This window comes from Loxodonta africana, chromosome 24, assembly GCF_030014295.1.
Source record: "Loxodonta africana isolate mLoxAfr1 chromosome 24, mLoxAfr1.hap2, whole genome shotgun sequence".
In the NCBI taxonomy this organism is placed as follows: domain Eukaryota; kingdom Metazoa; phylum Chordata; class Mammalia; order Proboscidea; family Elephantidae; genus Loxodonta; species Loxodonta africana.
The window spans coordinates 58,099,585-58,171,125 of NC_087365.1; the positions used below are offsets into that span (position 1 = coordinate 58,099,585).

At 49.7% G+C, this 71,541-nt stretch overlaps 1 protein-coding gene across 1 annotated transcript; it reads left to right on the forward strand.

Annotated features, from left to right (window-relative positions):
* Positions 1-17,027: 17,027 nt before the first annotated feature.
* Positions 17,028-35,298, forward strand: NPEPL1 (aminopeptidase like 1). The gene is made up of 12 exons (XM_064276281.1): positions 17,028-17,177; positions 17,914-18,099; positions 18,579-18,749; positions 20,559-20,648; positions 21,002-21,083; positions 23,507-23,649; positions 28,046-28,123; positions 32,675-32,775; positions 33,542-33,665; positions 33,835-34,011; positions 34,389-34,499; positions 35,056-35,298. The coding sequence occupies exons 1-12, from the start codon at positions 17,028-17,030 to the stop codon at positions 35,212-35,214; spliced, it is 1,572 nt and encodes a 523-aa protein (XP_064132351.1). The 3' UTR covers positions 35,215-35,298.
* The last annotated feature ends 36,243 nt before the right edge of the window (positions 35,299-71,541 follow it).

A 71,541-nucleotide genomic window follows, 5' to 3' on the forward strand; every position in this document is an offset into this window, starting at 1 on the left:
GAAAAACAAGAAGCCATCATTGATGTTAATTAACACATTTAGATGGGCCAGTTAAAACAGCTTCATAAGTTTAAATTAACTTTAAATGGTGTGTTGCTCTTTTAAAATTTCTGCACTGCATTCTTCTACTGTAAACCAAAAGGGGTTACTAAGGAAAACCACCTGAACTTAAAAGTTGGTGATTTGAGCTAGCCTCACATTAAGAGGGAGCTTGACGGTGTCGTAAAAGTCACCAGACCTGGCCACTGTGTCCTGTAGCCGTCCCCTAGCAGTCCTTGCACGACCCATTATTTATACACAGACTCCATAATGACCTGCTCAAACCGGACTCCATTTAATGAACTGTGAATTTACACATAGGCCATTTTAAATGGGTCACCCCATTTAGGGTTAGTGGGTCTCAAATTATTAACCAAACATCACTCTGTTTCAAAGTAAAATATTCCCCCAGAGCTTTGATTTATTGCCTTTGCCATGCCCCCTTGGCAGTGCCCAGAAAATAGGCATGTTTCCCAGGGCCATGAGGGGCTTGACTGGAAAATCCCTCGTTCATATGAGCATGGGCCAGATCACCAGTACTTAACCTATTCTTGACACGGTGCTCTCATACATTCTTGGAGCTGTAGGATAACGTTGGAAACTGAAGTTGTTCCTGTTTTAATTGACCCTGAGGCTGGTGGTTGGAACCCACCAGCTGCTCTGTGGGAGAAAGATGTGGCGGTCTGCTTCCATAAAGATTCCAGCCTTAGAAACACTATAGGGCAGTTCTGTTCTGTCCTGTAGGGTCGCTATGAGTTGGCGTCGACTCGAGGGCAGTGGGTTTTGTTTTCTTAAGACAACAGCGTGGTTTTAAGATCTTGGTGTAATTTTTGATGGCTTTCCACTGTTGTTGCCCCTCTCAGAAAGTTTAAGAAGCGCATGGCCTCGTTACACATGTTACATTTTATTTGGACCTGTCACATAAAGTGTTCTCTGGGATTGACTTTGAAGTTGTTTCCAGAAATTTAAACTCAAGTCCAGAATGTGGTAATATCCCAATTGTCCAAACAGATAATGAACGCGCTTAGCCCCCAGGCCCCTGCCCCAGCCTTCTTTCCCCATGGTGTGTGTCCCATCAGGCAGCCTCTCCCCATGGTACGTGCCCTGTCAGGCAGCCCTCTCTGCATAGTGTGTATCCCGTCAGGCAGCCTCTCCCCATGGTGTATGTCCCGTCAGGCAGCCTCTCTCCATGGTGTGTGTCCCGTCAGGCAGCCCTCTCCCCATAGTGTGTGCCCCATCAGGCAGCCCTCTCTGCATAGTGTGTGTCCCGTCAGGCAGCCTCTCCCCATGGTGTATGTCCCGTCAGGCAGCCTCTCTCCATGGTGTGTGTCCCGTCAGGCAGCCCTCTCCCCATAGTGTATGTCCCGTCAGGCAGCCTCTCTCCATGGTGTGTGTCCCGTCAGGCAGCCCTCTCCCCATAGTGTGTGCCCCATCAGGCAGCCCTCTCTGCATAGTGTGTGTCCCGTCAGGCAGCCCTCTCCCCATGGTGTGTGTCCCGTCAGGCAGCCCTCTCCCCATGGTGCATGCCCCGTCAGGCAGCCCTCTCCCCATAGTGTGTGTCCCGTCAGGCAGCCCTCTCCCCATGGTGTATGTCCGGTCAGGCAACCCATGGTTGTCTTGTCACTGGTGTGGCCATAGAATGATCCAGATGTAGCATTTCAGGAAATAGCATTTTATTGCCTGAGGAACAGTTATTTAGAAAAGGGGTTCAGGGAATAAAAACCCAGCCCTTCCTTGGCGTGCTACAGACCCTCAGAGTAGCTGTAGGTATTCTTTAAAAACTACCCAAACCAGTTGCCATGGAGTCAACCCCAACTCAGTGCAACCCCATGTGTGTCAGAGTAAAACTGCTCTGTAGGGTTTTCAGTGACTGCTTTTTTTGAAGTGGATCTCCAGGTCTTTCTTCCAAGGCACCTCTGGGTGGGTTCGAACCTCCAACCTTTCGGTTAGCAGCTGAGCATGTCTGACTCAGTGGTCAAGACCTTCTGAGTTAGAAAGGCTCTTCATGGAAGTGAGGCCATTCACATTCAGGGATTTTCCTCAGAGATGGGCATGATGGCAATACTGGATGGTCGCTAAAGCTTTTCAAAATGCCGGGCCTTACCCGCTAAGAAAGGTGTGTCATGTATTTGTACTTATTTTCAGTGCATAGGCTTATGAGGGTTAGTTTCTGTGTCTGTCACCCCCCTTGTCCCCACCCCATTTGGGTGAAAAAGGGATCTGATTAGAAATTGTGTTCAGGATGTTGTGTGGGGATGGGGGAAACGTGCCCCTTCTGGCTGAGCCGGTGCAGTGCCAGGCAAAGCCCCATCTAGGCACAGCCCCATCTAGGCACAGCCCCAAGTCAAGTCAGAGGCAGTTACCAGCCAGGCACGCACTTGTTGAGGCCTTCTGAACACTATTTTCCTGTTGAGCCTTCACCAGGGGAAAGATCATTAGCATTTGGGGATGGAAAAGGAAAGGACGGTAATCATGTCCTGGTACCTCAGGGTCCCTCCCTCACCCTGACCAGCTGGGCTCTTTCATCTTCAGCAGCCTTGGCTGAGGGCCTGGGGCCAATTACCTGCCCCTTTGTGTCCTTGGGTGGGGGCAGCTGACCAGCCCAGGGAGGAGAAACGTGAATGTTTACCATCAGCTCCCCATGGCGCCCACTGATCTTTCCTGAGAAGCTGAAAACTACTGTCTATTCTGTTAATTTGTGTGTTGGGGGGTGGGGGGTGCTGGCTGCGTGAAGCAGTGTGTGCGTCGCGGACTTTTAACGGATTGACCGCTTTCTCTGCTAATTGAGAGAGCATTATTTATTTGTTTTGACACAAGTGCTTTCAGTGTTTTATCCTAGCTAATGGCTTCTTAAAGGTAATAAAACCCTTCCAACCTCATTGGTCAGATGAGGCTTTTTTTCTTATATGCTTAAATAAAGCAATTAGTGAAGCGCTTCTATCCAAAGGGACTTTTTTTTTGTCCTTTTTAAAAACTAATTTACTGTCACTGGAAACTTTTTGTATAATAAAGCAATCATGCAGATTAAAGACCATCCTGCAATCCTAGTATTGATTTTAGCAATAAGCTCATGTTTCTTTCAGGCACATTTGTGTTCTGAGAGGGCCTGGCCTGTAATGTTGGGCCAACGGTGGTTTGTGCTGGAGGCCCCTTGCCTCTGTGTCTGGAAGTCTATCTAATGAATGGGCCCTTTCAAGAGGACCAATCAGCTGGGTATCTAGTATACAAAAAGGGAAACTGCCTAAGAGACATAATAATTTTTCTTATGCAAATGTATGCTTTAGATAACATACCAAGAACATGTCTGTGTTCAGCGGTCCTCAAAGGCTGGGTGGGCAGGTCCTTCATCATTAAGCGTTAACGTTCGTGACTATGGCAGGAGACATGGCAGAAGGTCAGATGGAGGCGTGTACAAATATTTTTTAAATTAAACACCAGAGTCTGTACATATAGATAAGAGTTATCTTTCCACGTAGTCACCTTGGCCAGCTTAGTCTTGAGGTGCTGCTGCTCACGGAAGTTCTCCATCTTCAGAGCCTCCAGTGGCCCACGCAGAAGCAGCAAGAGCCTTTCTTAGGCTCTTGCTCACTTCATGCTTTGATTAGAAGTTCCTTCTGTCAAGTTGCCCATTGGTTCTGCCCAAAGAACAGATCTACTCAAAGGGTAGACATTTGCCTTAGGCTTCTGGAACATTCTGACCAGTGGGACTAATACTGCAGTTCCATCCTGATGGGGCTTCCTGGAAAGGCAGCCACCCACATGTAAACACGCAGGCTCCCCAGTGTGTTTAAGAAACCATTTGTATGTCCCAAGCAGTGGTGTTACGAATTGCATTGTATCCCCAAAAATATGTGTGGTAAATCTTAGTTAGCCTCTATGCCTGTGCTATAATCCCATTTGGGACTGGGTTGTCCGTGTCATGTTAATGAGGCAGGATTAGTGTACGGTGTGTTTTAAATCAATCTCTTGAGATACAAAAGAGATTAAATAAGCCAGCAAGCAAAGATAGGGGAAGAGAGATGTCAAGCCTCATGAAGATCTCCCAGGAGCAGAAGCTCAAAGAGACAGGGACCTTCCTCCAGAGCCAACAAAGAGAGAAAACCTTCCCCTAGAGCTGGTGCCCTGAATTCAGACTTCTAGCCTCCTAAACTGTGAGAAAATTAATTTCTGATTGTTAAAGTCATCCACGTGGGGTATTTCTGTGGTAGCAGCACTGGAGAACTAAGACAAGTGGGCTCACGGGTTACGGTCCTAAATGAGGCATTGGCGGCCCACTCTTTCAGGGGTGCTACATGTGTATACAGACACAACCCAAAACACTGCCTGTTCAGCAGGAAGCTACAGATCGGCCGTTGCCCTCAGGCATGCCTGGTCGGCAGCCTGGAAGTGGTGGCCACATCCTTGTCCCCTTTCATTTCTCCCGCTGACCATAAGAGAACAGGCTGTACAGCAGTTCACCGTGCTAAGTTTAGTAAGCGTCATTTAAGAAGCCTGATCATAACCAAGAGTTTGAACAAGATGGACTTCTTCCTGGTCTGTATGTAGTTGCATAGCCACAGTAAAATGACTTATCTAGTATCAGGGATTAAATTGTGTCCCCCAAAAATATGTGTATCAATTTGGCTAGGCCGTGACGCCCAGTATTGTGTGATTGCCCACTATTTTGTCATCTGATGTGATTTTCCTATGTGTTGTAAATCCTGTCTATGATGTTGATGAGATAGAATTAGTGGCAATCATGTTGATGACTCGGGACTCAATCTACAAGATTGGATTGTGTCTCCAGACAATCTATTTTGAGATATAAAAGAGATAAGCAAGCAGAGAGACATGGGGACCTCATGCCACCAAGAAACAAGAGCCAGGAGAATAGCACGTCCTTTGGACCTGGGGTCCCTGTGCCGAGAAGCTCCTTGACCAGGGGAAGATTGATGACACAGACCTTCCTCCAGAGTCAGCAGAGAGAGAAGGCCTTCTCCTGGAGCTGATACCCTGAATTTGGACTTGTAGCCTAATAGACAGTGAAAGAGTAAATTTCTCTTTGTTAAAGCCACCCACTTGTGGTATTTCTGTTACAGCAGCACTAGATGACTAAGACAACTAGCATAGCCTGGATCTCAGTCTAATAGAAGAGCACATTATTCTACGCACTATCTTGTTCTTGATCATCAGGATCCCTCATTCTAGTCAAAACACGTGGGAACCATGTGGAGAGACATAGCTAACATGCCTTTTCAAAGAAACATGCATTAGCTGGGTATAGGGAGAACAAGATGGCACTAAGAATTCCTGCTGCATGGTGGTACTAATTCATTGATTAACTCATAAGTTTCCATTTCTTCTCAGGGTTAGGTGGGCAGACCTGGTTCATTTGGTGCTGACTACATTCGAGAAGTAGGCACCACATCAATGATTAGCCCTTAAACACTTCCTCAAAAATTGTCTTGACCACCCAGGTATTACCTCTAAGCTTGTTACCTGGTGTGTTTTGTTTAATTTTGTTTTGAAATTGAGAAAAAGCAAATCCCTTCAAAGTGATTGAGGGAGCTGTGTTGGCATGCCAAGAGCCGAGCGTCGTATGAAGGGGTTTCAGATTCAAGACTCAGCGGTGTCTGCACTGCTGCATTCAGGTCGTCCCCAACTCCACCCCATCCTTGGGGACATCACCCTACTAAGGTGTGTCTGGGTTCTCTTACAATACAAAGCGACATTCCAGAGAGGTGAATTTTGGAGATGTGTGCACAGTTATCTGGTCAGTCGAGGCCAAGAAAATAATCATTTGTCCAATTGTCCAAATGAGCTCTTCAGGAGTCCTGAATGCTCAGTGTAAGTTCGTGGATCTTTGCCTCAGCTCCATAATCTGGCTAAAATGAACCATTTAAACGAGACCCCATTCAACACAATGTACATTTAATTTGGGCTTGTTTAAAATAGCCCACTGGGACTAGCATTTTCTGTTTGTCAACTATTATTCTATAACTGCTTTTAACGAATCATCCAGATGCCACCATTAGCTAATCATGATTCTTCTCATTTCGTTAATGTGGAAATAGAGGCGAAGAGCCCTGGTTTGCATCCCTTGGCCTCTCAGGGGTTGGGGGCAGGGAGCAGCAGCCCCCCGCAACCCGCCTCTTTTCCAGATGTGGAAACTGAGGTCTACAAGAGGGCTTGTCAAGGTCACATGACAAGTAGAAACACAGGGCTTGAACAAGAATCTTCTGTTTTCTCATTTCCAGGCCACTACTCATTCTGCTTCTGCCATTTTAAATGTTCATTTCTTCCCATAAAATTAAATGACCTTCTTCAAGAAGGATTGAATGGTCAAGGTGTGATTTGGTAAAAAGCTTCCTCAAGGATTTTTTGTTATTACAAAGATTAGACCCGACTGAGGCTAAGAGCGACTTGCAAACAGTGGTATGTCATTACCGTCAGTTCCGTTTGCCACGTAATTGGCGTGCACAGATTTCTGCTGATGGATCGGGCTGCTGCCCGACGGAAAATAATGATTTTGCTGGTGACATGACTCGCATGTCTGTGTATAGTTGCGGTTGTTCATTAAAGGTATAGGTGTACATAAACTGCTTACCAAGAGAGAGAATGTCACTGCAAAGTTGTAAATAATAAATACTCTTCAGCAAAACTGGTTTTACATCTGCCTGAGCGTGGTGCAGCTCTCCATTTCCACTCTAGGCAATGGCTAGAAATTGATTTTTTTTTTTTTTAATCCAATTAAGCCTCAAGGTTGGTTATCCATTTAAAAGGTCGGATGAGTTAAACAATGACAGTACCTTCAGTTCGTGCTAATAATTAAATTTACACAGAACTGCCGTGCTTACACCCACACCTGCTGGGTGGAGGCAGACATCTTGTGGTTGTGCAGGAAAGGGGCCCCCCAAGTCACTGGCAGCTCCTGAACCCTAACTTGGCATTTTAGTTTCCTGGGGCTGCGTGGCACAAATACCACAAGTGGGGGGTTTTAAGGAACAGAAATTTATTTTCTCACAGTTCAGAAGGCTAAAAGTCTGAATTCAGGGCCCCAGCTCTACGGGAAGGCTGTCTCTTTGTGTTGGCTTTAGGGGAACATTCTTGTTTCTTTCAGCTTCTGTAGTCCTGGCATTCCTTGGTTCCTTGGGGATCTTCATGTGGATCTATCTTCCCCCTTTGTGCTTTCTTCTGCGTCTAACCTGCTCCTTATAACTCAGAAGTGATCAGGTTTAGGACACACCCTATACCAATATGGTGCCATTGACATAATAAAGAAAACCCTACCCAAATAGGATTATGTCCCAAGTTAGGATTCCAACACATGTTTTTTGGGGGGACAGAATTCAATCCATAACACTTGGTAAGCACCGACACTGGCCGCCATCTTCATCACCCTCCTTCTCAGATTTCCAGAGTCCTCCCTAGAGAGCCACGCTGCCAACGGACTACAGTTACTGCTATACCGTTCTCCAAGAGGACTGGGAATGGAAAGTAGCCTCTCATTTTAAAAAAAAAGGGAACTCCTTGTACACTTTGACCAAAAAACACGAGGGGACACTTGGTATCAGTGTAGACTCCTTGATTTCATGATCGTGATTTAAGAATGGCACTTAAGAGCACATGTTTACTATGCGTTCCTAACGTGGTAAGAAGACTTCAAAATGTATGTGTTTCTCGTAAGTGATGTTTAAGTATTACTGAATTTATGACGATGTTAGGAAAAGCCACGAACCTGACTGGAATGCTTTTTACGCTCTTTGGGCTGTAATGTCACTCAGGTTTTGTAAATCACTGGGAAGGGACAGGCGATCCTGGTTTCAAGCCTAGCATTTTAACCTGCAGTGGGATGTAAGTGAGGTAGGTTGCCGCATCTCAGTATTTTCCGTCTATAACTATGAACCAGCCTGAAATATGGAACCTTCCAGACTTAATGAGAAGAAAATACTGCATTTTCTTCTCACTGACCTTAAAACTAACAATTCCTGGTTGTTTTTTCCTTCCCCCACCTTTTTCCTCACGTGGCTTAACTGCCAAAATTCTCAGCAATAGATTTATGTTTTTTTTTTCCTACCTCGAAAAAAAAGAAGATCTACATTTAGATGCTACGGATAGACCTGTTACTTTATGTTTCTGGAAAAATGTGACTCGAGTTTTTTAAAGACTGAATCCTTTCAAAAGCACTAGAGAAACCTAGGATTTAAAAGGCTCCTGTAAGTGAAGGCTTTTCTAAAGAACAGGTTCTTGATCAAAATCAACACTGACCTCTCATTTTGCTTTGCTATACGTCTCCATTTCATATGCTGAGTTTGCTTAAAGGAATGTGGAACCCATTTGGTCTGTTAATTATTTCTCTTTCCCTTTTTGCAGCCACCCTCCCCAGCCCAAGGCTCCAGGTCTTCCACATGCCCTTGAAAACTGTTGCAGCTACAAAAATAATTTTGCTGGTGTTCAAACGTAAAGAGGAATTTAGCTCCCAAGACAGGACAGGTTATTACTATCTTACATGGTTCCCTTCCTCAGAGAATAATTTAGTCTGCTGGAGCACCAAGGGACCCCAGAGCAGCTAGTTCAGCCCCCTCATATTATTGAGAAGCCCTAAAATCTGATGTTAGGAAGGAACACTTGTTGTTGTTAATAAATGGTTCTGCTCGTACGTTTGTATTAACACATTCTCTTTCCACTGATACCGAAAAGCAAGGACACCGTACTTCAGATAAGACGTCAAAATGTGTTTTTCATCAAAGCGCAAAGGATTACCTGCAGTGTGCCACGTCTGGCGTAAAATCCATGAATATATAGCATCTTCTTTTTTTAAAAAAAAAAAGAAACATAAACCAAAAATTGAAAAAAAAAACAATGTTACCTCTAAAACCAAACCAAACCCGCTGCCGTTGAGTCGATTCCAACTAATGTTACCTGTGGAGGGAGTGAAAAGGTGTGTGGGGGGCAGAGAAGAGGCAGGTGTCTCTGAGCACACCTTTTTATGTCGTTTTCACTTTTGAACCATATAAATGTTTTACATAATCAAAAAAAATAAAATGGAAAACAAATGAAAAAAGCCAACCCTGACACTGAGCACAAATAAGCAAATGAATCCAAATACCCATCACACCGATGAACCACGCATACGCATGGAGTCAAGAAAACTTTAATAGATCTTTCTGAGAACAAAAAGAAGTCTTAAACTGTATATACTAGGCCTGTTATAGGAGAAGGAGCCCTGGTGGTGCAGTGGTTAAGTGCTCGGCTGCTAACCGAAAGTTTGGCAACTCTAACCCACCAGTTGCTCCTTGGGAGAAAGATGTGGCCGTCTGCTTCTGTAAGGATCACAGCCTTGAAAACCCTATGGAGCAGTTCTACTCTGTCCTATAGGGTCACTGTGTGTCGGAATCGACTTGACGGCAGCAGGTTTGGTTTTGGTAAGAAAGGACAAGCGTGTACGTATCAGGGTGACTGGGAACCAGGTTTCTCATGCAGGAAAAGGAGAGACACAAATACAGAATCGCTGAAGCCAACGCTGAATGTGGGGCTTGAATCACTAAATCGCCATATTCGGGATCGCCACTGGACACTAGAGCCACTGGGGGAAGGTTGTTGGGAATCAGTATGAACTCATGATATAACAAAGAAATTAATAAAAACCCTACCTCTGTCGTCTAAAAGGACCCAGAAGCAATAGCACCCAGGGAGCAAAGAGCTTACCCAGCGCACAGACCTGGGTTTCTAAGCAACCAACCAATCCCCACACAACAAGGAACCAGGATTCCTTGGAAAAATGGCTGACTCCAGCCAGATTTGGAGCAGAGAAGGGGCAAAGCGAGCCTGGGGACAATCTTGCTCCAGAAACCATAGATAGGAACATGTCGAAAGGACTCGGGAGCCATCTGACGGGACCTGCACTGGCCCACTTGGGGACTCGTGGAGTGGGGATTCCGAAAAATGCATGTGTGCACATGTACGTCATGTGTACATATGTGATAACTGGGGGATGGAGCTGGCGTCATGGGCGAGCCACCCAGGAGTTGTCCAGGGCCCTGAGCTCAGAAGGACCCCCGCTTGGTTAAATGTTCTACTGCTGCTGTCTTGAAACCCTTTTTTGGAAAAAGGGGCTTCACGTTTGCATGTTGCACTGGATCCCACATGTTATGTAGCGAGCCCTTGGGGGTGGGGGCAGGGAGCTCTTCTTTGCTGAAGAATCCCAGGTAATAAATGTAGAGGGAGGGATGGAGCTAGCCCGTCACCGCATTGGAATCAATCATTGGTTCAGCTGGGGATTCCCCACTGGACACTCAAGCCACTGGGGGAAGGTTGTTGGAACGTGGAACATTCTAGCAGCCTCAAAGTATCACTTCAGGGATTATAGAGAGGAAATGGATATGAGTTTGTTAATTATAAAAGGTGGAAAGGTACTTTTACCATAGAGATGTCTAGCAGACCCCGTTTAAGCCAAGGCATCAAACTTCATGGATACTGGGAGACACTGGGTTATGTGTTTCCTGACAAGGCACGATGAGAAACGCCAAAACCTTTGACCTGAATCTAATCACCAGAAAACCAAGCAGATGAATCTAGACTGTGGAGCCTTCTACAGAACGTGTCAACGTCAGGAAGGACAAGGCTCCAGATGAAAGGAGCTCAAGGAGACGTCAAAACCAAAGCGATGCCCGATCCTTGTTTGGATCTTGGATTACAAAAGAAAAAGCCATAAAGGACATTTTGGGGGCAGCTATGGAAGTTTCATGGATTGACACAGTGGCTGCAACAATGGTCTCGAACATAGCAATAATTGCAAGGATGGCTCAGGGCTGGGCAACATTTTGTTCTGTTGTACATAAGGTTGCTATGAGTTGAAGCCAACCTGATGACACCTAACAACAATAACAGGAATTATGAGTCAATTCATAGTAGCCCCATGTGACAGAACAGAACTTGTCCCATAGAGTTTTCTAGGCTATAATGTTTACGAGGGCAGATCGCCAGGTCTTTTCTCCTGTGGAGCCACTGGATGGGTTAGAACCACCAACCTTTTGGTTAGCATCCAAGCACTTAACAGTTGTGCCACCGGGGCTCCTTGGACTGCATATTAGATAATATCATTGCTTCAATGTTAAATGTCCATGGGTGTGGTCGTGATAGAATTGTGGCACTGTGGGCTTAATGTTCTTATGCCTATGAGATACACACTCAGGTATTTAGGGCTAAGCGTCTGCCACTTAAGAAGTCCTGGTTCGGCTGCTAACCAAAAAGTCAGTGGTTCGAACCCACCAACCACTCTGCGGGAGAAAGATGTGGCAGTCTGCTTCTGTAAGGATTACAGCCTTGGAAACCCCATGGGGCAGCTTTACTCTTTCCTATAGGATCGCTATGAATCAGAATCAACTCGGCAGCAATGGGTTTGATTTTTATTATTAGAAGTCCCTAGGTGACCCAGTGTGGGAGCTCTGGTGGCGCAGTGGTTAAATGCTTGTCTGCTAACCAGGAGCCTGGTAGTCTGAACCCACCAGTTGCTCCTTGAGAGAAAGGTGTAGCAGTCTGCTTCTGTAAAGATTACAGCCTTGGAAACCCTATGGGGCTGTTCTACTCTATCCTCTAGAGTCGCTATGAGTTGGAATTGACTCGACAGCAGCGGGTTTGCCACTTCCTTTAAATGGTACAGAAAATGAACGAAAAGATCTGTGAATCTAGGTGAAGGGTGTTGTACAAGTTGTCATTGTACTAGCCCTAGTACATAGGCTCATGAATTCTTCAACATAACAGTTTTGAGAGAAATGTGCTTTTCATGGCAATTAGCTTCTTTTTCATTCCTTCAGGGAACCTTTAGTGCAAAGCTTCCAGATGTGGTATAATACTTGCAAGGTGTAACCGAGGCACTCCCGGACAGCCAGGGCTTAGGACATGGGAAAGAAGGGAGGACACAGAGCAGCGTCCTGGGAGGTCGTACATGTGTCCCTGTCTGTGTTGGGGCGGGGGGGGGGGTCGCTTCTAGGCCAGCTGCCCAGGATGATGTCATGGAGGGAGGCTCTGCTTCCTCCAGGCCACGAAGCAGAGTGCTCCTCCTCCCCGCAGGAATGAACCCTCCCTGTTGTTTCACATCACCCTAGTCCTTGCTAAGAAACTTCCATTGGCCTTCAGCTACCCACAAAGGCAAGTTCGAACTCCATGGCCCAGTGTGAATCTTACACACAGGTGCCAGAATGGCTCCTGCCTTTTAATACTGTGTGTCTTCCTTGTCATTCCTTGTCAGGGACCAGACTGCTTGGCATGCTTCTACCCATCCCTCCAAACCCAACCTGAATGGTGCATCCAGTCTCCCATGGGCTGGATTTTACTGCTGTATCTGCCCCCTTGTTCCTTGCGAGTGTACACACACACCATTGTATCCCAGAAGCCTGAGCTCCCTGCACTCACGCACACACAAACACACACCACACACACTTGCACACACCATTGTATCCCATAAGCCTGACCTCCCACACTCATATACACACACACAATTGTATTCTGTAAACCTGACCTCCCTGCACTCACACACACACACACACACAGACACACACACACAGACACCACACCTTTATACCCCGGAAGCCTGACCATGCCTGAGGATATTCAGAAATGGTATTCAATAAATATTTGTCTTATAAATGAATGAAAACACCCGAAAGCATGAAGCAAGTGCTCCCAGGAAATGAGTGTCAGAGATAATGGATCCTGGGAACCTCGTGGAGTCTAAAGGAGCACGAGGAGATTTTTTCCAGGTGAACTCTGGCATGAAATTAACATATAAATGCACATTCCACACACCTAGAGCCATTGTATGTTATAGGCACTCAGAACTGTGTCTTAGAATTTGAACTGTGCCCAAAAACTTCCTAATAAGTCCTGAGAACTTTATTCTGATTTTTTCCAGCAGTTTTCAATCTTTTCTTCAACTCCTAAGTGAAACCTGCACACCTGGTCGAGTGTAGGGTGAGTTTCAAGGCATCCAAACCCTAAGTTATTTCTTGGCTTGCATTACATATCTGGTAAGTTGTCTTAAACTTTGATTTTTTAAAAGAAAATTAAATAGAGGTGAATTTTTCATTGACAGTGAAATATATACTGAGCCGTGGATTAATACCTTCATAAAAACTTATCTAAACAAAGCACTGCCTGTCTTATTTATGTAAAGTCTGCGCAAGAAGGGGAAAGTACTTTCCTGGAATATATTTGTATCTGCCACAAGCTTCATCTTGAGGAAATTGGCAGGCATCTGGAGTGGAATAATTCCTTAGCCTTCTGTTTAGTTTGGATTTCTTAATTCAGGGGTGGCTTAAAACCAGAATCACAAATACCTGCTTCTAAGAAGCACTGAACATTTTCTCTTGCTTCGTGTATAATAAGTGCTCAATAAATGTTGCATGAGTCAAATCATCCTGTTTATCCTTTGTTGGGGGTGTTGTGGTTATTCAGTCTATTGTGAAATATAGATGAAATCTAAGTAGAAGGACCCCCAAATTATCTCTCAATCCCCAGTTTCTCTTCCCTTCCAAGTCGGTGTGCAGAGAACTGCCAGACACAGCTTCCTCAAATGCTTCTGGGGCCCCTCATTTCTGTTACCTAGGGAGTAAATCAGACCCCCAGCCCACCACTGTCACCCATTCCTCACCTCTGTTCTAACTGCACTCGTTTCAGAGCCCCTGGACGTACTCTTGGTTCCCGGGTGACTCAGACAGTTTGGTCTAGGCCACTAACTAAAAGGTTAGTAGTTCAAACCCACTAAGCAATTCTGCAGAAGGAAGGCCCAGCAATCTGCTTCCATAAAGATTACAGCCAAGAAAACCCATGGAGCTCAGTTCGTAACATGTGGGGCTACCATGAATCAGAATTGACTTGATGGCAATGGTTTTTGTCTTTGCTTTTTTGGTTTGGGTAGACACTAGGTCCCTGGGTGGAACAAATGGCTTGCTCTTGGCTACTAACCGAAAGGCTGGCAGTTCAAACCCACCCAGTGATGCAGTGGAAGAAAGGCTTGGGCATGTTTCCATAAAGATCACAGCCAAGAAAACCCTATGGAGCAGTTCTACTCTGTAACACACAGAGTCACCAAGAGTTGGAATCAACTGGACAGCAACAAGTTTGTTTTTGTTTTTTTGACATACAGGTAGTCCACGATTTAAGACGGGGTTCTGTTCCAATGAATCCGTTGTAAGTCAGTTCTGATGTAAGTCGAAGACCTCATTTTTTTTTTTTTAAGGTTTTCATTACTATTGCCTTTTATCATCAGTATCTTTAGAAAGCAGATCTTTGAGGGTTCGAAACATTACATATAAACATCTGTGAATGAACCGCTGAGAAATGTTGTAACATTGTAGCAAATTATACACTGCAACGTTGTACATATTACTAAGATGAGATGTAGAAAAAAAAAAAAAGGATGTCATATGTGTGGTTCTTTGTCATAACTCGAATACATCCTAAGTCTGGGATATTTGTACTCTGCCTGTGTGCGTCCTGCTGTGATTTCTCCCACCTGGGTACCATCCCCTGTCCTCTTTGCCTGTGGAGCCTGTTCTACCCCTCCCGGCACAGCTTAGGACTCTACCCCTCTAGGAAGATCCCCCTGCTGGCTCAGCCCTCTGCTAGGGAACCATGTGCCTGTCTGCACCGTGTTTGCAAACAGAAAAGAGAGTGATAGCTCTTTATGCATGCTTAGTACCCTTTACAAATGTGTGAAAGCATTCAGCTGCTGTAAAATCTTTCGAAGAAAATAAGATCCAATTAACGTTGACATTTATGTCTCGAAAAGCTGAGGGTTTTGAAGGAATCCTTTTCACTCAGTCAACATGTATTTTTTGAGTGCCCGCTCTGTGCCAGGCACTGAGGACAAAAGGGGACAGAAAGGCCTGCCCCCAGGATGCCACAGCTCTAGACTAGCACCATGCTTTTAAAGGTCTACCCTGTGCCAAGGACCATGATGCAATGCTGAGGGGGGAGACGGGAAAGGGCCTGTGTGCAGGCTGCAAGCCAGAAGCAGGGAAGACACACTGGGAAGTCAGTAGTGGAGACCTTGAATGCCAGGCTAGGGAGTTGGTATTGCTATTTTTTAAGGTTCATAATGAAGAAAACCAAAATGAAACCCCTTGCCGTCAAGTCAATTCTGACTCATAGCGACCTTATAAAACAGTAGAACTACCCCGTAGAGTTTCCAAGGAGCAGCTGGCAGATTCAAACTGCCAAATTTTGGTTAGTAACCAAGTTCTTAACCACTGAGCCACCAGGGCTCTGTCATAATGAAAGAGAGACTCAAGAGGAATGGCATGTGGCACTAGCTGGAGGTAACAGAGGGGTGCTAACGAGAGGCCCTTGCCTATCAGGATGTGGGCAGTATGGGCTAACAGAATGTTATTTTTAAATGACTCCCAGCTGCCTTATCTGGGTCATCCATCCCTAAACCTTGTATCTGAGCCTCAGCAGAAGCTGGTACCCTCACCAGCCCACCCTTACATTGGCACTCTCACCACCTGCCAGGTGGGCCCTCTGCCCTCACCCGTGACCCCACCACCGTCCACCACATGTCCCCAAGGCCCTGCGAGGGATTCTCACCATGACCACCCAACAGGTGCCCCTTTCCACCTGGCCTCCATCTCCTCCAAGAGGAGACAGAGGTGACTTAGATGCCGTCTTGTCAGCCACTCCACTGCTCTCATCAAGTCCTCTCTCCCTAAGTGTGGTGGGGGGCAGTTGGGCCAGACTGTGGCCAGATGACCCTTTTTGCAATGGTGTGAGCTGGGGAAGGGCCCTCCCTGGACAAGGCCATGCCTGGATTTGCAATTGGCCAGCCCAGGCGCAGCGGCCTGGACAGAAACCCACATTCCTGTCTGCCTTCTCAAATCAAGGCTAGCGCCCAGCAAATAGTGGGGGACCTACTCAGTGAGGGGGAAGTGACTGTTGACCCTCTGCCCCCCCCCCCCATCAGGCAGTAGGGCAGCTCCTGGCCTCTGTGGAATTCAGGAGCTGACACAAATCCAAGGATCACCAGAAGGATCCCAAACCTAGCTGATGGGAACTGGCGTGTGGTGTGGTTAGGACCCGGCAGGTAGGGCCTGCTCAGAGACTGAAGGGGGTCTGCTTGAGGCTGGGGCAGGGGTCTGTCAGGCCAGGAGCTGTTTCCGTCTGTGCTGAGGTTGGGCTGAGTCTGCTCAGGACCCGCCAGAGGTCAGGGCAGCTAGGGGGTCGCGACTTGGTGTAGGCTGGCATGGAGTCTGATGGGGTCTGGTCAGGGCCAGGCCTGCGTGGGGGTGGGGTGGGGGCCTGTTTGAGGTGGGGCCTACTTGTAGCTGGGCAGGGACCATTCCAGGTGGGAGTTTGTGGGGTTGGGGTGTGCTGGGCGGGGTCCTATTCTCAGCTGGGGTCCGTTCTAGACCAGGGCCTCCTGGAGGCTAGGTAGGGAGTGCATGGGGTTGGGTCTGCTCAGGACTGGGGTCTGGCCAGAGCCGAGGTCTGTTCTAGTTCAAGGCCTAACAGATGGTGGGTGGGGACCGCTTGGAGCTGCTGGGCCCGCTGCCTGGGGTTGGGGTCTGTTTTAAGCCAGGGCCTACTAGAGGATGCGTGGGGACCACTTGGAGCTACTGGGCCGGTTTGCTAGGCCAGGCCCGCTAAAGGCTGGGTCAGGTCCATTCCAGACTGGGGTCTGCTGGGCTGGAACCACTGGAGGCTAGGTGGGGGCCTCTTGGGGTTAGGATCAATTGGGCGGGGCCCACTGGAGACTGGGCGAGGAGCACTCCCGGCTGGGTCTGCTGGGCCCGGCTTCTGGAGGCTGGGTCAGGGCCACTCGGGGTTGGGGTCTGCTGGGCCCCAGCCTCCGCCCCGGCCGGCGCCCCCTCGCGCCCGGGGCAGGCCCTGCACGCCGCGCGGCCCGGCGGGCGGGGAGGCGGGGCGGAGGCCGGGCAGGGCCGGGGCGGCGCCGGCCGGAGCGGAGCCGGGGCGGGAGCGCGGGCCTGGCGGGGGCGCCGGCCGGCGGGAAGATGGCGAACGTGGGGCTGCAGTTCCTGGCGAGCGCGGGGGACGCGGACCCGCAGAGCCGGCCGCTGCTGCTGCTCGGGCAGCTGCCCCACCTGCACCGCGTGCCCTGGAGCCACGTCCGCGGGAAGCTGCAGCCCCGGGTCACCGAGGAGGTGAGCGCCGGCCGCCATGCGCCGCCCCGCGCGGCGGAAGAGGAGGCCCGGCCGCCGGGCGGCGGAGGCCGCGGAGGCCCCGCCTGCGGCCCGGAGGGCGGGGGGCGCCCGGCCTGGCGTCCCGACACCGAGGGGGCGGCCCGCAGCCCCTGCCCCGCGGGGAGGAGCCTGCAGCCCCGGCGGTCTCGGGCCCAGCCCGCCGGGGTCAGCGGCCCAGGCCCGGCCGAACCAGCGCTCAGAGCGCCCAGGGCGCGCCTGCCCAGTCACCCAGAGCCCCCACCCACCGTACCTCTGCCAGCCCTCTGGAGCAAGGCAGGAAATGTGACTAGAGTCCCCTAAAGATCTGCTTTCCCAGGCCTTTGAAGGGCTTCCACTTGCCATCCAGGCCTTCCTGGGGTACTTCTACCTGCCCTTCTTTAGGGGCATCTGGCCTCCTGTTCGGTGCCAACTGGCTACAGCTCATCCAGGTCACTGTGTAAAGTGTGTGAAGCAAAGTGTCCCCAAACTGGCCTTCTGAATTCCCACGGCTTAATCCCACCTGGGTGGAAGGGTGCCAGCAGAGAGACACACAGGCTCATCCCTAGCAGGCGCACGTCTTAATTCCTGTGCAGCGCGTGCTGCCGGGAGCTGCACGGCATCCTTTCAGACACGCAGGCCCGCCTGCAGGGACGCTGCTCCTGGCTCGAGGCCTGTGTGAGCCTCTGTCTGCCTCTTGTCTCTCCCCTTCTGATCCTAGCTCTGGCAGGCTGCTCTCAGCACGCTCAACCCCAACCCCACGGACAGCTGTCCCCTGTACCTCAACTGTGCCACTGTGGCCACCCTGCCCTCCAGGGTGAGTCGGCACAACAGCCCCTCAGCCGCACACTTCGTCACCAGGCTGGTGCGGACCTGCCTGCCCCCGGGGACCCATCGGTGCATTCTGGTGAGTGTCCACTCGGCCTCTGTGTGCCACTGGCCATGGTGATGGAGGCAGCAGTGCTGTGGACATATGTCTTTCTGCACCTCCAAGGCCTGCCTCCTCCGAGGTGGGTGGTATGGCTGCAACCTCAGATACTGTCAGCTCTGCAGGGAAGCTCAGGTCTGGGGAGAGCAGATGATTGATCCCAGGTCCAAGACTCAGACTCAGATTTCCTCAGCCCCCCATCTAGCGTTCATTCCTCCGAGTCCCATCTTTTGGCCTCAGAAGGCAGGAAATACATCTGGGGGGCTGTTTTCTTTGTCATCTGTGAGATGGTGTCCCTGATCCTTCGTGGTTCCAGGCAGGCACTTGAGGGGTGGGATGACTCCATGCTTTTGTGGGGCCCCCTGCCCAGGTCTGACCCATGCTCCCCCACTCGGCTCTGGTGGGTTTGCCTCCCCTCGGGCCCCGGTCACAGCATGGCTTCTGCCCCTGTGCTGCAGTTGGTGTGTGAGAGGTCCGATGTCTTCGCCTTGGCCTGTGCCCTGGCCCGGGCCTTCCCACTGTTCACCCGCCGCTCGGGTGCCGCCCGGCGCACGGAGAAGAAGACCGTCACGGTGGAGTTCTTCCTGGTCGGGCAAGACAACGGGCCTGTGGAGGTGTCCACTCTGCAAGTGGGTGTCCCTGGGGCACTCCCTTCCCTCAGCCCATCCACTGCCAGACCTTCCTCAGGCCTGTGGAGGTGTCCACTCTGCAAGTGGGTGTCCCTGGGCCACTCCCTTCCCTCATCCTGTCCATCGCCAGACCTTCCACAGGCCTGTGGAGGTGTCCACTCTGCAAGTGGGTGTCCCTGGGCTACTCCCTTCCCTCACCCTGTCCACTGCCGGACTTTCCACAGGCCAGTGGAGGTGTCCACTCTGCAAGTGGGTGTCCCTGGGCTACTCCTTTCCCTCACCCCATCCACCGCCAGACCTTCCGCAGGCCTGTGGCCTCTCCTGCCTCCCCTGGTGGCGTGGGGGGATGTCATGCCCGGCTGGAGTCGGCAGATGGCACGGGGCCGAGCGTGCACTGGGCGCACATGCAGCTGTGGACAGGATGGTAAATGAATGACGCTCCTTTGTGATGAGGAAGCTGAGGTGTGGCCAGACGGGGCACCCCCCCCACCCCGCCCACCGAGCTGCCCTCTGCCCTCTCCATACCTGGTTCTGTGTGGCTGCCTCCTGTCTGGGGCTGTGACGGGAAGGCCCCCGGGCCTCCTGGGAGACAGTCTCCTGAGTCAGAGTTGGGCAGTGGGTCTGCAGTCTTGGAGGGAACTTTGCCCCTGTGGGGAGCTGCTGACGGGTGTCGAGGGGCATCTCTGCCCACTGGGGCGCTTGGCACGTTTTATATCTGAGCTGTCAGGTTCCCGTCTCTGCCTTTGAGGATTGCGTATCATTACCTTGGGGCAGGACCAGGGTGTGCAGGGTCCCCAGCCTGAGCCGAGAGGGGCGGTGATGAATTTGGCTCTGTGAGCACTCCCATTGCCCCCACCTTGCTCTCCCCTCAACATTGATCCTTCCTGGGAGCCAGGGGCAGCCAGAGCAGCTGCTTGTCTGGCTCTGACCTTGGGGCGGGCGGTGGGGGTGAGGGGCCAGGGCTCAGACCCAGTAAGAGTGCAGCATGAGGGTGCAGGTGAGGCAGAGCATGGTGAGCGGTGAGGACCCAGGTCAAGGCCTCGGCAGAGGAAGCTTGGGGCTCTCTGGGTGGTGTTTCTGGGGTGCACTGTGATGCCCACCCTCCGGCACAGGCCCCTCTCAGACCTGGCCCTCTGGGTGCTGGCTCCGAAAACCAGCAGGCGCAGAGCTGTCCACGTGTCCAGGTCCTGCTCCCCCTGGACACTGATGTGTCAGCCCCGTGGGTCAGGGGGCTTCCTCTGTGTTCCTCCCTCTGCCCTGGGTGCCCAGAGCAGGGCTCGGCCCAGTGGCAAGGACAGCACAGCCTCCAGGCCCCGTCTCCCTCAAAGAGTCCATTGGCTCACGGGGAACTCACTTGAGAAGGCCACCTCCTCCCCAGAGGACCCAGGTCCCAGGCGCCAGGGCTCAGCATGGTAGGCTTGTGCTCGGTCGGGAGGATCTGGCCTCGGTGGCGCCTTGAAGGATGGCTGGAATCCCTGTGGCTGCAGAGGGAAGATGTGCTCTGGGCAGGCACAAGGGCAGCTCCGTTCAAGCTGGCTGAGATGCAAGGCAGTGGGAAGTGCGGCTTGTCAGTGTTCCCGTGTGACTTGGAGTTGGTGGGCGGCCATCCCAGCTTGTGTTCTGCGATGGGCTGGTGGGTTACAAGCCATGGCGGAGCAGGTGCAGCCCTGAGTCTGGTTCCCTTGCACCGGCCTCTCTCTCCCTGGCCTCCTCGGGCTGCATGGGCCTCTGGTGTGTTGTTGGGTTCCTGGGGCAATGGACAAGGAGGGGACGAGGTCCCAGGAGCCAGCTATGGCCCCGTCTTTCTAGTGCCTAGTGAACGCCACAGAAGGTGTGCGGCTGGCAGCCCGGATCGTGGACACGCCCTGCAATGAGATGAACACAGACACCTTTCTTGAGGTCTGTGGTCTGTCACACGGGGGTGGGGTAGGCTAGGACGCTGTCAGGAGACCCTAAGGAGTGCCAAAAGGAGTGGGGGGAGGGAGAGCTGGGCCCCCACCTGGACCACACTGCACATCTTGCCTGGGGTTGCTTCCAGGGAGGTCCCTCCAGCTCCAGCAGAGGGTTTGTGGGGCAGACTCTTCCCCAGGGCCCTCAGAGACCCCAGAGTGTGGGCAGGAGTTTGCAGAGCATGGAGTGGAATCCTCCTTCCTGGGCTTAGGCACGGGCAGAGCCACAAGAACCGAGGAGCCGGCCTCGGTCCTAGCTGTCTTCACGTGTTTCTGTGTTGACTTTTCCATGACTGTGTCCAGGAGATTAAGAAAGTTGGGAAAGACCTGGGGATCACGCCGGCCATCATCCGGGATGAGGAGCTGAAGACAAGAGGATTTGGAGGTGGGTGATCAGGGTGCTGCAGGGAGTGGCCGGCTGGGGCACCACGTGTCCGTGTTGTCCCCGCTTCAGCCTTGCTGTGCTCTGGAAGAAACCAGCTGCGTCCATCCGCAGCCCATCTCTTGGAGGGGAAGGATGCTGTGACTCAGATTCCTGAAGCTGCTAGATCTGAGCCCTGCCCAGCCCCATGCCCCTAGGCTCCTCATGTGCTGCCCACCCTTGCCCCCGGGCCAGCTCTGCAGGGCCACTCTGTTCCCTGATAAGCAAGCTCATGTCACTCCGGGCCTCTGTGCTTCTGGCTCCCTACACCTGGGCTGCTCCCCCAAGAGACCCCTCTGTGAGCACCATCTGACCCTGTAGGTCTCAGAGACCCCTTCCCCACACAGCCCTGGAGGCACAGGGATAACCACGATGCAGCCTCCCCGAGCTCTTACAGGCTGGTGCAGAGAGGGTCACAGCGTTCGTTACCTTTGCTGCAAAACAAATTACTCAGAACGCAGCAGCTGGAAAGAGGATGTTTATTGTTTCACAGTTTCTGTGAGTCAGGAATTGGCTTGGCTAGTCCGTCAGCCCAGAGTCTCTCAGGAGGCTGGGGCTCTGGTCATCTGAAGGCTCGACTGGGCCGGGGGATCCGCTTCCGGGAAGTATCAGTCTTGGGGCTGCCGGCCAGCAGGTCCTCCCTGGCTGTTGGCAGAGACCTTAGTCCTTGCTGTGGGGGCATCTCAGTGGGGTTACTCCAGCATGGGAGCTGGCCACCCTCAGAGCAAGGCCTCTAAGTGAGAGAGAGAGGGAGAGGAAAAGCAAGCAAGAGAGAAGCCACAGTCCTTTTTGTAACATAACATAAAAGTGACATCTCAGTGCTTGAAAAAAAAAAAATCTATTTCTGTTACAGTTGTTCAGAGTATACACAGCAGAACATACACACCAATTCAATGGTTTCTGCATGTACAATTCAGTGACATTGATTGCATTCTTCGAGTTGTGCAATTATCCTCACCCTCCTTTTCTGAGTTGTTCCTCTCTGATTAACATAAACTCACTCCCCTCTAAATTTCCTATCTAATCTTTTGAGTTGCTGTGGTCAGTTTGATCCCCTATCGATAATTCTTTAAATGCTTAAGGCAGGCGTTCTTTACTAGTTAAGCTGAACTACTGTTTGGTTTACAGAAGACTTCAGGAAATATTTTTGGTTTAAGATTTAAAGATTATCTTAGGGCAATAATTTTGGAGGTTCAACCAGCCTCCATTGCTCCAGAAAATCTGGAGTCCATGAGAATTTAAAATTCTGTTCCACATTCCCTGCCCACCCCTTTTTGATCAGCATTCTTCTATGAAATCTTTGATCAAAACGTTTGGTAGTGGCAGCCAGGCACCATCCAGTCTTCTGGTCTCATGGCAAAGGAGGCAGTTGTTTATGGAGGCAATTAGCCACACGTTCCATATCCTCCTCCTATTCCTCACTTTCCTTCCTCTGTTTCTCCAGAAGAATAGAGACCGGTTATTATACCTTGGGTGGCCTCTTGCAAGCTCTTAAGACCCCAGGCACTACTCAACAAACTAGGAGGTAGAACAGAAGCACTAAACACAATATTAGGCCAGTTATCTGGAGACATCCCATCACTTTTGCTGTGTTCTCTCGGTTAGAAGAGGGTTAGCTGGGAGTCAGTGCAGGTCCAGCTTGTACCCAAGGGTGGGGAATTACACTAGGATGCTGAGTGCCCAGAGGGGTGACCACCAGGGGCCACCTTAGAGGCTGCCTCCCACAGCACCCAAACCAATTCCAAGTGGAGGGAGAGGTCCTTCTGTCAGGGAAGGCCTCATGGAGGAAGTGACCTTCACAGTGGGTCTCGCAGGATGAGTAGGAGTTTGCCAGGCAGCCATTATTGGCTCATGTCATGGTTGCTGTTATTTTCACCTCAGTTATTGGAGGTAAGCCATGGGCTTTGTCCACAAAGAGGTCTCGTTTTTTTGAGAAGACACAAGGTCCGTGAACCCAACAGTGAGACAAGGGTGAAAGGGATGTGGAGCAAGCTTGGGAAAGGATGGTACCTTTCCATGCTCGAAGGGCTCAGGGAAGGAGCTGCGTGTGGGCTGGATGGCCTTGAAGTGTCACCCAAAACTCATTTTATTTTGCAGTCTTATTCTTTTCATTCTGGAAATGATACAGTATACTTTCTCTGTGGTTTTTCTTGCCTAATAGTACTTTGCATAGAATTTGTTCTCAGTCCCAGAGCGATAAAACTAATTTGCATTCCACAGTCCCACACTGGCGGGGGCAGGAGGAGGCAGGGAGCTCCAGGCCCGGGCAGCCAGTTCTCCAGAACAGTCTGTGGGCTGATGCCAGGAGCGGAGTGATCAGGGACTCCCGGGAGCCCTCTGCCCATTCCAGCCTTCACCTGACCAAGCCCCTCTGCCTCTCTTTGTAGGAATCTATGGTGTCGGCAAAGCTGCCCTGCACCCACCCGCTCTGGCTGTCCTCAGCCACACCCCAGAAGGGGCCACCCAGACCATTGCATGGGTTGGCAAAGGCATCGTCTATGACACCGGGGGCCTCAGCATCAAAGGGAAGGTAAGGGCTGGCTGGTGCTGCAGTGGGTCCTGGGAGCAGCTTGGGGTCCTAGGGGTTCACCCAGCTCTCTGAGGAGTCAGGAGAAGGCAGTGAGGTTTCTGGAAGTGCTGAGTCAGGGTGTGCCTCTGGGGTGCACGTTCCAGAAGAGAGTGAGTAGGACGATTCCCACCTGAGAAGTAGACACTTTTGTGTGGGACACCTGGACTTCGTGCCCACACTTCCAACAGGAGTCTGGAAACAAAAACCTGGACAGGATCCAGAGGGAAGCTGCGGAAGTGATTAAAGAATGGAAAACAGGCCCTGGGAGGCGAGGGTCACAGAAACGGGGGTGGTTCTATCTAAAGAGGCAGAGGTAAGGGTGACACTCACGTCCCCACGGCTGTTGAGGCTTCCATGGGGAGAACGCGTGGCAGTTGCCACACAAGACTGTATAGGAGAAAGAAGATGCCTCAGCAGGTGCAAGTGGCACGTGGAGGCAGCACAGAAACAGGTGAACTGGGAGCGTTGCTGTGACGCGATCCTGGGGAGCTGTCCTGGGGGCAGCCTCTCAAGTCCATTGTCTTGGAGGGCACTTGGGAGCATCTGTCACGGCCACATCTGCCCACCTCAAGCGGCCTGCTGGCCTCCACACTCATTACATCCTGGAGCTGGCGTGTACCGCAAGCTGTGTGACACCAGGGAGCGAGAGGAAGGAGCAGGCCCAGAGCCAGGGCAGGGGCGCAGGTGAGCCAAGGCGTCTCCGTGCATTCATTCCATACCTTGGTGCTGCACACCCGGCCCTGGGCTGGGCTCTGGGGGCAAGACTGCAGAGGAGCAGGAGTGCGAGGTGTGTGCCCCAGGAGATCTGGAAGGAGAGACTCAACCATCCCAGAAAGAAGACCTTAGAAGGGAGGGGACAAGCCAGGATCATCCAGAGCAGACGTGGAAAACTGGCAGCCTGCATGGCTTCCAGATGTGTCCTCTCAGCCCAAACAGTGATTATAAAATTCGAATTAGTTACTCTTAGTCATAAGAATCGAATCTGACTTATAGTGACCCTGTTTGTTGGACAGAGTGGAGCTGCCCCACAGGGTTTCCAAGACTGTCATCTTTATGGAAGCAGAGGGCCACATCTTTCTCTCGAAGGGCAGCTGGTGGATTTGAACCACTGACCTTTCGGTTAGCAGCCAAGCGTTTAACATTGTACCGCCAGGGACCCTTAGGGCAAAACTAATTAATTTTAATTTCAGAGAGTTATTTTCACGTGCAGCAACAGATACACGGTTAGGAAAACGCTTTAACAAAAAGGGTCATTTGGCAGAGCCTCATAAAAATCCCATTTCACAGTAAATTTCAGAAATTGCAGTACCGTTCATGACTTCAGTTCTTTGGGATTCTAGAAGCTTCCATATGCTTCTGGAATTAAAAAAAGATTTAAACACAACATCTCCAGGTGGTCGTAGAGGATGACAGGATTGAAAAACTCAAGTCCTGTGTGTTTGTACTGCAGTCATTGTGTCTTGTCGTTTTTTCTGAATCTGCTGTCAAAGCTCAGGGAGGTATGGGATCACAGGCTTTGGAGATACCAGCCAGACCGGAAGGGAGCCCTGAGGATTCCAAACTGTTAGGAACCGATTCGCAAATAAGTCTTATCTGTGTCAGGACCAGCTGCGTAGTAAGGGTTATTACCCTCCATTGCATGTTAACATAAATAATGTAATTTTACAAAAAATAACTGTATTATCCAAAACAAAAATCTAGTGAGAAGAGTGTCATTGTTTTACATTTTTACAAATCTCTTTCATTTCTGGCTTAATAGAAAACAGCTAGGTTCTCACCTTCTCTGCTTCTACATTTAGTCTGTTGCGTTATGTTGTTTTAGTTGAACTAGATCAAGGAAATCTAGCCTTATATCTATATGTAGCCTTTTCACATAGCTGTGGAAATTATCCTTTAATATTACACCAAAACTTGACAAGTGGTAGTTTCTTAAAGGTTAGTTACAATGTGGTATCTGAAACCATGTCAGTGAACTTTTGTACTCTGTTACCTTAAAATCCATCCGTCTCTCTTGGACTTTGAATGTATGATGTTGTAATACTTTGTATGGGTCACTTGGAAAATATTGGTTGTCAGAGCTATGCAAATGTCACCACACTGCATTATACGATACCAGAAAATCACATCTGTCTGTACCACCGTTCATCTCATCAGGAATATCATCGAGAATTAGGGAGCTGCCGTGGTGGCAGATACAACTTTTCCAAAATTCTAATTTTTGCTTGAAAGCACACATTTTATGATTGGCAATGAATAAGGTCATCTGTTTTCCTGGGAGTGGCTGGCTCCTTTTGTTCATTTTTGAGAAAATTTCGACCAAATACCTACGTCTAAATAACAAATGTCTGTCAGTCATTCTTTCAAGCAAAAATGGGGTTCCATAAAGGAAGTGGCTAGTTTAGCTCGTAACTCAAATGATCATACCAGTCCTCTCGCTCAAGCCAACCATCGCATCGCACTTGAGTAAATAGCAGGAGTGCTGTGTGAGTACACTGCCTTTGACACAACAAATATTGAGGAAGCCTTGTACACACAGGTTGGGATTTTAAAGACTAACAATTTTACTGCTTCAACAAGGAAACGCTTAACAGAACTTGGCATTATTTCACAGGAGTGCACCATGCTGAGTGACCGAGTTCACTTGGTGTCACCTCCTTGATCCGTGCTAGGGCTCCAGCAGCGTCACCCACTGTCACTTCTGCAAATGTCAGCACAGCAAGAAGGCAAATAACTCCTTAGTAGAGCATTCGTGGCGCAGCGTTTAAGCGCTCGACTGCTAACCGAAAGGTCAGCAGTTCGAACCCATGAGCGGCTCCATGGGAGAAAAGACCTGACGACCTGCTTCCATAAAGATTACAGCCTAGAAAACCCTATAGGGCAGTTCTACTCTGTCCTGTAAGGTCACTATGAGTCAGAATCGACAGCACACAACAACATTACTATGAGCTGCCACCCATCTGTCAGTTTGTCACACTGTGGTGGCTTGTGTCATGCTATGATGTGGAAGCCGTACCACCAGTATTTCAAGTGCTAGCAGGATCAGCCACAGTGGACAGGTTTCAGCAGAGCTTCCAGACTAAGACTGACTAGGAAGAAAGGCCTGGTGATCTCCTGAAAATTAGTTCATGAAACCCTGTGGATCACAACAGAAACATGTCTGATATAGTGCTGTCGGATGAGCCCCCTAGGTTGGAAGGCCCTCGAAATACGCAGTGGCTGCAACAATGGGCTTGGGCACACCAGCATTGGTGAAGATGGTGCAAGATTGGGCAGCGTTTTGTCCTGTTGTACATGGATGGGGTCGCCATGAATCAGAGCTGACTGGACAGCAACTGACAATGATAATTATTACGAGCATAGCTTCTTTTGTAAGGAAGAGAAACGATGTACGGGGGGCTAGCAGAGCATTATACAATTCAATGAGCTGTGTTTGCGAGTCCGGCACTTGCTCCACCGGAGATCGGAGCTGTGGATGGGACGCCGTGAGGTTGGGAACACAGCGCTAAGTTCCCAGGCGTTTTCTGTGCAGGCTGTTTTGCCAATGATTTGATTCCAGACCCGAAGCCACATTTTTGTTTTTAAATAATCCTGTGCTTTCTCCCAGGTTAGGTCAGGAGAGGTGGCTTATTTCCAGTAGTGCTAGATGGAGGATTTTTACTTGAGGCTTAATTGTAAAAGCAGCTATAGTTTATATCTAAAAATTCGTTCCACTAAAATTAGAGGCTCATGTGATATTACAGGGGTTTAAAAACCACTCAGTAAATTCCAAACCCAGATCCTCACTGCTGATGACCTGTTGTTAATTAAAACACACACTTGTCAGTTAGAGCTGGGTACCTATGAAATGTAAAAGTGCATGACCACTGGAGTAGAAAAAGGGCACTGATCCGTCCCTAGAACAACAGTAACCAGGAGGTATGGACTAGCTGCTGGGAGGGTGGGGTGAGGGTGCCCCAACAGTGATGAGGTGATGTGATGTGGTATTTGGGGAGCCCAGATGAGGAGCAGAGAGGTGCCAGGTGGTGACGGAAGGCTCATGCTGCCCAAGGCAGGAACCAGCATTTGTCTTACAGGTGATGTGGGTGGGGGGAGGGTGGCAGGAGGCTTATAGCGGGAGAGTGGCCCATGGACCGCCTGTAGGAAGGTGGCATTGGCGGTGGTGTGAGGTAGGGGCAGGAACTCTCTGTGCTATGCCCCAGCGGGACCCTGAATTCTGTGGGTGCCCAGGTGACCTGGTGAGGACCCACCCAGGCCAGGCACCCCATAGAGGACTGGGTGGGACGGGTGGAGGATGGGGAGCCACAGGCTGGTCTCGGCATCTCACGCCAACCCCCTGTTCTCACCATGTCTCCCCCAGACCACCATGCCCGGGATGAAGCGGGACTGTGGCGGGGCTGCAGCCATCCTGGGAGCCTTCCGAGCTGCTGTCAAACAGGTAAGGGGCCGCCCTGACAGGGGTGGCCAGGCCTCGAGGGAGGAAGGGAGAGCAGCCCCGATCCCTGTGAGGGCATCGCCTCCTGTAGCCGCAAATCCTGACCTGTGGCATTCACTGGTCCAGTTCTAATCCAATGGGGGAGGGCCTGCTCACACTCACTGTGGGGCCTAGGAAGGGCCCATCGCCCCATGCCTGGTGCACCAGAGACCACTGGGACTTGCTCACCACGCTACAAGTCCCACCCAGGAAGTGCCGAGTCCAAGGGAGCCCCTCCCAGAGGCGGGGGAGATAAGCCCCAATCCCTGGGTCCCCACTGGCAAAGGTTCCCCTGTGCCTGGTGCCCAGCAGAGGCTCATTTAGGAGGAGAGAGACTGTGAGGGGTCAGGGGGCCCAACCACTGGGGCCAGACTTCTGAGCATCAAGACGCCCAGTTAGGGGAACTGCAGGTGGTTACTTTGGGGAGCAGCTGGTGAAGGGACCTGCTGGCAGTGGCCCTGTTCCTTCGAGTTGCTCTGGGAGGGGCAGCAGCCCCCTGGGGTGGGTAAGGAAGCGGCCATGATGACACAGGCTCTCGCATGTCCTTTAGGGCAGAGGCATCAGCCCCCATGATGACAGATGATGTCTGGGTGAGCCAGGGACGTCACATCCCTGGGAGGGGGGCTCACTCCGGGGTCAGCACTCATCTGAAGCAGAAGACTCTGGACTTGGGAGGGGGCAGGAACAGCTAGGACGAGGGCAGCCCCTCCCTACCCACTGGCAGTGGTAGCTCAGAGGACTGGTGCCAGCGGGGGTTGTGCACATGGCTGTTCCAAGGGGCCGTTCACCGATGCGGGGAGCCTTCCCAGCAGCTTGAGAGGCTCGGCTCTGTCTCACCAAACACAAGACATCCTTCCTGGGGGTGCCACCTGGGGCCTGGGCTCCTTAGGGTAAATGTAACATGAAAGGCAGAAGCAGAGAGATCTTGGCAAATGGTTTCTAATCGGACAGATCAGAGTGTGGCCCGCTGCCCTGGGAGAGAAGTCAGCTGTCTCTCACCCCCAGAGGAGTGGGGGCTCAGGCCTAGGGGTACGTCAGTGCCCGGGGATGGCCAGGGCTTCCTGGGGTACAGTGAGTGCCCAGATTGCTCCAGTGGCCCCTCCCAGGGGAAGTAGCTGGATCAAGGTCCCTGCAGAGCCCAGGTGGCTGTCCTCTGCAAACCCTGGTGGGGGTGGCAGGAAGGAGCCATGTTGGTGAGCTTTCGTACCCTCACTGGCTGGAGACTAACAAGGGTTCATGCCCAGCATCCAATGAGGCACTCGACCCTCTCAGGACACAGGCCACCTGCCCTCTCGCTGCTAGCCAACTGGTACAGGAACCCTCGCTGCATCGGGGGAAGGTGAACTCGTCCGAGAGGATGCCCCAGCTGCAGGGCACTCACGGGCTCTCTGCTGCGACAGCTGCCGCTCGGTGGTGGCGCAGTGGGAAGTGGTCTTGGAGGAGCATGCGGCCGGCGCTGGGGCTCCTCTGGCCACTCTTGCTGAGGGCTATCCTAACGCCTGGCTGGGCTGGCTGAGGAACACCCAGCAGGTCGACACTCCTGCTCGAGTCCCTGCTTACAGGGAGCCACTTGGCAATTAATGCTGATTCATCAGCCGGCAGCAGAGGCAGGTCCCAGGGTGCCACAGCCATGCCATTTGGAGGTGCTGAGCACCCCCATCCCACCACAGCTCTAGATGAAGATTCACCCCACATCAGCCCCAGCCTGGACCTCCACTGTGAGTTCTCAAGCCCTGCTTCAACTGTTACAAACAACCAGCACAAATAAGTATTGGTCATGATGGCTTACAACCCATAGAATAAAATAAGAATCCATGAGTCCACACTGGTATGAATAAATCACAGAGTGGATAACTCAGTGAGGAAAGAAAACTGTTTCCTTACAGTGGAATTCAGCTAGTCACTGAAGAAGGGATGAGGGAAGTAAAAATCACCCTTTGGCATACACCATGGTGCTAATTGTTGGAGGTAAGAATGGTCAACAGATTCCACAACTAGAGGACCAGGATATTGAGATGTCAGAAACAGGCTGTCCATACGGGTTAGAGTGGAATAACCTGGCAGGCACCTTCTTAACCCAGTGTCCAAGTCAACCTCATCAGTGTTATGGATTGAGTTGTGTCCCCCCAAAAGCTATGTGGAAGTCCTAACCCCTGTACCTGTGAATGTGACCCTCTTTGGAAGTAGGGGCTTTCTTTAGTTATGTTAATGAGGTCATGCAGAGTAGGGTGGGTCCTAAACCTAATCCCCTTTGAGTCGTGTCTTATAAAAAGAGCTGAATAAATACAGAGATGCACACTGCAGGGAGAGACCAGGTAAGGAACCATCTACAAGCCAAGGAACACCAAGGGCTTCTAGAGGCTGGAAAAGAAGGATCTTCCCCTGGAGAGAGACAGAGGGCATGGCCCTGTCGACGCCCCGAATTCCAATTCCTAGCCTCCAACGCTCTGGGACAATACAGTCCTGTTCTTGAAAGCCACCCACTCACGGTGTTTTGTTACGGCAGCCCAAGGAGACCAAGACTCCAGGCATGAGATGGGCTGCGTGGGGTGCCTCCCGAAAGGGTGCACTAGGGAGAACATACCACCACCTAGATCTGACGGGGAGGGAGCATCAGACAGAACCAGCACCAAAGTGCCAAGGCCATGGAGACCCAGACCAAGGGGACTGGTCCAGATAAAAGAAGACTGAAGAGACCTGACAACCAGATGTAATGCGTGATCCCAGATTGGATCCCCGCCTAAGAAAGGACATTCGAAGAACAGTGGTGGCATTGAGTAACACCCATAAAACACCCATAGATGGTAGATAATTGGACCAGTGGTAATGTCAGAATCTAGAGCATCACCCTACAGCCTTGTGCAAGATATTAACGTGAGAGGAATTAGATGGCAAGCATACAAGGGATTGTTTGTACTACTTTTACAAACTTTTTTATAACCTTGAAATTATTTCAAAATGTAATGTTTAAAAAAATTTAAAAGGTAGGGACATGCTAACCCCAGACTAAGGTTGGCACCAGCTTCAGGGGGTGTCAGAAGCAGAAGGGGCTTTTCCAGGCTGTCTAAGCAAGACAGAAGCCAACCACCCCACTAAACCCCAAAGCTCCAGCCAACTGGAGGACCACGTCTGATCCGCAGGTTGTCCCCAAAGGACCTGCCCAGCCCCATCTTTGGCCACCCTCTTTGTTGGACCAAACAACTGCTGTCGAGTTGATTCTGTCAAGTCGATTCTGACTCCTAGTGACCCTAGGGGACAGGGTAGAACTGCCCCATAGAGTTTCCAAGGAGGCGCCGGTAGATTTGAACTGCCACCCTTTTGGTTAGCAGCCGAGCTCGTAACACAATGACACCGTAGGACAGAGTAGAACTGTCCCATAGGACTTCCAAGGCTGTCATCGTTATGGAAGCAGGCTGCTACATCTTTTTCCTGCAGTGTGGCTGGTGGGTTCGAACCGCCCACCTTTCAGTTAGCCGCTGAGCACTTAACCACTGTGCCTCCCGGTATCCTATCTGTTGGACCAATGGATCCCAAATCTACATGGACCTGAGAATCACAGGGAGGCTGTGGGCAATGGAAGTTCCGGGCCATCTCCATCTGATGGCTGGGGGGCCCTCTCTGTACCCCAGGATCTAGCTGCATGACTGTTTGCCGAGTGCCTGCAACTGTCCTCCGAGACGGTCCCTGCACCAGCGCCAGCGGTATCGGCATCTCCTGGGAGCTTGTTAGAAATGCAGATCCTTGACCCTGCCCCAGACCTGCCGAATCAAAAACTGGCCAAAAACTGGCGGTGAGGGGTGGATGGGCTGGGGCCCAGCACTCTGGTTTATAGCCTGGGGTTGCTGCTGGGGTGTTGCTGTGGGCATAGAGCCTGGCAGCTGCCGGGCCAGCTCCACAGGTCTGGCACCTGCCCTGGCGTCTCCTGGCTCTGTCAGCCGTGTGTTTACCTTTGGTGGGGGCTCTGCGCCGGTGGGGGAAGAATCTCCAGCTGAGGGAGCCGAGTGGGAGGGCAGGTCTGAGGGAGTGTGTGTGAGAGTCCCCGAGGCCGAGGGATGAGTGTGCCTGGTGAAGGGTGTGTCTGGGACCAGTGGAACGGGGCAGGGGTGGGGGCTCTGCTTCTCGGGTTCTCTGGGACATGGCTAGAGCCTGGGTCCGGCAGAGTTAGGGCACGTTGCTCAGTGTAAATGTCTTTTGTGGGACATCTGAAAACGACTCCACACTTAAGTTTCTGAGGCCAGCTTGGCAATTTCCAAAATTCTGCCTTCCTGGTCGCCTGAATACGCACACACGCACACCCAACTGCCCACCTGCACCTGGCCGCCCACCCATCCACACCCATTTTTAATGTAGAGATGGAATGCTTCCAGGGACACTGGCCAATTCCCACATGTTGTGGAGACACCTCCAGGGCCCCACTCTGTCTGTCTTCTGCTGTCTGCTGAGCCAGAGAGCTCCCTCCCCCACCACCCCCACGGCCCCCGTATACCTGGTACCCCTGCCACCTCTCTCCTCCAGGGTTTCAAGGACAACCTCCACGCTGTGTTTTGCCTGGCTGAGAACGCAGTGGGGCCCAGTGCAACGAGGCCGGATGACATCCACCTGTTGTACTCAGGAAAGTAAGCTGGCGCCCGCCCCCTCAGAGGACCCAGGCCCTGTTCCCCTGGGCCTGCACCCTTCCGGGCCAAGCTGGGTCAGCCCTCGGCCAAGCCCAGGGTGAGGCAGATTTCACAGAAACAGATCCTGTTGGGAGGAGCCCTGTGCCAGGAATCCTAGGCAGCTGTGAGGCCCAGGCCAGCAGTCTGTTCCAATGCCCAAGATGGGAGTGGGAGCTTAGGGGACAGGGGACCTACATGTCGAGGGGCCCACATCCCCTGGGCTAGTTAGTGGCCAGGTCCTTCCAACCTCTGGGCTTGCTGCACTTTGGGTGTTTGAAGCCCACCGCCAGGAGTCCCTGCTTGGGCCCCCAGCCCTCAGGATGCAGCCCCGGGATGTCCTTCTTAGCTGCACAAGGACCTGCTTCAAAGTCCTGGCGGGAGCCTGGGGAGATGGCCCCGGGTTCAGGATGGAAGCGTGTGGTCAGCTGCGTGACCCAGAGGCCTCACCAACCCTGCCTCTCCTCTGGGCCTTGACCCACACCGCACCCCTGCATCCCTATCCTCCCATTTTAAAAATGAGGAAACCGGGGCTTGGGGAACTGAACAGCTTGCCCCCTGGCTCCCAGGTTAGGGACGTGACCCGGCTCCAGCCACACTCTATGCTGATGGGGGGGCAGGCACATCTGCCCTGGGGGGAGATATGGGGGGCCAGACCACAAGGCTCTGCATCCAAAGGGCCTCACTTCCAGCACCCAGAGCACCCGTTGACAGGTTCCCTGCACCCCAGGACTGTGGAGATCAACAACACGGACGCGGAGGGCCGGCTGGTGCTGGCCGATGGGGTGGTCTACGCTTGCAAGGACTTGGGTGCCGACATCATCCTGGACATTGCCACATTGACCGGGGCACAGGTGGGTGCCTGCCCCGCCCCAACCCCGGGCGGGGGAGGTGGGCTGTTACTGAATTTGTGTGACCAGGCTGAGGGGGAGCCACCGCATGGCACTCTGTGGGGCAGGGTGGCTTCCCAGTGCAGATGTGTCCCGCACCACCTGTCCCCCCCTTCCTGTTCCCATGCCCCAGGGCATCGCCACAGGGAAGTACCACGCTGCTGTGCTCACCAACAGCGCCGAATGGGAGGCGGCCTGCGTGAAGGCTGGCAGGAAGTGCGGGGACCTGGTCCACCCACTGGTCTACTGCCCTGAGCTGCACTTCAGCGAGTTCACCTCGGCCGTGGCCGATATGAAGAACTCAGTGGCGGTGGGTGTGCGGCTGCGGAGTGTAGAGGAGGGTCGTGGGAAGGCGGTACCCTCGGAGACAGAGCACACAGACCTACGGGGTGGCACGGGGCCAGGGGGTGGGCACAGGGCAGGGGAGGGTGATAGGGAGGTGTGCCCCTGAGACAGCGCACACGGGGCCACAGGGTCGGCACAGGCACTGACCTGGGATCAAGAGGAGGCGTGCCCGGGGGGGTGGAATGGACATGCCTCTAACTGCCCCGCCAGCACTGTCACGTCGGTTTCGAGGCTTCCTCCTAGCTCTGGGGCCTGACTCGGGACCCCATCAGACCATTTGCTGAGGTGGTGGCTGAAGGGTGGTAGGGGACCCAGAAGTCACTGACCTCCCCGCCTGCCCAGGACCGAGACAACAGCCCCAGCTCCTGCGCTGGCCTCTTTATCGCCTCCCACATTGGCTTCGACTGGCCCGGGGTCTGGGTCCACCTGGACATTGCTGCACCTGTGCATGCCGTGAGTGGCTGCAGCCCTGTCCAGGCTGCTGGTGGCCTTGAGTAGAGTCCTCCCTGCTCCCTCTGCTCCCACTGTAGCTGTCCTTCCCCCTCCTCTGTTAGGACGCTTCCTCGGCCATCTGCCTGGCCATTCGCTCTGCCTCTCCATCCCTGCTGCCTCCCACAAGCCTAGGCTGGGCCAACCCTCTCATCCGTCTGTCCATCTGTCCGGAGTCCCTCTCTGGCCCATGAGCTGCAGACTGAGCTCATCGGAAACCTTGTGTGCTGGGTCACATTCCCCATGGCCCAGCCTCCAGCCAGCTGTGGTCCCCCCCCCCCCCCGACCTTTGGTCTCTTCGTCCTCGGGAACAGAGTGTCTGCTGTGTGCGGCCTTCCTCAGGGGGAGGCCCAGGGCCAAGGAGACCTGGTTTGGGGTTGAGCACTCCACCATGCTCCCTGTCTGGTCCCCGCACATGGCCCTGAGTGTGGCGGAGGCCATGGGGTGGACTGAGAGCACTCCTAGGGTGAGGGGCAGAGAGAGCCTGGCCAGCCCACACACCGCCAACCTCTGCCCACAGGGAGAGCGGGCCACGGGCTTCGGCGTGGCCCTGTTGCTGGCACTCTTTGGCCGGGCCTCCGAGGACCCCCTGCTGAACCTGGTGTCCCCACTGGGCTGTGAGGCTGACACACAGGCCGAGGACATGGAGCGGGATTCCAAGCGGCGCAGACTCGTGTGACGTCCGGCCTGAGGCCCCCTGGTCCGGGCCCTGGCTCTTTACCTCACTTTGCACTGATTACGTAATTAAAGGTTATACCTGAGATGGGTTGGGTATGTTTTTTGTCTTTAACTGTCGTGATGGTGGAAATGGTTCATTCTTAGGTTTTAGGAAACAGCTTTGGGCTTGGTGGGGGTTGGCGATAGCGTTGGGGGCTTGTTTCTGCTTGAGTCACCACTGTGCTTCCTCCTCAGCCTGGCCCCGAGAGGGGTCATGCACTGTCAGCCCAGCCTTGGGGGTCAGCACAGCCCCGGGGGTCAGCACGGCCCTGGTGCTCAGCATGGCCCCGGGGGTCAGCACAGCTTGGGGGGTCCACATGGCTAGGGGGGTCAGCACAGCCCTGGGGGTCAGCATGAGCTCGGGAGTCAGCACGTCTCAGGTGGGTCAGCCGGGGATCAGCTTGGCACGGGGTGAGGGCCAGCAAGGCTCCCAGGCGCAGCATGGCCCCCAGGGTCAGCTCGGCTTGGGGGGCCAGCGCAGCTCTGTGGTCAGCATGGCCTCGGGGGTCAGCATGGCCCGGGGCCCAGTGCCTGAGTCCTCTGCACACAGTGGTCTCATCGCCAGCAAGGCCAGGCCCCCCCCGCCCCCGCCGCCTGCTGTGGCCCGCTCATTCCGTAGAAGTGAGGGAGGCGGCTGACCTCTGAGGGTCCCTTTGAGGAGCGTGATGAGTCTTCACTACGGCCTGGAGAACTTGCGTGGGGCTGAGTTAAGCATGGCCAGACCCCAGCCAGCCTCCCTCCATTTCATTCCGTCTGCCAACCCCATTTAGGAAAGGACTCTCAAATGGCTCCCCCTACCCCTGCCTGAGTCAGGCTCTGGGCCGCCTCCTCTCCTCCCAAACGAGGGTCTGAAGCTGGGAGGGGCTTCTGGGATTGAGTGTGACGGCCTGGCTATGCACAGGTGACGGCCCCCAGCTCACCAGTCTGCACAGATGAGGGCCCCGAGCAAAACCTGGATGCACGTAGGTGAGGGCCTGACCTCTACCTGGATGACACAGGTGAGGGCCCGAGCTCAGCCTGGCCGTGCACAGGTGAGGGCCTGAGCTCATCCTGGATGTGCACAAGTGAGGGCCCTGAGCTCGGCCTGGCTGCACACAGGTGAGAGGCTCTAACACAGCTCTGCCTGGTAGTGCACAGGTGAGAACCCTGAGCTCAGTTCTGCCTGGCCATGCACAGGTGAGGGCCCTGAGCTCAGCTCTGCCTGGTCACGCACAGGTGAGGGCCCAGGCTTGGCCTGGCCATTCACAGGTGAGGGCCCCAAGCTCATCCTGGGTGTGCACAGGTGAGGTCCCCAAGCTCTGCCAGGCCATGCACGGGTGAGGGCCCTGAGCTCTGCCTGGCCATGCACAGGTGAGGGCCCTAAGCTCTGCCTGGCCATGCACAGGTGAGGGCCCTGAGCTCAGCTCTGCCTGGTCACGCACAGGTGAGGGCCCCAAGCTCATCCTGGGTGTGCACAGGTGAGGTCCCCGAGCTCTGCCAGGCCATGCACGGGTGAGGGCCCTGAGCTCTGCCTGGCCATGCACAGGTGAGGGCCCTAAGCTCTGCCTGGCCATGCACAGGTGAGGGCCCTGAGCTCAGCTCTGCCTGGTCACGCACAGGTGAGGGCCCAAGCTTGGCCTGGCCATTCACAGGTGAGGGCCCCAAGCTCATCCTGGGTGTGCACAGGTGAGGGCCCCGAGCTCTGCCAGGCCATGCACAGGTGAGGGCCCCGAGCTCTGCCTGGTCATGCACAAGTGAGAGCCCGGAGCCGGGAGAGTAGGTACCTGGCCTGGGCACTCTGATGCCAGCTCTGCAGGTCTCCAGGTGGAGACTGGGTGCTTTCCAGGCTCACGCAGCCCCTGCAGCTCCCTGGGTGGGGAGGGAGGGGGTGCTCGTCTCCCCAGCAGAGCCTGGGTGTGTTTCTTCAGGGCTACCACACACACACCTCTGGACACAGTCATGGTGATATTGGGGCGGGGGGGGGGAGCAGCTGGAGACCAGTTCCCATTACCAGGAGTCCCACTAGGATCCAGGGACAGCCCCCCAACCTGGGCCCCAGGTGAAACAGGCGAGGCAGGCCCCACAGTGCCTGGGACAGTGCAGGTGTACCTCTGTCCCTGCACTACCCCTCCTGTCCTCTGTCCCAGGGGGCTGTCCGGGGAGGCTTGGCAGCCTGGGGAGGCTCAGCTGCCCTTCTGCTAGAACTTCTGGGAGGGGCACAGCTGCTGATACTGCAGGAACATGTCCAGGGATGCGCCCTGTGCCCCACAACCGCCTCACCCCGGCCCAGCAGTCCCCAGAAATCAAGAGAACTCTGCCTGAGCTTCGCCCCAAGCAAATATTTATTAACTGCCTGCTGTGTGCACGGCTTGGAAGGGCAAGAGCCAGCCCTGAGACCCCTGCACTGGGCCCCCCCTGTCCAGGAAACTCCTGCCTGGCACCTTACTAATGTGGTAGCAGTCACCAGGCCGCGATCCTGTGACCCCACCACCTGCAGCAGCAGCCAGGGCATCAGGAACTTGCGCAGGTCATCAGGCGCCTTAACAGCTTTGGGCTTGGTAGCTCTCGCCAGTGTCCCTCTGAGACTCTGGGCAGCCAAGGTCAGTGATGTGGTCTGGCTCCTTCTGAGGCAGCTGGCACTGTCCCCTCCCCCTGCCAGGGGGTCATGTCCCGTGGGTGCAGGAGGCAGGGTCAAGGAGCAGGGAGGAACTGAATGTCCCTTGTGTGGGCACAAAGGCAGCCTCAGGGCACGGACCAGCTGGGGACCAGCCGTGGCTCCCGCCCAGCCTAGTTGCCAGTAGCTGGGGGTGAAGGGTGAGCCAAAGGCCCAGTTTCCACCAGGGCCAAAGGGCTTTAGGATGCGGTGGCTGCTTCCCCCGCGGCGCTGGAGCCCTGGCAACAGGGTCAGGGGGTGGCTGGTGGCAGGGGGCAGGTGGGTGGGTGCCGGTCTGCTTGATTTTGGTCTCTGGTGAGTACAGGAATTGCTGAATAGCTGCTGCTCCAGATCTGGCGCACCCAGCTGGAGCACCTGAAAGAGGCCCACGCAGAGAGCCAGCCCGTGGTCTATGGCGGGCAGCTCGATGTACACGATGGAGCATGAGGTGCCGTGGGAGTGTACCCTGATGACCTTGACCACTACCATCACCACTGACACGTCCAGCCCCACAATGCTGGGGAGGGCAGGGGACGGTGGCATCAAGGCCCCTCCAGCCACCCATTCCCAGAGTAGCCCTGGTGGGGCAAGGAGAGGGGGCTGTGTCTTGCTGCCCACCAGGCCTGGCCAGGGGCTTCGGCCAGCACCACCTCAGTTACCTCCTGGCAATCCCAGGACCCACCTGAGGCTAGAGGGCAGGTTGGCACCTACCTGGGCCCTGCAGGCAGGAATAGGGATGAGAGAAAGGTACACCCTTTTGGGGAAGAAGGGCAGACTTCTTGGTCTTCACTCTGGGAGCCAGTGGGCAGTCTCCTGGCTGACAGGGCTCAGCAAACAGTGGAGGGAGCCCTGGACTGGGACTGTCAGAGTGCCTCGGTGACAAACCCCACTCTTGGGCAGTTCTAGGAGCAGAGGTGCAATTGGGTCTGAAGGTGCCAAAGCCCAAGGGCACCAGGTGCCAGTCTCAGGGCCGGGGAGCTTACCCATATCCCATGAGGAACCCCAGGCTCTGGGGACTGACTTGGTAGTTGCAGACCAGGAGCTCCCGGTCCCGGCTGCAGCCCCCTGGGTCACCACCCCTGGAGCACCCACCACTCGGCCGCAGGGCCTCAGCTACTGCAGCCCAAGTGTGGCGTTGCAGAAGAAGTCCAGGCAGTCCACATCCTGCGACCCCTGGGAGTGGGCTGGGGGAAAGGGGGCCATCAGCAGCACCCCGGAAGAGGTACCTCCAACAAGATAATGCAGCTAAAGGGCCCTGGAAGAGTACCTGCCCTGAGACGCGGGTGATACCGTCCCCCAAAAAGCTCCTGATGGGGGTCGGGGCCTTGCTGAGTCCCACAGCTGACATAGGCTCCACTCTGCACCCCAACCCAGGCTCTCTTAGCCCCGTACCCCGATGCAGGCCCAGCCCTGCACCCCCATGCAGGCCTAGCCTCACACCCTCACACAGCTCTTAGCCCTGCGTGCAGGCCTAGCCCTCTGCACCCAGTGGCGCTTGGTGAAAGCTGGCTAGGCAGAAGCAGGTCCATATGCCTGTGTGGGGGGCTTGGGACAAGAAGGGGTGCCTCTAAGCCCTCTGTACCAGGCTAGCCCCTAAAGCCCAGGCCTGGCCTCCCCACTGCCGGCCTGGGGGTGCTCTCTTCCCTGACCCAGGGGTGAAGTCCAGCCAGCCCTATCTGGGGGCAGGGTGGGGAGCAGGGTTGCATCTGCGGGGCGGGGGCACCCAGAGAAGCCAGCACTCCCTCAGGGGACGACTGTCATTACCCACGTCCAGCTGAAGAGCCATTTTCACCTCAGTCCCTGCGGTGGTCCTCAGGGCTTTGGGGATCAGACCAGGGAGCATTCCAAAAACAAAAACCCAAATACTTAGGAGCTCAGAAGCCTTTGTTTACATTCCCTGTTAACACAGAACAGTCCAGCGGAAACCAGTGGGTCCTACTGGCTGTGTGAAGAGAAAAATGTCCTGGGCTCCTGCCCACCTCCCCCTTCTAAGCCAGTTTAGGAGGAGCCAGGGAAATCACTGCTAACTTCACATTACAGACCACTGCTTTAATGCCTGAAACTCGAATTTCTATGGCATCGCAGGTGTGCAGGCCTGAAGCCAGCCTCCTTGGCCAAAACATTTATTAAGCTCTCCCTGAATACACCCCCTGAAGAGCTGACCTCCTATGGGACTGTCTGGTGGCTCAGGAACCCAGCTGCCAGCAAAGCCAATTCCACCCCATGCCCGTGAGAGTGCCCAGAGTGGCCCTGTAGGGGTTGGGAGGGAGCCGTGCACCCATGCCCCATGAGGCCTGTGTGCCTGTAAGGATCCGCAGGCATCCGTAAACGATCATCTCTGCTGGAATATTGGTATTGACCACTAGAATGGCTAACAGTTCTAAGTGTTTGGCCACGTGCAGTGCTGGCATTTTTTTCCCATTTAGCAGATGCAAGGACAAGGTCACACAGCTAATATGGCCGTGTAGGGGAGGGGAGGGTAGGAGGGGTTCAAGCTGGGGAGCCCACGGGTACTTTCTGTGTCTTGTTCTGCGCCCTCTGCCCTTGGAGCCCCTCCCCACAGCCCGAGGCCTAGGGCCAGGCATTGGCAGACCACCGACCAGCCAGCATGTGTCAGTGGATGGAGAGGGAGGACCATAGAAGGGTGGGGGAGGGGATGGTGCCAGTTCCCAGGGCTTGTCACCTGCCAACCCAGGGATCTCAGCTCCAGGCCTCAGCATCCTCCTCTGTGAAATGGGTGGGTCTTGTGACCCTTCCATCCTGCCTCCTGTGACTGGGTGCAGGATGGTGCTATGTGCTGCTCCGGGATCGGCAGGACCTGGCTCCCATCCAGACCCTTTGGCCTCCACAGCCCAGAGCCTGGGCCTGCCAGTGACCCTCCTGCTCCACGGGAGGGGGCACTGATGGACTCATAGACGTGCCGCTGCACCAAGGCAGCACCTCCCCTTGTTCTACACTGAGTCCAGCCCGCAAGCAAGGAGGTCACCTACATGGGCTCCTTCCTGGTGTGGGTGACCATCTGCAGCAGCTGGCCCCGTTTCCCCATCTGGGTAGTACCCCCAGTGCTTGCCAGAAGCTTCCACATTCTTCACCAGAGGCACACTCCTGAGGGGAGGAGGAGTGAGGAACAGACCCTGAGACACAAACAGGATCAGGAGGTTGGGAGACCCAGACAACACAGTCGTGTTTCCTCCCCAGGGCTCTGGGTAAGAAACGGGCTATAAATAAACAGTCCCTGGATGCAGTTACAGTCAGAAGGGACAGTCCTGGGGTGGTGCAGCTGGCATGGGGCCTCAGGAGCCTCCGCAGGTCTCATCTGGGCTTCTGTATCCCCAGCAACTGGTGTGCGCCTATGCTTTTTCATTTAACAGTCACTGGGCACTGACTGTGCCGGGCATATGCTGGGGAGGCAAAGAGGAACACAGGTGACCCCGACCCCCACCGTGTCCACAGTCTAGTAGGGGAGACAGGCACTCATCAAATTAGCACACAAAGAAAGGTGGCACGGGCTGTGACAGCCACCAGGAATTAAGGTGCCCAGCGCAACGAGGACATTTTAAAGAGAGGTCTTCCCTCACCTGGGGAGGGGCCAGTGGGAAAAACCTTTCCTTGAGGAAGTGATATCTGAGCTGGGATCCCAAAGCGAGTATTATCCGGCGGGGGTGGGGGGGGGGGAGGAATCTTTTCAATTACATGGTGATGTTAAGATGTTAACATTAGGGGAAATTGGGTGAGGGGGTATATGGAAACTATTATCTTTTCCACTTTTGTGTAAATGTAAAATTATTCCAACACAGAAATCTTATTTCAAAAGTAATCACATCAGAATGTAGAACTGAGAAATAAAGTATCTGAAATAAAAATTTCACTGGATAGGTTCAATAGCAGAATGACTATGACAGGGGAAAAAGCTAGTAAACTTGTAGATCAAAATTATCCAATCCGAAGAACTGAGAGAAAAAAGGATGTCATCAAATGAGAGCCTCAAGGACTTGTGGAACAATATTGGACAGTCCAACACTCTTATCATCGCATTTCCTAAAGGAGAAGAGAAAGAGATCGATGCCGAAAAGCAAAACGCATTTGAAAGATAATGGCTGAACCTTCTAAAATTTGGTAAAGACATAAAATTACAGGTTTAAGAAGCTCAGAGAACCCCAAACAAGATAAACTCAAAGAAGACTAAACCCAGAAGCACCATAATCAAACTACTGGAAACCAAAGATAAAGAAATGGATTTTACACTTTTAAAGGATGAAGGAGGAGAAGGAGAGAGCGGGGGAGACAGAGACCATATGTGACCCACAAAGCCTAAAATTTTTTTTCTAGATCTTTACAGAAAAAGTTTGCTGACCTCTGATATAGATGGACTGAACATAAAAGGATGGGAAATGATATACCAAGCAAACACTAATCAAAACAAAGCACAAGAGGCCATATTAATATCAGACAAAGAAGACTTCTGAACAAAGAAAATACCCAGGTATAAACAGGGTCGTTACATAACAGTAGAAGAGTTAATTCACCAAGAACAATCCTAAATGTGTATCATCCTACTGACAGCCCCAAAATACACAAGACAAAAACCGGTAGAGCTGAAAGGAGAAATACATAAATCCACAATTATATCTGGAGGCTTCAACACTTCTTTCTCAGTAAGGAATGGAATGGGTACACAGAAAATCAGCAAAGATATACCAGACCTTAACAACACTATTGACTTGAGCTAGTTGACATTTACTGACCGTTTCAGACAACAGCGACAGAATATTTAGTCTTTTCAAGTGCACAAGGAACATTCACCAAAATAGACTATATCCTAACCCAATATCCTAGACCATAAAAAATTCACACATTTTAAAGAATTGAAATTATGCAATGTATGTTCTCTGACCATAATGAACATAAACTAGAAATCAATTCACAGAAAGATACTTGAAAAAATCTGCAAATATTTGGAAATTAAACAACACACTTCTAAATAACTTATGGATCAAGGAAATATATAATCAAAGATTACATTCTAAGAAACTAAAACAACAAAAAAAAGAGCGTATTAAACCTGAAAAAAGTGAGTGGAAGAAAAGAAATAATAAAGAGGAAATTTATGATTAAAAGCAGAAGAATAGAGAAAACAATGTCCATCGACATGTAGATTGATAAATAAGTTGTTGCACATCCAATGGACAACTACTTAGCAATAAAAGAAACCAACTATTGATATATTATTATGAATAAATCTCAAATACTTTGGTTGAGTAAAAGTCAGAAAAAACTGAGTATAATCTAGTATAGTCTATATGTTTCTATTCACAAAATATATTCTGGACAATTGAAATAACCTATAGTACCAGGAAACAGATCAGAGTTTGCCTGGGGCTAGGGTTGGGTGAAGGAGAGAAGGGTTACAAAGGAGCACAAAGAAATTATACATGAATATAACGAAAAAAAAACCAAACCTGTTGCTGTTGAGTCAATCCCGACTCATAGTGGCCCTATAGGACAGAGTAAAACTGCCCCTTGGGTTTCCAAGGCTGTAATATTTATGGAAGCTGACTGTCGCATCTTTCTTCTGCATAGTGGCTGGTGGCTTCCAACCACTGACCTTTCAGTTAGCAGCCAAATGCTTTAACCACTGTGTCACCAGGACTTATAGTGTGTGTGTGTGTACATATATATACACACACACATACATATATGTACACACATATATACTTATGTATACTTATACAAATATATATGTGTGTATATATATACATTCCCCATGTGTCTGTCAGTTTGTCGTACTGTGGGGGCTTGCATGTTGCTGTGATGCTGGAAGCTATGCAACCGGTATTCAGATACCAGCAGGGTCATTCATGGAGGCCAGGTTTCAGCTGAGCTTCCAGACTAAGACTAGGAAGAAGGACCTGGCAGTCTACTTCTGAAAAGCATTAGCCAGTGAAAACCTTATGAAAAGCAACGGAACATTGCCTGATATAGTGCTGGAAGAGGAGCCCCCCAGTGTGGAAGGCACTCAAAAGATGACTGGGGAAGAGCTGCCTCCTCAAAGTGGAGTCAACCTTAATGACGTGGGTGGAGTAAAGCTTTCGGGACCTTCATTTGCTGATGTGGCATGACTCAAAATGAGAAGAAACAGCTGCAAACATCCATTAATAATTGGAACCCGTAATGTACGAAGTATGAATCTAGGAAAATTGGAAATCGTCAAAAATGAAATGGAACCCATAAACATCGATATCCTTGGCATTAGTGAGCTGAAATGGACTGGTATTGGCCATTTTGAATTGGACAATCATATAGTCTACTATGCTGGGAATGACAATTCGAAGAGGAATGGTATTGCATTCATCGTCAAAAAGAACGCTTCAAGACCTGTCCAGAAGTACAACACTATCAGTGATAAGATAATATCCATATGCCTACAAGGAAGAGGAAACCCTGGAGGCATAGTGGTTAAGTGTTACGGCTCCTAACCAAAGGGATGGCAGTTCAAACCCGCCAGGCGTTCCTTGGAAACTCTATGGGGCAGTTCTATTGTGCCCTACAGGGTCGCTATGAGTAGGAATCAACTCGATGGCACTGGGTTTGGTTTTTTTGGTTTTACAAGGAAGACGAGTTAATACGACTATTATTGAAATTTACACACCAACCACTAGGGCCAAAGATGAAGAAATAGATTTTTATCAGTTGCTGCAGTCTGAAATTGATCGAACATGCAATCAAGATGCATTGATAATTACTGAGAATTGGAATGTGAATGCTGGAAACAAAGAAAAAGGATCAGTGGTTGGAAAATATGGCCTTGGTGACAGAAAAAATGCCAGAGATTGAATGATAGAGTTTTGCAAGACCAACGACTTCTTCATTGCAAAAACCTTCTTTCACCAACTTAAATGGCGACTATTTTACTTTTATACACATGGACCTCGCCAGATGGAACACACAGAAATCAAATTGACTACATCTGTGGGAAGAGACGCTGGAAAAGCTCAATATCGTCAGTCAGAACAAGGCCAGGGGCCAACTGTGGAACAGACCATCAATTGCTCATATGCAAGTTCAAGCTGAAACTGAAGAAAATCGGAGCAAGTCCACTAGAGCCAAAATATGACCTTGAGTATATCCCACCTGAATTTAGAGACCATCTGAAGAATAGATTTGACGCATTGAACACTAGTGACTGAAGAAGAGACGAGTTGTGGAATGACATCAAGCACATCATACATGAAGAAAGCAAGAGGTCACAGCAAAGACAGGAAAGAAAGACCAAGATGGATGTCAGAGGAGACTCTGAAACTTGTTCTTCAGCATCGAGCAGCTAAAGCAAAAGGAAGAATTGATAAAGTAAAAGAACAGAGCAGGAGATTTCAAAGGGCGTCTCGAGAAGACAAAGTAGAGTATTATAATGACAGGTGCAAAAAGCTGGAGATGGAAAACCAAAAGGGAAGAACACGCTCAGTGTTTCTCAAGCTGAAAGAACTGAAGAAAAAATTCAAGCCTCGAGTGGCAATAGTGAAAGATTCTATGGGGAAAATACTAAATAACCCAGGAAGCATCAAAAGAAGATGGAAGGAATACACAGAGTCATTATACGAAAAAGAATTAGTCGATATTCAACCATTTCAAGAGGTGGCATATGATCAGGAACCGATGGTACTGAAGGAAGAAGTCCAAGCTGCTCTGAAGGCATTGGCAAAAAACCAGCCTCCAGGAATTGATGGAATATCAATTGAGATGTTTCAGCAAACAGATGCAGCACTGGAGGTGCTCTCTCGTCTATGCCAAGAAATATGGAAGACAGCTTCCTCGCCAACTGACTGGAAGAGATCCATATTTATGCCTATTCCCAAGAAAGGTGATCCAACCGAATGTGGAAATTATAGAACAATATCATTAATACCACACGCAAGCTAAATTTTGCTGAAGATCATTCAAAAACGGCTGTAGCAGTATATCAACAGGGAACTGCCAGAAATTCAGGCCAGTTTCAGAAGAGGACGTGGAACCAGGGATATCATTGCTGATGTCAGATGGGTCCTGGCTGAAAGCAGAGAATACCAGAGGGATGTTTACCTGTGTTTTATTGACTATGCAAAGCCATTTGACTGTGTGGATCATAACAAACTATGGATAACATTGCGAAGAATGGGAATTCCAGAACACTTAATTGTGCTCATGAGGAACATTTACATAGATCGAGAGGCAGTTGTTCGGACAGAACAAGGGGATACAGATTGGTTTAAAGTCAGGAAATGTGTGCGTCAGGGTTGTATTCTTTCACCATACCTATTCAATCTGTATGCTGAACAAATAATCCGAGAGGCTGGACTATATGAAGAAGAACGGGGCATGAGGATTGCAGGAAGACTCATTAACAGCCTGCAACATGCAGATGACACAACCTTGCTTGCTGAAAGTGAAGAGACCCTGAAGCACTTACTAATGAAGATCAAAGACCACAGCCTTCAGTATGGACTGAACCTCAACATAAAGAAAACAAAAATCCTCACAGCTGGACCAGTGAGCAACATCCTGATAAATGGAGAAAAGATTGAAGTTGTCAAGGATTTCATTTTACTTGGATCCACAATCAACAGCCATGGAAGCAGCAGTCAAGAAATCAAAAGACGCATTGCACTGGGTAAATCTGCTGCAAAGGACCTCTTCAAAGTGTTGAAGAGCAAAGATGTCACCCTGAAGACTAAGGTGCGCCTGACCCAAGCCATGGTATTTTCAATCTCATCATATGCATGTGAAAGGTGGACAGCGAATAAGGAAAACCGAAGAAGAGTTGACGCCTTTGAATTGTGGTGTTGGCAAAGAATATTGAATATACCATGGACTGCCAAAAGAATGAACAAACCTTCTTGGAAGAAGTGCGGCCAGAATGCTCCTTAGAGGCAAGGATAGCGAGACTGCATCTTACATACTTTGGACATGTTGTCAGGAGGGATCAGTCCCTGGAGATGGATATCATGCTTGGCAGAGTACAGGGTCAGCAGAAAAGAGGAAGACCCTCAACGAGGTGCATTGACACAGGGGCTGCAACAATGAGCTCAAGCATAACAACAATTGTAAGGATGGCGCAGGACCGGGCAGTGTTTCATTCTGTCGTGCATAGGGTCGCTGAGTCGGAACCGACTTGACGGCACCTAACAACTATACATATATAGTCATTGCGACCCTATGTACAACAGGGCAAAGTACTGCCCACTCTTGCACCATCCTCACAATCACTGCCATGCCTGAACCAATTGTTAAAGCCACTGTGTCAATCCATCTCATTGAGGGTCTTTCTCTTTTTCACTGACCTCTACTTTACCAAGCATGATGCCCTTCTCCATTTATCATGATGTTACTTATTGGTCCACTTGTGAGAATTTTTGTTTTCTTTATGTTGAGGTCTAATCCATACTGAAGGCTATGGTTTTCGATCTTCATCAGTAAGTGCTTCAAGTTCTCTTCACTTTCAGCAAGCAAGGTTTTGTCATCTGCATAGCTCAGGTTGTTAATGAGTATTCCTCCAATCCTGATGCACTGTTCTTCTTCATACAGTCCCACCTTTCAGATTATCTGCTGAACATACAGATTGAACAGGTATGGCGAAAGGATACAACCCCGATACACACCTTTCCTGACTTTAAACCATGCAGTATCCTTTTGTTCTGTTCGAACAACTGCCTCTTGGTCTATGTACAGATTCTTCATGAACACAGTTAAGTGTGCTGCAATTCCCATTCGTCCCAATGTTATCCATAATTCGTTATGATCCACACAGTCGAATGCCTTCGCATAGTCAATAAAGCACAGGTAAACATCTTTCTGGTATTCTCTGCTTTCAGCCAGGATCCATCTGACATCAGCAATGATATCCCTGGTTCCACATCCTCTTCTGAATCTGACCTGAATTTCTGGCAGTTCCCCCATCAATATACTGCTGCAGTAACTTTTGAATGATCTTCAGCAAAATTTTACTTGCATGTGATATTAATGACATTGTTTGATAATTTCCTCACTCGGGTGCATCACCTTTCTTTGGAATAGGCATAAATACGAATTTCTTCCAGTCAGTTGGCCAGGAAGCTGTCGTCCAAATCTCCTGTCATAGATGAGTGAGCACTTCTAGTGCTGCATTCATTTGTTGAAACATCTCAAATGGTATTCCTTCAGTTCCTGGAGCCTTGTTTTTCACCAATGTCTTCAGCGTAGCTTGGACTTCTTCCTTCAGTACCGTAGGTTCCTGATCGTATGCTGCCTCTTGAAATGGTTGAACATTGACCAATTCTTTTTGGTATAATGACTGTGTGTATTCTTTCCATCTTCTTTTGATGCTTCCTGCATCATTTAATATTTTCCCCATTGGAATCCTTCACTATTGCAAATTGAGGCTTGAATTTTTTCTTCAGTTCTTTCAGCTTGAGAAACACCGAGCATGCTCTTCCCATTTGGTTTGCTATCTCCAGCTCTTTGCACATATTATTTTGATACCTTACTTTGTCTTCTCGAGCCAGCCTTTGAAATCTTCTGTTCAGTTCTTCTATTTCGTCATTTCTTTCTTTTGCTTTAGCTACTCTCGAAGTTGAAGAGCAAGTTTCAGAGTCTCGTCTGACATCCATTTTGATCTTTTCTTTCTCCTCTCTTTTTAATGAACTCTTGCTTTCTTCATGGCTGATGTGCTTGATGTCATTCCGCAACTGCTCTGGTCTTTGGTCATCAGTTTTCAACGTGTCAAATCTATTCTTGAGATGGTCTCTAAGTTCAGGTGGGATATACTAAAGGTTGTACTTTGGCTCTCGTGGACTTGTTCTAATTTTCTTCAGTTTCAACTTGAACTTGCATATGAGCAATTGATGGTCTGTTCCACAGTCGGTCCCTGGCCTTGTTCTGACTGATGATATTGAGCTTTTCCATCGTCTCTTTTCACGGATGTAGTCGATATGATTCTTGTGTATTCCATCTGGCAAGGCCCACATGTATAGTCGCCACTTACGTTGGTGAAAAAAGGTATTTGCAATGAAGAAGTCATTGGTCTTGCATACCTTTGTGTATTTTCCAGGGTTTTTTTTTTTTTTTTTTCTGTTATTGATTTCTAGCTTCACTCCATTGTGGTCAGACAAAATGCTTTACATGAGTTAAATCTTTTTAATTTCATTGAGACTTGCTTTGTGTCCTAATGTGAGGTCTATCCTGGAGAATGATCCATGTGCACTGGAGTATAATGTATATTGTTCTATTGCTGGCTGGAGTGTTCTATACATGTCTGTTAATTCTAGTTGACTAATAGCATCATTCAAGTCCTCTGTTTCCTTGTTAATCTTCTTTCTAGATGTTCTGTCCAATATCGAAAGTGATGTAGTGAAGTCTCCAACTATTATTGTAGTGTTATCTACGTCTCCCTTCAATTCTATCAGTGTTTGCTTTATATATTTAGGTGCTCCAATGTTGGATGCATACATATTTATGATTATTAAATCTTACTGATGAATTGACCCTTTTATCTCTATGCAGTGTCCATACTTACCTCTTCTAACAGATTTTGTCTTACAGTCTACTATGTCTGATATTAAGATTGTCACCAGCTCTTTTTTGGTTATTATTTGCATGGAACATTTTTTTCCCATTCTTTCACTTTCAACCTATTTGTGTCCTTGGGTTTAAGGCATGTCTTTTGTAAACAGTATATAATTGCATCTTTTTTTTTTTTTAGTCCATTCTGCCACTCTCTCTTCTGATTGGAGCATTTAGTTCATTTACATTCACTGTAATTACCAATAAGAAGTGACTTACTTCTGCCATTTTATTATGTTTTATGTTTGTCTTAAACCTTCTTTGTCTTTTTCCTTTGTTACTGCTTGCTTTTAGGTTTTGTTGGTTTATTGTAGTGAGTCATTTTGGCTCCCTTTTCCTTTCCTTTTGGGTATGCTTTCTGGATATTTTCTTACTGGTTACCATGAATACTATACTTAACAGCTTGTATTTATAACATCCTAGGGTAAGTTGGTAGCAACTTAACTTTAGTAACATACAAACATTCCATACCTATACCACCCCCTAATTTTGTTGTTGTTATCACTAATTACATCTTTATATTCCATGTGCCCTGTAACAATTTTATCCTTAATTTTTATAAATTTGTTACTTAAAACATAAAGGGCAAAACAATTAGAATTATCCAGCATGAATATCTCATTACTAGCTCTTATACTTGTCCATGAAATCCCCTTTATTAGCGATCTTTCTTTTTAGGTATGACTTGAATTACTTTCTAGTGTCCTTTCCCTTCCATCTGGAGAACGCTCATTAGTATTTTTTGTAGGGCTAGTCTGGTGGATAAGACATAAACTCTCTCAGGTTCTGGTTTGTCTGGGGATGTTTTAATTTCACCCTCATTTTTGAAAGATGGTTTCACTGGTACAGTATTCTTGGTTGACAGTTTTTCTTCCAGCAATTTAAATATATCATTCCATCGTCAATTTCTGAGGAGAAATCGGCACTTCATCTTATTTGGGATCCTTTGTAATTGGAAGTTTATTTCTCTTTCACTGCTTTCAGGGTTCTCTCTTCATCCTTACATTCTTTTTTTACAACTATGATGTGTCTCAGTGTAGATCTCTTTGGGTTCATCCTGCTCGAAGTTCTTTGAGTTTCTTGAATTTGTAGATTCATGTCAAGTATTCTTTCTGTCCCTTTCTCTCTCTCATCTCCTGCTGGAATTCCCATGTCATGTATGTTAGGTCTCTTGTTGTTGGCCCATGATTCCATTAAACTGTCCTCAGCCTTCCTGAGCCTCCATTCTTGTTGCTCTTCAGCCTCTGTAATTTCAACTATCTTATCCTCTAATTCACTGATTCTTTCTTACACCTGATTAAATCTGTTGTTAAATACTTTCATTGTGTTTCTCATTTCAGTTATTACCCCTTTCACTCACAATATTTCTGTTTGGTTTCTTTTTATCTATTTTTTTTAGAACCTCAAGGCTGTAATCTTTATGGAAGCAGACTGCCATATCCTTCTCCCACAGAGTGGAGGTGGGTTTGAACCACTAACTTCTGGTTAGCAGCTGAGTGCTTAATCACAGTGCCACCAGGGCTCTCTCTCTCTCTAGTGGTGAAGAACTTGGTTGCTAACCGAAAGGTTGGCAGTTAGAATCTACCAGCCACTCCTTGGAAGCCATATGGGACAATTGTACTCTGTCCTATAGGGTTGCTATGAATTGGAGTTGACTCAATGGCAATAAGTTTGGTTTCATTATATACATATATACTCATTTAAAAATCTTTGGCTGACCTCTTAACTATGCAAGTGTTGGGGAGACTCTAAGGAGCCGAAAAGCAAAATTTGGAAGGCTGAAAGAACTGAGAAAAGATTTTAGCTGACACTCTCCATACAGGAGAATTTTTGTCTCTCCAAGTTAGAGGGGCCTATCAAGTTCCTTGGCTTTTCAAATACCCATCCAAAGAAAAAGTAAAACCAAACCTCCACAAAATCAAGATCATCAGCCCATACCTTATCCTTGCTAGTAAAAAAGTAAACACTTTACATGAAAGATAACAGCATACAGAATCTCTAAGTGTACCACCACAGTGCCCAGAAATCAATAAAATAATATTAAATATGCAAACAAAGAAAAAAGGAAACAAGTCCCATAGTCAAGAAAATAAAATGGCTGATAGAAAAAGACCCCAAAATGATCCAGATGTTGAAGTTAATGGACAAGAACTTCAAAGCAACTATTACAGATGTCTTCAAAAAGTTAAGGAAAACATTACCATAATGAGTGTTTAAATGGGGGAATCTGAGCAGAAAAAGGGAAACTTTTTTTAAAAAGAACCAAATGGAAATACTAAAGCTGAAAAATATAAAAATTTAAATGAAAATTTCACTGAATATACTTAGGAGCATAATGGAGACAAAAGAAGAAAGGGTCAGTTGACTTGAAGACAGATCAATAGCAGAACAGAGAGAAAAGAAATTGAAAGAAAATGAATAAGCTTCAGTGACCTGTGAGATGTTATTAATCAGTTATACATTAAAAACATACATATATATAATTGGAGAGATTAAAAATGGAACAGAAAAAATATTTGAAGAGAATGGCCAGTAGTTTTCCAAATTTGGTTAAAAATATCAACTTAGAGATCCAAGATTTTCAGCAAATTCCTAAGAGAAATATAAAGAAAAATTTAAAAAATATATATATATTTTTTTAATACACCTGGGCAAATCATAATCATATTGCTGAAAACCCAGGTAAGAAAATCTTGAAAGCAGTCAGATCAAAGACATAGTGCAATCAGGGGAACAATAATGCAAAGGACACTGACTTCTCCTCAGGAACAATGGAGGACAGAGGATAATGGAACAACATCTTCAAAGTTCTGCTTAGGGCAACCAAAAACCAAACCCCCTGCAGTCATGTTGATTCCGACTCACAGCAACCCTGCAGGACAGAGTAGAACTGCCAATACAGTTTCCAAGGAGCACCTGGTGGAATCAAACTGCTGACCTTTTGGTTAGCAGCCGTAGCTTTTAACCGCTATGCCACCAGGGTTTCTGCATGGGGGAAAGGAGAACTCAATTCAACTCTTAACTCAAAATTCTATATCCAGCAAAATTATCCTTCAAAAATGAGGATTAAATAGTGATGTTTTCAGATGTAAAATGAAAGAAACAACATCTGAGAGAATTTATTATCAGCAGATATGTACTATAAGATATGCTAAAAGATGCTTTTCTGGTTGAAAAGAAATGACAACAGATAAAATTCAGATATAAAGGAAGGAAGAAACAGCAACTAAAGTGATCCATGGGAGCAGCAGTCAAGAAATCAAATAACATATTGCATTGGACAAGTCCTCTACAAAAGAACTCTTTAAAGTTTTAAAAAGCAAAGATGTCACACTGATGACTAAGGTGCACCTCACCCAAGCCGTGGTCCTTGTAATTATCTCGTACGCGTGTGAAAGCTGGACACTCAAAAAGGAAGAGAGGAGAGCTGATGCATTCAAACTGTGGTGCTGGTGAAGAATATTGGATATACTACGGATTGGCAGAAGAACAAACCAATCAGTCTTGGAAGAAATAGAGCTAGAATGCTTCTTAGAAGCAAGGATAGTGAGACTTTGGCTCACTTACACTGGACATGTTATCAGAAAAAGCCAATCTTTAGAAAAGGACATCATGTTTGGTAAAGTAGAGGGTCAGCAAAAATGAGGGAGACCTCAATGAAATGGATTGACACAATAGCCAAAATGATGGACTCAAACATATCAACAATCATGAAGATGGCGCGTGATCACTGGTAATGTGTCATTCCGTGATACAGAAGGTCAGGAAGAGTGAGAGCTGACTCAGTGGAAACTGACAACCACAACAAAATGGTAAATGTGTGGGTATTTTTTTTTCTTCTTTTAATTTCCTTAAAAGACAATTAACCATTTAACCAAAATTATAAAATTGTATTGTGGGGTATATAACACATATAAATGTGAAACACATGGCAACAATAGAACAAAGGACAGTGGGAAGGGGATACAAGGAATTATATTGTTGCAAGATCATAAATTTTACATGAAGTGGTACAGAATTTATTCTAAAAAGAAAAAAAAAAAAAACTGATGAGTTAAGGATGCATATTGTAATCCCTAGAGCAAACACCAAAAACAAAGCACAGAGAGGTATAGTTAAAAAGCTAATAAAGAATTGGTATGTAATACTAAAAATACTAAAAAAAATTCTGCTAACTCAAGAGTAGGCAAAACATAGAGGACCAAAAAAAAAAAGAGAGAGAGAGAGAGAGACAAATTAGAACAAACAGCAAAATGGTAGGCTTTAATTCAACCATATCAATAATCATATTAAATATAAATCACTACACACTCCAATTAAAAGGCTAATACTGTCAGGCTAGATTTAGAAATGCAAGATCCAACTAAATGTAATTTAAAAGAAGCAGTTAAAACATACATTGAAAGTAAAAGGATAGAAAGAGATACATCAGGCAAACAGTAAGCACAATTAAGTTGGTGTGGTTATTTCAATATAAGACAAAGCAGACTACAAGGAAAAAAATATTACCAGAGATAAAAAGAAACATTTCATGATTATAAAAGGTTTGATTCATCAGGGAAATACAACAATCATAAATATATATGTCTTTAATACCAAAACTTATAAATGCCTAAAATAAAAAGTTGACAGAACCAAAGGGATAAAGAATCCACCATCATAAGTGGATTTTAACACCTCTCCCTCAGCAATTAACAATAAAACTAGACCACAAAATAAATACTAAACCAAAAAAAAGCCCAAACCCGCTGCCATTGAGTCAATTCCAAATGATAGTGACCCTGTAGGACACAACAGAACTGCCCCGTAGCATTCCCAAGGCTGTATGTAATCTTTACAGAAGCAGACTGCCACATCCTTCTCCCACGGAGCAACTGGTAGGTTTGTAAGACCGACCTTTCGGCCACCAGGGCTCTTTCAAAATAAATAAGGATATAAAAATTTGAACATTATCAACCAACCTTCCTTATTGATATTTACAGACTACACCCAAGCAACTACAGAATACTCATCTTTTCTGGTGCACATGGAATATGCATCAAGACAGATCGTATGCTGGGCCATAAAATGCTTCAATAAATTTCAAAAGATTGAAAACTTACAGATCTTTTTTTTCCATGAACACGACAGAATTAAATCAGAAGTCAATTTAAAAAGATATCTAGAAAATCTTCCAAATATTTGGAAATTAAGCAACACACTTCTAAACAACACATGGGGCAAGAATGAAATAAAAAAGAGAACTAAAACACTTTAAATTAAATAATAGTGAAAACTCAACATGCCAAAATTGGAGAGATTTTTATAGATTTAAATTTATATTGAAAAAGAGAGAGAGGATTGAAAATAATGATATGTTACCACTTTAAGGAAGCAGAAAAAGAAAAGCAAATTAAGCCTAAGTAAAAAAAATAAAAATAAGAAATAATAAAGATAAAGCAGAAATCAACGAAATAAAGAACATGCAATAGATAAAACCAACAAAGCCAGAACCTGGTTCTTTGAAAAAATTAATAAAATTGTTAAAGCCCTAGCAGATACTTCTAGCCATTATAGCATAACAAGGACTGGATGCACCCTCTTGCTTTAAACCACTAAATAAACAAATTACATCAAACAATTATTTTTAAACATTGGCCAACAGCCAGTGCAAGACAGTGATCCCTGAGCACTGTACTCTATGCCCTATTTGATATGAAGTCTTCCCACTGTGAATCATGAGAATACAAAGCATTCCTGACCCTACGTAAGCTCCAAGTATTATTCTGCCTGCTCACTTCCATGGTTTTTTTTCCATCACCTTGATACTTTCCTTTCACAAAATACTCAGCTACAGACTCTAGGGGAACCCTCTGCAGATCTCTCGAGTTATCTCAGTACTCAGCTTTTTCATCTCCCATATTCTGCCTCAAAAATTCTTACCACCTTGGCCTCCTTAAACTAGAAACTGTACTTAACTCATGGAGACCATTGTATTCCTCTCCTTGTGCTATGGCCTGGAAGCTCTCCCCGGCATGAAAAGAGAAAAAGAAAGGAAAACAATGGGCATATAAAAGCATATAACAAGGTAATGGATTTAAGCTCAACCATATCAATTATCACATTAAATGTAAGTAGTTTAAACACACCAATTAAAAGAAAGAGATTATGTGATTGCATATAAAACCAACAGCCAACTGTGCTGTCTACAAGAAATATATTTCAAAAATGAAAAATAAAAGGAAGGAAGAAGATATACAATACTAGCACCAATAAAAAGAAAATAAAAAACCAAAATAATGCCTCCTCGAAGTAGTAAGCGAGTTCAGCAAGGTTTCAGGATAGAAGATAAAACATCCAAAAATTAATCACATTTCTATATGCTAAAAATGAATATGTGAAAATCAAAATAAAAAAAACACAATACCATTTATAATTATTCCAAAGAAAAGGAAATAATATAAACTTAACAAAACACATACATGATCTGTATGTTGAAAATTATGAAATGCTGGGGTAAGAAATGGAAACCCTGGTGGTGTATTGGTTAAGTGCTACGGCTGCTTACCAAAGGGTCAGCAGTTCGAATCCACTAGGCGCTCTTTGGAAACTCTATGGGGCAATTCTACTCTGTCCTATAGGGTCGCTATGAGTCGGTTTTTTTTTTTTTTTTTTTGTTTGGGGTAAGAAATTAAAGACCTAACTAAATGGAGAGAGACATACCGAATACATGAATTAGAAGGTTCAATATAGTAAAGATGTCAATTCATCCAAAACTGATCCATAGGTTTAATAAAATTTCTACCAAAACCCCAGCAAGGTTATTTATAGACATGTTATTGTTAGGTGCCGTTTTGAGTCAGTTCCAACTCATAGGATTGTACAACAATCTATGTACAACAGAAACGAAACACTGCCCTGTCCTGCACCATCCTCACTATCGTTGCTATGTTTGAACCCATTGTTGCAGCCACTTTGTCAATTCATCTTTTTGAGTGTCTTCCTCTTTTTCACTTACCCTCTGCTTTACCAAGCATGATGTCCTTCTCCAGGGACTGAAGCTTTACAGATGTAAACAAGGGGAGGAGAAGAGAGGGGAGGAAAAGGGAGGGGAAGGGAGAGGAGGAGGGGAGGGGAGGAGAGTCCAGCCATTATGATTACTCCAGGACATGGACTCTGAACTTCCTGACATTTGCCCATGAGGCCCCAACCGGAGATGGGGATTTGCATAATCTCAGATTACCTCTGAATGGTCGGTAGATGGAGGTGGCTTTAGCCCTGTGGGCTGGGCTGATGCCCCACAGCTGGCTCTTGTGACTTTTGATCTTAGTAAGAATGATGTCCTCTGGTCTGTAGTTCACTAGGAACTGCATGGCAGGCTTAGGGGCAGACAGAGTGAGAAAAGGCACCTGCATCAGAACTTCGTGCCCACTATCTGGGTTCATCTTTGTATATTTGTTCCATTGGTTGGCCTTGTTTTTCCTATGCCAGTGCCATATTATTCTGACAACCATACTGTTATTGTGTTTTCATATCAGATAGGGGTCTAGGAGAAGGAAATGAACAAATGGGAACAGGATGTCTGGTGGCTTCTCAGCCTGGGAGGCAGTCACTGGGTGGAGGGCATATTGCTGGGTCAGCTGGTTACAGGCTGCATCTGAGAAGGTGACCAGGTTCTGCTGCTGAGAACTCATTGAGAACAGGATCTGGGGAGACAAAAAGAGAGGGCGTGCTTCAGGAAGCTGGGCCCGTGTTGGTGAAGGGGAAGTAGAGGGGCAGGGAATGGCTTTTTGCCCTCAAGAAGCTTGCAAGCTCTTTGAGGCAACATGTATCAGAATGAAGCCCATAAGCTGGCGTGAGATGAGCTTTGAAACTGATGGGTGAGAAGGTGGGAAGGGCACATCTGGGAGAAGGAACAGCAAGAACAAAGGTGCAGAGGCTGTCTAAGCTCAGAATCTGCCCACATCTAGGACTGCCGCTGGGAAGCAAGCACTGGCACGCCCGCTCTGCCAACCACAGCACCAGGCACAGGCACCACCCGCCTGCCTCCTCCACTCCAGCCATCTTGTAGCCACTGACGGCAATCTGGACTGACACATCCAGGGAATTGTTGGTCACGCTGCCCACCGTCTTCAACAGGGACATGAAGACCAGGGGAAACCACAAGAGAAAAACCAAAACAAACTTGATGGCACCCCCATCCCCGTACTTCACAACCCTCTTCTTCTGCCCAGGAGGTCTGTGGGTATTTCTGCAAAAGAGAAACAGGTAGGTCAGGACCATGCTATTGGGCTGGAGAGATGTGGACTCAAAGGTGGCAGGTTGGCGAATAACCCTTAAATGTTGGGGGAAGGTAGGTGGTTCTAGAAATGCCTGGTGGTTAAAAGCATTGGGGTCAGGGGGAGTTAGATTCAGGTCTCTAATCTGCCATGTTCTAGCTGATGAATGTGGCACACAGCCACTCTGAGCTTCTGTTTCCTTCTCCATAAAATGGGGATTAAATGGCACCTGCTTCACCAGGTGGGTGTGAGGACTCGTGGGGTGATGTGTGGAGGGTTTAAGAGGGTCTGGTCTGAAACAACAGGTGACAGATGCCATTGATTGAAAACTTACTATAAACTCTGAGAGCTCAGGAGAACCACAGCCAGGACCAAGCTGTCAGGTAAGCACCTGTCAGGCCTCATGGGGCAAGAATGTTGCTGCTCTAGAGAGATAGGGCTTGAGGCAAGAAAAGCTGCCCCTCCATGCCAGCGGAGTAGCCGGAGCTCCCCCATACCCACCTTTTCTGACTCCTGACGGCATTTCATGATGAAGATGTTTGCATAGAAGTCCTCCAGGCAGATTCAGTTAGACAGGCTGAGGGCGGTGTTGGTCCACACCAAGTCTATGACAGCCGACAGCTCCAGGAGGAAAGGCAGGAAGCTAAACCTGGGGCCAGAGAGGACCACCAGGAGGCTAGAGGGCACTGGTCCAGTCAGAGGCCCAGCCCCACCCACTCATCCATGCCTTGCAGCTCACTCATGCCTTCCTCCCTCCTTGTCTCATCCAGCCCATCTCAGCCATCACCCGTCCGTCCACCCCACCTCATCCCATCCCACCCATCCCAACCACCTCAACCAACCCACCACCCCATCCACCCCATCCACTTCATCCACCCCACCCCACCCACTTCATCCACCCTACCATCTGCACCACCCCCACCACCCCAACCACTCCCACTACCCCAGCCACTCCATCCATCCCACCTGGCACCTGCTCTTCACTCCCCCTTTGAACCAGCTTGAAGTTCTTGGTCAGGAAGTTGCTGAGGATGTGGCTGGGGTAGCTGCATTTGATCTGGTAGGTGGCCAGGCCAAAGCAGACCCACTTCACCAGGTACCAGAGCTGAGCCATGTAGTTGAGCGTGAACCTCCTGCAAATGCCCAGAGAAAAGCTGGTGGTCCCGGTGGTCACCAGCCTCCACTTCCCTCACAGAGCCAGGGTTAGGGGCTCTTGCACCTGGCCATCTCGGGCCCTCAGCAACCCATGTATCACACTGGACTCCTCAAAGCCAAGATGGAAACAAGGACTATTATTTCAAGAATAATCGAAGTTGAGGGAGAAAGAAACAACAGAAAAACACCTTTTCCGAACACTGTGATTTGCAGGCTGCCCCTGGGGACACCTAGGCCCTTCTGTCTTCCTGAATTAGGCACATTTTTATTATTCCCGCATCTATTTTTGACAAAGAAGCTGACACCGAAGCTGCAGGTGCTAAACTCTGAACCCTCTCCAACCGCCGACGTATTAAGACAACCCTTAAATCTTCACGGTGGGGCTAATGGCGACCAGCTTGTCAGAGGGGCTGTACCCCCTTCTCCGCAGAACTCAGGAGAAATGAGCCCCTGGCAGTGGTTGGAAATCTCTCTTCCCACAAAGACATTTTGGGGGAGGCCCTGGGGTCCCCATGGGGAGGGTTAGGTGCCTGCTGTTCTATGTCAGGGCTCAAAGCCCCAGACTCAGGGACTGCAGGTTGATGTCACCTTATGTCCCCCTGTTGCTGGTGCCCAGACATCTGGTCACCTCCCCAGCAGGCCTGCCACCTGCCTTTTTTTGTAGGGAAGGTGCAAGTGTGGTGCTGAGCCGAGGCAGGGCAGTCCCACTGAGCTTGGCCGAGGGGGACTCCCCACCCCGGACTGCTTTGCAAAGCTGTTGGGAGCCGCCCAGACACTGCAGCTAGCGAGCCAGCCACTTGTCCCTTGTGGAATTTCTAAATGCTTCCTTTTTTTTTTTTTTTCTTCCTTTGCAAGTGGGGGGTTTCTTTCTTTCTTTGGGGGGTTGGCAGAAAGGGGAGGTGGCAAAAACACCTCTCAGTGACCTGGGCAGCAGTAGCAAGAGCCGGAAGTGGATGCCGAAGACAAGGATGACCTGGAGCATGCACTTCCAGAACAAGGCTTCCCGCAGGTAGAGGGCGCGGTCCGCGATCACCGTGCCAAACTGGATGAGCACCATTGCCAGGAGGGCCTCGAGCACCTTGTCCTCGGCCGGGTCCTCTGCCGAGTACTTCTGGCAAGGCCAGAGAGGCGGCTTAGGAAAGGCTTGCCTTATAGCAGGTGTGTGGCTGAGGGCGGCCTCCTGGACCCGCGTCCTGGTCACACTCCAACTCCGTGAACCTCCAGGGACACCAACCTCCTTATCCTGGGGCTCAGGGCTCCTCTGCACCCGTACTTGAACCAGGGCACCAAGTTTCCAACTCCTCGCTGGTCTAACTGCTCATGTCCCTGCACCGGGAACCTCCCCTGCCCCTGAACACTGATGAGGACCCAAAGCGGGCACACTGCCCCCCCACCCCCCACCCCCAGCTCCTTTGACTTGTCCTTCAAGGCCTCACTCAGCTGTCTCCAGAACCCAGGACCTTCCTTCCCCTGCCCCAACCACAGAGGTCATCCACCTCACACATCAGGACCCTGACTGGCCTCCTGGCGGTGGGGCACAGACACCCTCTGTCACGGACCTGTGTCTCATTTCCCCGGAGGGCTTCAACCACTTCCATGAGCCCCAAACATTGAGCAGCAGTGCTCACTCCCTAAGGCCTAATGCTGAAAGGGAATCTGTCTGCCTCCCCCAGCCACCGGGCACAGACAGCGCTGAGGGCATTGGGGGACGTGGGGTGACAGTCCATTCCTCCTCTCAGTCTCGCCTGGCTGGCAAACGCCCCAGCCCTTGATGGATTCTCAAAGGAGGCCGGAATCCCTGGCAGACAGGAGATGGCAGATGCAGAACCCTGAAGATGCCCATGTAGCCAGCTCATTGAAGGACTTGTCCATCGTGCCACAGCCCCGGCCTCATTTGTATCTGGCTTTCACTTTAATTAGTAGGAGCCTTTTACAGAAGCAATAAAACAACAGCCCAGCCCACTTGGATGGGTACTAAGGCAAGAGCCATTTCGGTAATGGGATCAGTGCAATTGCTATTCTGGAGAGAGAGAGAAAGACCACTCTCTGCTATTAAGAAAGCTGAGGCCAATCCTACCCTTGTCGACTGCCTGGTTATTAAGGATAACTGATGGCCACACATACCCGTCCCCACACACACACTCCCTGACAACAACAACGGGGAAATTGCATCTTCATGAATCCAAAGAGTCCCCGGTGGTGATTCCCAGGAAAGCCAAAGTACTTTGGGCAGAGACAGTGGGCCAAGGCCATGCTTACTTACCCCAAATGCTCAATACCCAAAGAGGACAATGGCAAAATTGAGAGCCCCCATCAGGAATGTGAAGGCATACACGTTGCACACCAGACTGGCCTCAGGGTGGGTGAGGTTGTAGAAGAACTGACGGATGGGGTGGTAAATCTGGAGGGTCCTGTGTGGGAGATGGGGATGTTGTGGGCCAGCCCTCCCAATGGGGCCATCAGTTATACTTCACTTAACCTCCATCTGGAAGCTTCTAGAAGGATGTCATGGCTGACTCCCTTGTTTGACAGATGGGGAAGCTGAAGACAACACATATGTTCATTTTCCCAAAACCAGTATTTGCAAAGAACATAGTGGGAAGCTACCCTGGTCTTCAGGGACCAACCTCCAAGTGGATGCCACGCTTCTCTCTCTCTCTCATCTTAATTTCTGCGTCCATTGAGGACTCATTGTCCATGGCCAAAACTTGTAACTCAAAGCCCACCATAAACTCTCCAGGGTCTTACCCAAAGGCAAGTCAGATATACCCTGGAAAAGAGCTTGGTGTGGTAGAACAAGAACCAGATTTATGTCTTTGCTGTTTGATACTAAGCAAGTTGCTCTATTTTGAACCTTAGTCACCAGGAGTCATCACCAGGGTGATGAACCCTGACCTGACTACACCATGGGGTGGCTGTGAAGATAAAATGTTGGAGTAAATGTTGCACAGCACTGGGAATGAGAAAGCATGATGTACATGTTTGATTATCTGCAGTATAGAGGGAATCCCACAGGTAAGCAAATGGATGGCAGGTAGGGAGGTGGGTAGATAGATGGGTGGGTGGGTGGATGGTTGGATGGGTGAGTTGACGGACTGATGGGTGGATGAGTGGATGCGTGGATGGACGGATGGACAAATGGAAGGGCAGCTGGATCAAGAAATGGATAAATGGAAGGATGGATGGTTGGTTGGATGGGTGGGTGTGTGGATGGATGACCAGGTGGGTGGATGGATGACCAGGTGGGTGGATGGATGGCAGGATGGCTGGATTGATGATGGATGGATGGATGGATGGATGGATGGATGGATGGATGGATGGATGGATGGTGGGAAGGAAGGAGGGAGGGATGGTGGGAGGAATGGATAGATAGGTGGAAAGACAAATGGAGGGGTAGTTGGATCAAGAGATGGATGGATGAATAGACAGTGGGAAGAAAGGAAGGGGTGGATGGATGAATGGCTGGGTGGGTGGATGGGTAGGTGGGTAGACAAGTGGATGGGTGGATGTGTGGGTGGATGGGTGGGTGGGTGTGTGGGTGGATGGATGGCTAGATAGGTGGATGGGTGGATGGACAGTGGGAAGGAAGGAGGGAGGGAAGGTGGGAGGAATGGATAGGTAGGTGGAAGGACAAACGGAAGGGTAGTTGAGTCAAGAGATAAATGGTTGGAAGGATGGGTCAATGGGTGGGTGGATGGATGGATGGATGGATTAATGGACAGAAGGATGGATGATGGATAGTGGGAAGGAAGGAGGGAGAGATGGTAGAAGGGGTGGACAGATGGACAGATGGACAAATGGAAGAGTGGTTGGATCAGAAGATGGATGGATGGAGGGATGGAAGGAAGGAAAGAAGGAAAAAACGAAGGTAGAATGAGGGAAGCATGGAAGAAAGTAAAGATGAAATGTTGGTTGAGCAGATGTAAAGATGGTTAGGTGGGTAAATGATTGGACAGACAGACAAAAGTTTCAGAGATGGAAGTCTGAATTGACTAACACGTAGACAAAAGCAAGGATGAATACATGGCCTCCTCTAGTCCTGAAGCACACCAGTGAGAGGCGAAGGATGGGTGCAATTATACTCTCGGTAATGGCAGACTTGGGTCTAGACTCTGACCCCCAGGTCGGTGCTCCTCCTTCAGCCCAGCTCTAGGCCCCATGATGTGCAGTCCAGGGTCTTCCATCCCCGGGGCAAATGGCTACACAGTAACTTGTCCATGTGAGCTCTACCTGCAGACAGGAGTTTATCTGAGAGGAAAGGAGAAGGCTCCTACTTCAATGGCTTTCTCCTGGGCTCTCCTCTTCCATTGCTCCTGAATGAGTTTCCTTTAATTACCTTTTAATGACTAGCTTTCTGGCTTTCTTCAGTTGTTTCTTCAGCACCCTTTTGCTCAGTTGCTTTTGACTGAATGGGAATTTCCTGAGCAGACTCCATCTCTTCCTGGATCCTGGGTCTTGGGGACCTCCTGGCAAGATACAATGCCCCAGCCCTTTCCCTTGACCTGTTCTTGCAGAAGCTATTTTAGCTGGGACCTCCTGACCCCCCCAGCTGGTTCCCAACCATGCCCCCAGGCTGGGAGGGAGGGCGCCACATGGTTTCAGCCAGTGTCTGGGCCTAGTTGGGGACTTGCTCTGTCATCTCCCCTGATCCGAAGGGGCCAGTCCTAGACCCCAGGCTGGGGAGAAGAAAGTCTCATGGGGTGAGAGAGTAGGCAGGGAAGCCTGGAAGAAGGGGCAAGGAACAAGCGTGAGGTGGGCCTGGGAACAGTAGCCAGCAAACCCCCTCCCAGCCCTAGGGAGTTGGGGATCCCAGTGGCCGACGCTTTCCCGGACTCTGCAGAGGGTTTGAGGCTCCTCCTTGCACCAGATAGTACAGGCCAAGACCAGGGCCAAGGGGATGCAGCTTATCTCTGCCCCCCTCTCTGCACCTCCCATACCAGAAGGCCCAACTGTGGGTTGGCTGTAGCAGGGGCATCTGCCGGGAGTGGGAGTCCAGCTCGGACTGTCCCCCACAGTGGCTACCTCCTGAAGTCTCTCCGTTTGCTTTTCTTCTCAGCTTCCTGCTGTTCTTCTTCTTGCTGTGAGCCTGGCTGGGCAGCAGCTGGTCCCACAGCCCCAAGTCCTAGCAGGGGGCAGGCAGGCAGTGAGGAGTGATGAAGCCTGTCCCCTCTGCCCCAACACAGCCCTCTGTAATGCACTCCTGCCTCAAAGCCAGCTGGAGGACAGGGTGTGGGTACAGAGAGGGATCCTCCGAGGGGGATCCACGGAGCCTGGCCACCGCAGAGCTGACTCTTGGCTAGTCTCATGGCCAGCAGAGGCTCTAGCCATCTTCTAAATCATGTCTGTCTGGGGCTCCTCCAAAGCCAGACAAGGACAAGCTGGCCACAGGAAGGTCCCTGGGGTGTGACTAGGGTCCAAGGTGGGCAGGCCCACCTTCCATTCCTAGCTGAGAGGCTGTTCACGTCAGTCCTGGGCTTTGACAGAAGCAGACTGTATCCCCATGCCTGCATGTGAGAGCCAGCAGTGTGTGCAAGACAGTGAGGAGGCAAGAGGGCCTCACAGGGAAAGGACACGTCTCGGGGGCTGTGCTTTGGGAAAGAAGAATGTGTGCTGGTCTGTCCAGCTCTTGGCCCCTCCAGCCTTCCATGAGGAGGAAGCAGAAGGAGAGGCAGTGGGGGAGAGGGGTGTGTGTGTAAAAAGTCACTGGCAGGAAGATGGAAAAGAAAGGTTTCCAGAGAAGGCCAGGAAAGGATCCTGACACCTGGGCCACAGGAGAAGGGGGTGGGGAGGAAAACAGGGGCTCTGGATGCTGGGACAGGGAGTGGGGGAGCAGTAGGCACAGGGTAGCTGGGTGTGTTCCCTAGGCGATGGTCTTGGGGAAGGAACTCAGCCACAGCTCAGACCCCTCTGGGAGCAAGAAAGTCCCAAACCAAACAACTTAAATCTTTATTAGAAAGAAAACACACTCAAACGGAGAACAAAGCAACACTGACTCAAGAGGGAACTGGGAGTCAGAAACTCAGTGGGCAGACTGCTGCCACGACGCCTCTGGCAAGGGGAGGCCCCAGCAGGCGAAGCCTCAGCTTTCTCATCTGGAGTATGGAGACAGTTGCCCTGGTGGCAGCCAATCTGCCTCTCGCTTTAATTAAAGATGACAAGGAGCGAGAGTGGTGACATGTAGAGGACGACCCTGGGCTGTGCGCACCGCCTCCGGGGGCGGGGGCTGTGTGCACCACCTTCAGGGGGGGCTGTGTGCACTGCCTCTGGCGGGGGGGGCTGTGTACCTTCAGGTAGAGCCATGGAAAAACAGAGCAATCAGCTACAACAGGTCACAGAGGACACCATCCTTCTTCTCAACCCAGTGAGATTGGGCAGAGAAAATGGCTTCTCCTCTCTGATGCCGGCATATCGTTTTGTGGTCCAGGAAAAAAATCCAAACCGCAAAAAATATTTGACCATGACAGTTGCCTAAAAAAGGGAAGAGAGAGGTAAAGTCATTGCAGAGGGTATGGTAAAGACACACACACACTACGTATATGACATATGTACACACATGTATACACACATACCATGCACATACCCATATTACACATGTACACATACACACGACATACATACACAGATACACATACACACATGTACACACTACACACATGCATGTGCACACATACATACAATACATACATATTAAGCACATATGAAGTATGTACACACATATGCACACGTATCACATACGTACCACCCGTATTACATATGTACACATACACACAGGTACACATACACACATGTACACACTACACACATACATGCATGCACACGTATATACAATGCACACATACACATACACATGTACAAACATACACACACACACACACCCCCCTAGAACGAGTGAATGCCCAGGCAATGCTAATGAGCCCCTACATATAAGGGACGGTCCTGGTCATCAGCAGAGGAGATTAGCAGGAAGTAAAACACGAGAGACCGTGGTGAACTCAGAAGCTGGCCCCGTCTAACACAGCCAAGGGCCGTTCAACATTTCCTAATTTCCGTCAGCGACTGCTCCCTTTCTAATTTCTCCCGACATTTGTTGCCAGCTAAATCAAGCTGACGCATGGCAGGCAGACGATGGTGGCTCTCGCAGCCTGCCACCTCTCACTGGCGAGTCATCAGGGTAGTGATTTTAAGAGATTGTCTTTTTATGCTAAAAATGCTCAAAAAAGGCTTTGTTTCCTTTGGCAAGAGGAAAAGGTCACCCAAAGTTCCTGTCCTTTTAGCACTGATAGATGATGGAGCGTCGGGAGAGGTGCCACCACCCCAGATCAAGGAAGTGAGGGGCAGGCAAGGCCTTGCAGAGCTCCCACTCTGTTTCTGGGTGACTCACAGGGAGAGATGGATGCTCTCACTCCACACACTTCGAAAAATCCAGGCTCTTCAGCCAGGTGTAGTCCTTGGGTGGTGCAGACCTATGCAGCCCTGCTAACCGTGCTCAGCTGCTAACTGAAAGGCAGGCAGTTCAAGTGCCCAGAGGCATCTCGGAAAAAAGGCCTGGCGACCTACTCCTGAAAAATCAGCCATTGAAAACTCTGTGGAGCACAGTTCTACTGTGACACAACCTGGGGTCACCATGAGTCAAAATCAAGCCTACAGTAACTGATTTTGTTTCAGTCAGATAAACAGCCTAATGTCTAGCAGGGACCCCCTCAGGAGCTGGCTGTTGATGCTTCTGTTTGGAGGCCACAGAGGGGGGTTTATCACAGAGACACATCCTGGGCGGGAGGAAGTGAAGAGGCAGCCTACGGCCCCTGGGGAAGTGGGTGATGTGCATCTGCCATGTATTTGGTGGCCTTACAGATGTCAGTGGTATTGGCAGCTGGAGACACAGAGCTGACTGATAGAGAATCCCTTGGTTGGAGGTCAGAGATCACGCTGTCATCTTAGACTCTACCTGAGACCCAACCCATCAGTTTCCTTGACTGTAAAATAAGAGAGTTGGTCTAGATGATCTTTAAAGCACTTTCCAATTTGACTGTCAGTCCAGACTAACACAGACTAGGAAGAAAGGCCTGGAGATCTACTTCCAAAAATCAGGCTATAAAAACCCTATGGATCACAACAGTCCAATCTGTAACCGATTGCGGGGATGGCGCAGGACCGGGCACAGCTTTGTTCTTGTTGTGCACGAGATCACCGTGAGTCGGGAGCTGACTCGACAGCAGCTAACAACAACTATTTTTAAGCAGAAGAACAAATGTTTGCTAGTCCGTCTGAACTGGGAAGGAGAGTTGACTCTCTGGGTAGCAGTCCGTATGTGGAGGCTACACTGTCTAGATAGTGGGAAACCCAGCGAACTTCATGACTTCAACAATTCCTTGCAGCGACAAGTTCGGATACAGGCATCTGTGGTCTCCCTCTATAAAGCATGGCTCCTGGCATGAGGTAGGTCATTGAAATTTGCACTGCAGATGGTAGTGGGAGCTGCAGAGGCCAGGGCAAGGAGGACAGGTAGGTTTTACCCTGACAACACACTCAAATCCAGTGGGAGTTGGGAACAATTCAGAGACTGTAACTGGGTCCATGGGGAAGATGGTCTGGGTGGATTAGTAATGTCTGTCATGGACACAAAGCTGGGAAGAGGTCGTATCTATGCTAGTGTTTTCATGCCCTGGTACCAAGAAAAAGTCCACGAACAGGGAAGCAGGACAGGTGGACTCTAGTCAAGGACCTCCAGCAGGTCATTCTAGGCCAGGGCCCTCTCTCTTTGTAATCTGGGGGCAAGGCTTGGCTTCCCTTCCACGTGGAGCCATCTTGAGAGTCGGGGAGTGGGGGGGAGAGGAATTAGGGAGCCAGGTAGACTCTCTAGACCAAACCCTTCAGCTGTGAGATGGTATTAACTGAAAGTCAAAATTACAGGAATACTTTTCAGAAAATCCAATTTTAGCGGACACAGACATAAACGGTAAATCAAATTAAGCCTGTTGCATTTATAATTAGGAGGATCTCCTTAAATGCAATGGTGCCCTGGCGGCACAAACAGTTAAGAGCTCAGCTGCTAACCGAGAGGTCAGCAGGTTGAACCAACCCAGCAGCTTCACGAGAGAAAGACCTGGTGATCTGCTCCCATAAAGATTATAGCCTAAGAAACCCTATGGGGCAGTTACTCTGTCACTGTGAGTAGAAATTGACTTGATGGCCCTGAACCACAACAACACTTAAATACACACACACACACAGAGTAGTATGGGCTTTTAAAAGCACATTCCTTTCAGCCGATTAAAACATTCTCTGTCATGGTGTTCCTTGGTTTGCTTCACACACTTTCTTAGCTCTCGTGATGACAGACGATCAGAGCTTTCAAGGCACTGACTGGACAGAGCCGAGGCCACTGCCTCCTCCCCAGGGAATGCTCAGTGATCCTGAAGGAGGGGACCAGACCAGGAGGCTTCCCTCTCTCCTCTCCAGAACTTTCAAGAGGAGGAGGTGGCACGATTTCATTCAGACAGGCTCATGGAAATGATTTGCTGGGAGAAGTCACCCAATAACTGGTACTCAACTTTTGCTCTGCTTAATTTCAGGTACAGGCTGTCTCCAAGTTTACAAATGTTGAGTCTGACTCAGGATGAGCATGGGAGAGAATGAGCTAGTAGTAAATTATGACCAAGATGCAACAATATAGAAATATGCATAGCTAGAGTCTGCTGGGAAAGATCTACAATATTTACCGCATATCTACTATGTAGAAGCTCTGATGACACAACGGTTAGGCACTCGGCTATTAACCTAAAGGTTGGCAGTTCAAACCCACCCAGCAGCTCCACAAAAGAAGACCTAGTGATCTGCTCCCATAAAGGTTACAGCCAAGAAAACCCCAGGGGCAGTTCTACTCTGTCGCATGGGTCACTATGAGTTGAGATTGACTCCATGGCATCCAGCAACACCACCACCTACTATGTGCATGGCTCAGTCCATTCTGTTTAGGAGCACTCATCAGCACTTCCTTTGACTCATGGAAGGTCATGCACTCTTGGGAGGGTACAGTCCTGGAGCAGAGAATGTTGGTGGTTCCATTGTGCACCACCACCCCTTGTTAAGAAGTTGAAGATGGCCTTTAACATATTGTCATGAAGTCGCACCCCAGGTGTGGGGTGGTGAGCTGGGGTGAGTTGACAGGCATTGGGTCTGTGAGGCGGACCCCCACTTTGGCACCTACATCTGTGAAGAAGATCGCTGCCATTCAAAACCATTTGGAGGGTCTTGGGACAGAAAGCATGGCCCACAAGAAAGACAAGATGGGCAGAACCATGGAGAAGATGGAAGCCAAGAGCATGTGGTTCAGAACAATCACGAAATAGCACAGCATCTCAGACCTGGACTCAGCCAGCTGGTACAAGGCGAGGGCCAGCCTCACCAGGCGCAGCAGGCACCCATAAAACCTGTCTGACTGAGCTAGCTCCTGGTCCCTGTGTACCCTGGAGGGAGGAAGAGACCCTGTCATAGGTCCAGGAAGAGCAGGACCCCAGTCCTGGACGGGGCAGGTGTGGCCCTGCCTGGAGAAACCCAAATAGGTTAAAAAATCTGATTTTTCAAAACTCTACACAAGGAGAAGTTTTTCAGCTTTCTGGAGCACTCATCCACAATGTTTTCTATTTAACGAGCACTCCCTAGATGCATTTTAAAAAATATACGTGATTTGCAAAAAAAGAAAAAAAAAAAAGCTCAATGGCTCACAATTTCTCAATTGAATAAAGCATTTCAAACAAGTAATCAAATTCAGAGAACCAAATGCTTTGCCTCCTAGAGTGTCCAGCCTAACACCTTTTAGCTTAACTTGCTATCCTGAGTACAGCAATTTGGGCTGAAAGGTTGAGCAAGAAAAATGTGCTGGTCCGTAACTTTGGTTACAGGTAGTTCTTGCATTTTCAGGTATAGATAGATCACTGGCTGGCAGCATCATGAGGCCGCTGGTCTTTCTGGCTCTCTGGTCAGGAGGGATATGGTGGGAAGGTTGGTATCTCCAAGGGACAGCTTTGTGCCTTTCCCCCTCCTGGTTGACCTGGTTGGTCCATTACTGACCTCTGTGACCTCGTTAGACCCCAAAGACATCATTTTTTGAGAACTTTTGATGCCCAATCGATTACATTTCCACCAAAGGGCACTCTAAATTCCAAAAAAAAAAAAAAAAGGTTCACGAATTGTAAGTCCAGGATCCTCTCCTCTGGTATTGCAATCACTAGGGATGGTCTAAGATTTATTGCTGCGTTATCAGTGACAATGGCATCGATTTGTGTAACAAGTCTATCAGCAGACACTGGAGCTTGCCACATTCTAGGCCTTAAACTCAACTGCAGAAATGAAAACAGGATAAAGCAGGCCCATTCTCACGGGGCTCATGGTCGAGGAGGGTTGAGAAGCCTCTGATGAAGTTGGTGGTCCAGGACAAAGTTGTGAGGGCTGGGGAGCGTCACGTCCAAGGTGGTTATGGTCCAAGATGAAGGTACGGGGTGGCGGGGACACATTCACAGTGGAAGCTGTGGGAGTTCAGACGAGGAGCTCCTTGTTCTTAAGGGGGTGGAGGGGACACATTCACAGCGGAAGCTGTGGGAGTTCAGACGAGGAGCTCCTTGTTCTCAAGGGGGTCTCCTTATTCTCTACATGGGTCTGCAGAGGTGGAGATGGAGCTGCAGACCTTTCCAAAACAGAATCGGTGGGGTCCAGTGCCTACCTGGACATGATGGGAAAAGAAAGAAGCCAGGACAGTGCCCAGATTCTATGCCAGGAACTGGAAGGGCTTCCAGGACTTTCTTGGAGATTGGAAATAAGGACTTTCTCAGGGCTTTCCCAAGGTGAGACTGGACAGGGTCTGGAAGAGAAGCTTGGATGGTCTAGGCAGGAGATAGATCTTGCACAGAGGCACAAGGCCTTCAAAGAACGTGGAGCTCAGGGGATGGAAAGGGCCTCTGAGGCCAGGCTAAGTGCTTGAATTTCATTCTGTAGGAGGCAGGAAAGTCTTTGAAGAACTGAAGAAGGGAGCGATGAGGTGGGGGGGCTTGGATAAGTTGAGGCCATTGCAAAGAGTGCATGGGACTGTCTTAAAAGCTTGTGAGTGACTGTCTAAGATACAACTACTGGTCTCTACTCATCTGGAGCAAAAGAGAAAGGAGGAAATCAAAGACACAGAGAAGCAACTAGTCTACAGGACAAAAAGCCTATGGGAACCATGGCCTCATCTACCCTGAGACCAGAAGAACTAGATGGTGCCCGGCTACCACTACTGACTTTTCTCATCAGGGCCACAATAGGTGGACCCTGATAGAATGGGAGAAGAATGTGGAACAGAACCTCAAATTCCTTTAAAAAAAAACTGACCTACTGGACTGGTTGAGACTGGAGGACTCCCCAAGATTACTGCCCTGAGATACTCTTCAAACCTTGAACCGAAACTAACCCCTGAGGTCACCTTGTAGCTAAATAACAAATTGGTTAAAAAAATAATGAATACTACCCACCATAAGCACTGTGCTCCTTTAAAAAACCACCTATACAAGACCTATACAAGTCAATAGTTACTTCAAAATAAAGATGAGAATATACGGGGTCAGGGAAACTAGATTAATGGAAATGGAATGACCAGAACAGAAATAAATGGGAATGTCATGCATTGTGAAGAATAGCCAAT

Coding starts and splice junctions, on each gene's coding strand:
- NPEPL1 (XM_064276281.1), top strand. CDS start 17,028: ATGGCGAACGTGGGGCTGCAGTTCCTGGCGAGCGCGGGGGACGCGGAC. Junction 32,776..33,541: donor CACCTGTTGTACTCAGGAAA/GTAAGCTGGCGC, acceptor CCTGCACCCCAG/GACTGTGGAGATCAACAACA. Junction 34,500..35,055: donor TTGCTGCACCTGTGCATGCC/GTGAGTGGCTGC, acceptor CTCTGCCCACAG/GGAGAGCGGGCCACGGGCTT.